General features: G+C 43.2%; 1 protein-coding gene across 1 annotated transcript; it reads left to right on the top strand.

The window, feature by feature from the left end:
* Positions 1-42,977: 42,977 nt before the first annotated feature.
* scd (stearoyl-CoA desaturase (delta-9-desaturase)) lies at positions 42,978-71,727 on the top strand. The gene is made up of 6 exons (XM_072583111.1): positions 42,978-43,116; positions 44,191-44,509; positions 44,959-45,089; positions 49,091-49,296; positions 53,648-53,880; positions 62,601-71,727. The coding sequence occupies exons 2-6, from the start codon at positions 44,293-44,295 to the stop codon at positions 62,798-62,800; spliced, it is 987 nt and encodes a 328-aa protein (XP_072439212.1). The 5' UTR covers positions 42,978-43,116; positions 44,191-44,292; the 3' UTR covers positions 62,801-71,727.
* Positions 71,728-72,089: the final 362 nt, after the last annotated feature.

Below are 72,089 nucleotides of genomic sequence, written 5' to 3'. Positions count from 1 at the left end.
TCTGCAACTGAAACCAAAAATTTTTTTCAAGCTGAGCAAAAGAATAATCCAAATTTTTCTAAACTGAAAGCATGCTAATGCTCTTCAATGTTTCCTCTATCTGCTCAAAAAACTCTCCCGATATGAACAGATTCCCATTATCACACCAGAGTCCCTCTTTCATGTTGATTTTGAAAAGAATCATGGCTCTAGAGTTAATCATTGAACTTCCTCAAACACACAGACCAAAACTCATATGCCACTAGTTTAAAGTCAAAATTCCAAGCTAAATTATATAAGATATCTATAAATCACATACCTTATGTTACGTCTTTCTAATACAAGGGGAACAAAACTGGACATAGTATTTTACAAATAGTCTGATTCTAGCCCAATACAACTGTAGTAAAACTGCTCTATGTTACTTTCCAATTCTCTTTACAAACAAAAAATAACATTCAATTTGCTATCCTAATAATTTAAGACCTAGAATTGTACACCATACTCCAAATGTGGCCTTTACATAACTTAAGGAATATGGGAATAGAAGCATTCAGTTCATCAAGCCTACCCCACTATTCTAAATCATGGCTGATAATCTCCTTAATTCCACTTTTAAGCATGATCCCCAAATCCCTTAATGACATTTGTCTTGAAATCCAATCGAAGTCTGACTTCAACCTGCTCAATGATTGAGCTTCACAGCCCTCTGAGAAATTCCTCCTCAACTCAATGTCAAATGATTTGTTGCTTATCCTGACATTATGTTCCTTGATACAAGGGCATTGAACCTACATTCATAAAAATTGAGACAGTAGAGGATATGCTGACTGTGTAAAACAAACACTGCTGAAGACCAATTAGATCAGGTAGCTTTGCTGTAAGTTCTATGTAATACCATGTAAGCACTGCAATAATAGCAGGTGTCCAGAAATCCTACACAACCCAGCACAGTGGCACAGTGGTTAGCACTGGTGCCTCACAGCGTCAGAGACCCAGATTCAATTCCCGCCTCAGGTGACTGTGTGGAGTTTTCACATTCTCCCCATGTCTGCATGGGTTCCTCCCACAGTCCAAAAATGTGCGGGTTAGGTGAATTGGCCATGCTAAATTGCCCGTAGTGTTAGGTGTAGGGGAATGGGTCTAGGTGGATTGCGCTTCGGCAGGTCAGTGTGGACTTGTTGGGCTGAAGGGCCTGTTTCCACACTGTAAGTAATCTTAACAACCCAAATTAGTGCCAAAGTTCAGCACTGTAACACACAAACAAGTACATATAAATAATTAAATACACACCCTTGCCAAAAGTTTAATTATGCAGCCTAATGATACACATAATTGCTGAAAGAAGGCCTTTGAATCAGGACTCACTGGCTCCATCCTCCCAGTTCTCATCAGAACGGCACTGTTGAAGGAGCAAACTAAAATTCAGCAGGTGGGGTTGGGTGTGCTGCTGTCTTTGTTGAAAATGTTCATGGAGTTTGCGCATTGCTGTAACATTGTCACTGAAAAGCAAGAACCCAAGTCATGGGTTATAAAATCAGTCATTCGACCTTTGGATGAGCCTGCAGTGCCAGTTTTATCATTAAAATTGATTTTGATAAATTTGAGTACTGCTGAGGAAAGAAACATATTCTAAAAGCTTTTTGTCCTGTATTCGTCAGGACAGAGTTACAAGAATACCGAATCTCAAAGATGTTAACAATTTATACTACATGAGACAACGTGAAAGAATATATTGGCAAGTCAGCTCAGATTAGCACAGTGTTGACATTGAGAATGCAGCCGGGAATTTTAATTGGCTAATCTTTTGTTGAAATACAAACCAGGTAACTCAACACTGATTGGTCAAGGCATTGCCATAGGAATGCACTAGGGACTGTTTGTCCTCTAAGCTTTTATTTCATTGAAAAAGGTGCAATGCTTTAACATTGTTTGTGTGTTTACAGATCAGGGCCCCCGCTAAACTTCTATGTTGTTCAGTCATATTGAAGTTCTGTACTACAAAGTGACTACAGGTGTCCCCCACTTTTCAAACATTCGCTTTAGGCAATTTCACTTTTACAAAAGACCTACATTAGTACCTGTTTTCGCGAATCCAAAGAGGATTTTCGCTTTTACAAGAAACGGCGATACTTTTCCCTTATAAATTCTGCATCTTCGCTTTTCGCCATTTTTGGCTTACAGAAGGTTTCCTGGGAATGCTCTACTTTCAGAAAGCGGGGGCTACCTGTACTCGATAAACTTAGCCAAAAACCCCATGCTACACAGTTATAAAGTACACAAGGCTGGGACACACCATCACAACATTTTGGAGAAAATAGGATTGAACTTTTAAGAGCAGAAGAAGAAGCAGTGTGGAAACGTTAGCACCTACAGGTTGACTTCTGATTTCATTTTGACTGGAACTTGTTTCACCATTGAAACAATATCCTGGAATTTCCCTACACAGTGCCATTAAGGGCCCCGCCATTGTCACACGTTTAAGACGATGGCCACCCATCTTTTTCAAAGTAACTAAGGGTGTGCAATAAACATGATCTGCTCAACACTGTCCACGTCTCATGGTAAATTGTATTTTAGAAGTAATTGCAGCTCAGGTGATTGTGATGAAGAAATTGCTGGGCACTGTTAAGGTTCCTCAGAACTGCAAGCAAATAGACATGTTAAAAAGGGAGTAAATTTTAACCTAAGCAACCAAACATTATTTAGGTCAGAAGATGTAAAATAATGGACATTAATCTAAAATTAGGCTAAAGGAGTGCCTAAATATCAGTAATTTCAGCAAAAGCAACCAAAGTACATTTAAAAAGATTCCAGCTAAAAAAAAGTCCTCAGATTCTCTCAGATGGGGCGGCACAGTGGCTCAGTGGTTAGCACTGTTGCCTCACAGTACCAGGGTCCCAGGTTCGATTCCAGCCTTGGGTGACGGTGTGGAGTTTGCACATTCTCCCTGTGTCTGCATGGGTTTCCTCCGGGTGCTCCGGTTTCCTCCCACAATCCAAAGATGTGCAGGTCAGGTGGATTGGCCATGCTAAATTGCTCATAGTGTTAGGTGCATTAGTCAGAGGGAAATGGGTCTGGGTGGGTTACTCTTCGGAGGGTCGGTGTGGACTGGTTGGGCCGACGGGCCTGTTTCCACACTGTAGGGAATCTAATCTAATCTAATCTGGGCAGGACTTGCAGAGTTAATGGTAGGGTCCTAGGGAGTGTAGAGAGATGTAGCAATGCAGGTATATAGGATGGTGGAGAAGGCATTTGGCATACATTCAGAGTATTGAATGCAGGAGTTGGGACATCATGTTTTGGTTGTGCAAGACATGGAAAAGGCCACATTTGGAGCACGGTGAACAATTCTAATCACCCTGCCAAAGAATGCTACTAAACTGGGGAAAGATTTAAAAAGGACCAAAGGGACAAGCTTTTCATACAGAGGGTGGTGAGAGTATGGAACGACCTGTCAGAGGAAGTGGTAGAGGTGAGTAAAATTATAATGTTTAAAAGACATTTGGACAGGTACACAGATAAGAAAGGTTTAGTGGGATATGGCTAAACACACGCACATGGGTCTAGTTCAGTTTAGGAAACCTGGTCAGCATTGACGAGTTGGTCCAAGGCCCTGTTTCCTTGTCGTATGACTCTATCTCCTCTCTTCACAAGTTCCAGCCAATTCAGAATTGTTGTCACCTACATCCACCTCCATTCAAAGGCCCCTCAGATCCAGCATTTCTCTTGTGCCCCACTCAAGCAGCTTAAAGTTGTAGTTCCTCCAAATCCTCCTGACACATTCCGCCTGTACATTCAACGCCAATGCAACCAGCTCCTTTCCCTTTGACTTCTGTCTACTGTTTATTTCCATCATCTCCTGTCTGTACTTCATCATTTGAGGCTGTTTTTCACCAAACTTTCTTCATAAAACTTAAAAAACAGGAACATGGGAATAGGAACAGAAGTAGGCCATTCTGCCCATTAATTCTACTCCACTATTCAACTAGATCATGACTGATTTTCCACCTCCATGCCACTTTCCCATTCTATCCCCCTTGGTGTCCTTAATAACTCAAAATCCATTGATCTCTGTCATGAGCATACTCAATATCTGAGTGTCTGTAACCTGCTGAGGTAGGAATTTCCAAAGGCTCACCTCCCTCTGAGTGAAATAAAATGCTCCCTACCTCAGTCCTAAATGGCCTTCCCTTGTTCTGAGACTGTGTACCGTAGTTCTAGAAATGCACTCCTATACCCACTGCCCCAAACACACCACCACCACCACCACCACCTCATGGCCAGGGGAGGCATCCTTCCTACATCGACTCTGTCAAGACCTGTAAGACATCGGTTTATTTCAATGAGATCACCTCTGGTTCTTCTAAACTATACAGAATGCACTTACTTGGTTGAGACATTTTTATCCAAATGAAAGGTTATGAAGGTTGGCATGCTGGGAAAGAAAACCTCTCCCATTTTGGATACCCTGTCAGTTGGTGGGTTTAAGTTCTTTTTTAATGTGTAAAATGTTGAGAGATTTGGAAGAGAACCTGCTCCACAGTGACAACCAGAGACCAAAGCTTGTACCATCATCATGATAGTTGACATGGCAAAATTACATTGGGAAATATTGATTATGCCCTGAGATGTACTGTGATGAGGGAGAAGGCAGAAACTAAAAATGTATATTTCACATACGACAGAAGCAAATCATTTGGCCCATCTGGCTTATACAGGTATAAATTCTCCATATAGAGTCATAGAGATGTACAGCATGGAAACAGACCCTTCGGTCCAACTCGTCCATGGCGACTAGATTTCCCAACCCAATCTAGTCCCACCTGCCAGCACGTGGCCCATATCCCTCCAAACCCTTCCTATTCATATACCCATCAGATGCCTTTTAAATGTTGCAATTGTACCAGCCTCCACCACATCCTCTGACAGCTCATTCCATACACGCACCACCCTCTGCGTGAAAGCGTTGCCTCTTAGGTCTCTTTTATATCTTTCCCCTCTCACCCTAAACCTATGCCCTCTAGTTCTGGACTCCCCCATCCCAGGGAAAAGACTTTGCCTATTTACCCTATCCATGCCCCTCATGATTATATAAACCTCTATAAGGTCACCCCTCAGCTTCCAACGCTCCAGGGAAAACAGCCCCAGCCTGTTCAGCCTCTCCCTACAGCTCAAATCCTCCAACCCTGGCAACATCCTTGTAAATCTTTTCTGAACCCTTTCAAGTTTCACAACATCTACCTGATAGGAAGGAGACCAGAATTGCGTGCAATATTCCAACAGTGGCCTAACCAATGTCCTGAACAGCTGCAACATGACCTCCCAACTCCTGTACTGAATAATCTGACCAATAAAGGAAAGCATACCAAACGCCTTCTTCACTATCCTACCTACCTGCGACTTCACTTTCAAGGAGCTATGAACCTGCACTCCAAGGTCTCTTTGTTCAGCAATACTCCCTAGGACCTTAGCATTAAGTGTTTTAGTCCTGCTCAGATTTGCTTTCCCAAAATGTAGCACCTCGTATTTATACAAATTAAACTCCATCTGCCACTTGTCAACCCATTGGCCCATCTGGTCAAGATCCCGTTGTAATCCGAGGTAATCTTCTTCGCTATCCACTACACCTCCAATTTTGGTGTCATCTGCAAACTTTCTAACTGTACCTCTTATGCTTACATCCAAATCATTTATATAAATGATGAAAAGTTGTGGACCCAGCACTGATCCTTGTGGCACTCCACTGGTCACAGGCCTCCAGTCTGAAAAACAACCTTCCACAACCACCCTGTCTTCTACCTTTGAGCCAGTTCTGTATCCAAATGGCTAGTTGTCCCTATATTCCATGAGATCTAACCTTGCTAACCAGTCTCCCATGGGGAACTTTGTCGCACACCTTACTGAAGTCCATATAGATCACATCTACCGCTCATCAATCCTCTTTGTAACTTCTTCAAAAAATTCAATCAAGTTAGTGAGACATGATTTCCCATGTTGACTATTCCTAATCAGTCCTTGCCTTTCCAAATACATGTACATCCTGTCCCTCAGTACTTATAAAATCCTTTTGGTTTCTCCTTAACTCCATTTGCCAAAGCTATCTCATGTCCCCTTTTTGCCCTCCTGATTTCTTTCTTAAGTATTCTCTTACTGTCTGTATACTCTTCTAAGGATTCGCTCGATCTATCCTGTCTATACCTGACATATGCATCCTTCTTTTTCTTAACTAAATCCTCAATTTCTTTAGTCATCCAGCATTCCCTATACCTACCAGCCTTTCCTTTCACCCTGACAGGAATATACTTTCTATGGACTCTTGTTATCTCATTTCTGAAGGCTTCCCATTTTCCAGCTGTGTCTTTACTTGCGAACATCTGCCTCCAATCAATTTTTGAAAGTTCTTGCCTAATACTGTCAAAATTGGCCTTTCTCCAATTTAGAACTTCAACTTTTAAATCTGGTCTATCCTTTTCCATCACTATTTTAATATTTTCCAAAGATGTGCAGCTTAGATAGATTGGCTATGCTAAATTGCCTATGCTGTCTCAGGATGTGCAGGCTCGGTGGATTAGCCTTAGCAACTGCAAGGCTGCAGGGATAAAATAACAGGATGGTACTCAATGGGTTGCTCTTTGGAGAGTCGGTTTGGACTGTTGGACTCGACCTGCTTCCACTGGCAGGGATTCTATGATTCTTTATGAACCTCCTCCCACCTTACTTCATCTTACTCGATATCCCTTTGTTCTTTTCTTTCTCATTCGGTTACCCCCTAAATTGCATTTACCCCACTTGTACTAGTGGTAGCTATTGTAGCAGTGGGCTCCATCTTCTAACCACTTTCTGAGTAAACAAATTTTTCTTGAATTCTCAATTGGATTTACTAGCGTCTCTCTTGTATTTATGTCCAATAGTTTTGAACTCTCCCACATGTGGAACATCCTTTATCGAATGACTCCCATCATTTTAAAGAGACCCAAGAAGCCAGGTCTTACTTCTTGTATGTGCTGCAGAATCAAGTACTACCAGCTAATGCTTGGGCTGCAGTGCTTCCTTCAGTCCTCCTGTCTGCTCTTTCAAACTAAAACTGTAATCGGATTAAGTTAAAAATTACACACGCCAGGTTATAGTCCAACAGGTTTATTTGGAAGTACTAGCTTTCGGAGCGCTGCTCCTTCATGATAACCACCTGATGAAGGAATAGCTGTCTGAAATCTAGTGCTTCCAAATAAACCTGTTGGACTATAATCTGATGCTGTGTGATTTTTAACATTGTATACCCCAGTCCAACACCAGCATCTCCAAATCGTAATTGGATTAGATAGCCTCTGGTGGGGCATTGTAACAAAAACACAACCAACGGTTCAAAGAAACATCAGACATGAACAGAAACTTACAAAACCAAAGTTACATTCTCCAGGGTATGCTCCAGCCCCTGTGGTGGCTGGGTCTCTAAAAGCCTGTATGATGTGGGTGGAATCCTCCTTTCTAAACTAGGTCTAAGGACCTATTCAATACACAGTGGTAGAGGATGATGCACTTGTGAGTCTTAATGATAGGAGGCAGTAATCTTAACAACAAGGTGTTGTTTACTACATGATAGTGATAAATACAGAGTATATTGGCTAATTAGACATAGTTGCTAAAATTTGTTAGAAGCCCTTGGATGGCACATCTAACCTCACTGGGATGTTGAGCTAAACTCCCAAGACTGTATGACATCCTTAACTTGGACGGACCTTAATGCAGTCGCCATGATAACCCTTTCAGAACAATTACCATGCACAACATCACTCTTGCCTTTTCTCAGAGTGGGTCTGGGAGGGAGAACATTCCCATATTTTCAGTAATTCCTGATTTTTACAGAAAATATTGGAAAACCCAAAGATAGAATTTATATGAAATAATCATTTTGAAGGGATTATTATGTAACCAGACTTCATAAGGAATCAGAGAGAGATTTCAGAAAAATCAAATTTAGTTGAAAAAATTGTTTTTGAAATGAAGATTAATAGCTTCAGTGTGGGAAGCTGCTGACTATGTGGCTGCCCCACCCAAATCACTGTGTACCTTGAAGGCTTCAATAATGTTCTGTTCTATAATTGTACTTAGCAATCTACTTAATTGACAAAATTTGTTTACTCAACAGGGACATTTTGTGGCTCTGGGATGTTTACCACCCATTAATTTTCTCACTCCATCTCAATTCGATCTCCTGATCTGACCAGTATTGGTCAAACTGCTTGCTATTCTCTGAGATGGATAGTGTGGTGCAGTGATACTGCAAGGTGAGAATGTGAGACATTCAGTAATGAAAGCTTTCTGTTTCTGTTTCCCCTCAGAACAACTCCATTTTAAAATCCTCACCCTTGTTTCCATATCCCTCCATGGTCTTGCTTAGCTGTTCCTATCTCGGTAATCATTTGCAGCCATTCAATTCTGCACAACCTCTCCATCGAGAGGGCACGGTCCCTGGCCCCAGTTTTACAGCAAACAGCTGAGGAGTAGAAGATAGGAAGAGGAAAGGAGGGAGGAACAGAAATCCTCTTTCCAGCCAGGCCATCCGTGATTGGCTCATCCTACTGGGAATCTCAGTGAATGCAACCTGCGATTCCACATTCTACAACCATTCCCACTTCTGCCCTATCTGCTGCCATTCACCATCACCTTGGCCAGGAATTAAAAGCCACCACAAAATTGCCTGCTTCAAACCAATTTTTTTTTTCAGACAGACCCTCACAGTGGGGCAGCATGGTGGCTCAGTGGTTCGCACTGGTGCCTCACAGCACCAGGGACCTGGGTTCAATTCCAGCTTTGGGCAACTGTGTGCAATTTGCATATTCTCCCAATGTTTGCAGGGTTTCTGCTGGGTGCTCCAGTTTCCTCCCACAATTCAAATATTTGCAGGTTAGATGGACTGGCCTTGCTAAATTCCCCCGTAGTGTTCAGGGATATGTAAGTTAGGTGGATTAGCCATGGTAAATACAGAGTTATACGATTGGATGGGTTCTGGGTGTGATGCTCTTTGGAGGGTCAGTGGGAACTCAATTGGCTGAACGGCCTCTTTCCCCATATTACAGATTCAATGGTGTTCAAATACATATGTCAGCTTGACTTCAGACACCTTGCATTGTCTTTGCCTGGCTTAGTGTTCCCCAATGACTGCAACACAGTCAGTGCAAGGCTGCTCATTGTCAGGGTAGGGGATAGCACACATCTGCGCAGGACAACCTCAAAGTCTAGGAGGTCTGATCAGTGGGGTGACAGGCAGAGAGACAGCATTGCAAGGATGAAAATTATTATCCTAAGAGAGGATCACGGGCTCATACTTGATAGAAGCACCATTGATCCCTCACTGTGGGGCCTCAGTGATGTTAGTTACCTGTTGAAAGACACAGTGTTGAACTGTTGGGAAGTTTCTGTAGGTCGCTTTGAGTATTTCTTTTGGGATTCATTTATGGGATGTGTGGGTGTCAGTGGTAAAGCTAGCACTTATTCCCCGTTCCTGATGGCCCTTGAACCAAGTGTCATGCAAGGCCATTTCAGGCGGCAGTTACGAGTTAGCAATGTTGTTGTGGGCCAGGAGTTACATGTCAGCCAGGCAGAGGAAGGACGACAAATTTCCGTGCCTCAAGGACATCAAAGAACCAGACAGGTTTTTACAACAATTGATGGTATTTATCAATGGGAGACTAGCCTTCACTTCTGGACCTTAATCAACTGAATCTAAGTTCCACCAGCTAACATGGGAGGATCTGAACCTATGTATCCAGAGTATTGACTTAGGTCACTTGGTTATTAGTCCAATGACATTTTAACTACGCCATCATCTCCCCTGTGTATCACTATTCCCAATAATAGTACCCTAACAACGAAGCCAGCATGGTATCAGGTTGAAGGTTTCACTTGGCTATTCCAACAGCCAGACCTTAAAATTATAGATTAATTACAGAATAATGGGAGGCCATTTGGTCCATCATATTCCTGTTGACTCTCTGCAGCTCACCAAGTCAACTCCCCTGCCTTTTGCCCATAGCCATACAAATCTTTTGTCTTCAGATAAATCAACCAATTCCCTTTCAAACGCTATGATAATATCTACCTCCACCACGTTCTCAGACAGCAGATTCCAGATCCTAACCACCCACAGCACTTTCTCTTCGTTGTTCTTTTTTTCAGTCAATTTCAAATCGGTGCCCGAGCCTTCTCAGACCTTCTGCCAATGGAAGCGGTTTCTCCCTATCCATGCTGTTCTGGTTTCTCATGACTTTGGGAAAGCTCAGTCAAACGTTTCAAGTTCTCTTCTCTAACAGGAACAGCAAAAGCACTTCTAACCTAAGTCCGTCACCTCTGGAGCCATTCTTGTAAATCTTCCCTGCACCCTCTCTAAAACTGGAGTTGATAAAATGTGGTCTTGGAATGTGGTCACCAATTCCAATACTGAACAACCCAGATGGCCTCCTTCTTCGAAGACCGCAATTTCCCCTCAGACGTGGTTGACGATGGTCTCCACCGCATCTCCTCCACTTCCCGCTCCTCCGCCCTTGAACCCTGCCCCCCCAATCGCCACCAGGACAGAACCCCACTGGTCTTCACCTACTACCCACCAACCTCCAGATACATCGTGTCATCCTTCATCATTTCCGCCACTTCCAAACAGACCCCACCACCAAGGATATATTTCCCTCCCCTCCCCTATCAGCCTTCCGGAAAGACTACTCTCTCCGCGACTCCCTCGTCAGGTCCACACCCACCACCAACCCAACCTCCACTCCCGGCACCTTCCCCTGCAACCACAAGAAATGCAAAACTTGCACCCACACCTCCCCCCTCACTTCCCTCCAAGGCCCCAAGGGATCCTTCCATATCCGTCACAAATTCACCTGCACCTCCATAACATCATTTACTGCATCCGCTGCACCCGATGTGGCCTCCTATACATTGGGGAGACAGGCCGCCTACTTGTGGAACGTTTCAGAGAACACCTCTGGGACACCCGCACCAACCAACCCAACCGCCCCGTGGCTGAACACTTTAACTCCCCCTTCCACTCCGCCAAGGACATGCCGGTCCTTGGCCTCCTCCATCGCCAGACCATGGCAACACGACACCTGGAGGAAGAGCACCTCATCTTCCGCCTAGGAACCCTCCAACCACAAGGGATGAATGCAGATTTCTCCAGCTTCCTCATTTCCCCTCCCCCCACCTTATCTCAGTCCTAACCCTCGGACTCAGCACCGCATTCTTGACCTGCAATCTTCTTCCCAACCTCTCCGCCCCCACCCCCTCTCCGGCCTATCACCCTCACCTTAACCTCCTTCCACCTATCGCATTCCAACGCCCCTCCCCCAAGTCCCTCCTCCCTACCTTTTATCTTAGCCTGCTTGGCACACCTTCCTCATTCCTGAAGAAGGGCTTATGCCCGAAACGTCAATTCTCCTGCTCCTTGGATGCTGCCTGACCTGCTGCGCTTTGACACATTTTTCAGCTCTTGGAAAAGGCACAGTAGGTTAAGCAGCATCTAAGGATCAAGAGCATCGACTTTTTGGCATAACCCTTCACCCTTTGGGGGTGGCATGATGGCTCAGTGGTTAGCACTGCTGCCTCACAGTGCCAGGAATCCAGGTTCAATTCCAGACTCGGGCAACTCTCTGTGTGGAGTTTGCACATTCTCCCTATGTCTGCATGGGTTTCCTTCGAGTGCTCCAGTTTCCTCCCACAATCCAAAGATGTGCAGATTACGTAAATTGGCCATGCTAAATTACCCATAGTGTTCAGAATGTGTAGGTTAGGTGCATTAGCCAGGCGTAAATGTCGGGGAATGGGTCTGAGTGGGTTACTTTTCGGTGGGTCGGTGTAGACTTATTTCCACATTGTAGGGACTCTATGATTCATCCTGAAGAAGTATTCTGCCCAAAACATTGATTCTCCTGCTCTTCACATGTTGCCTGACCTGCTGTGCCTTTTCCACTGCCATTCCCAATAATAGTATCCCAACAACGAAGCCAGCATGGTTTCAAGTTGAAGATTTCACTTGGCTATTCCAACAGCTAGACATTAAAGTTACAGCATATTTCCAGAATAATGGAAGGCCATTTGGACATCATATTCCTGTTGACTCTCTGCAGCTCAATGAGTAAACTCCCCTGCCTTTTGCTCATAGCCATACAAATCTTTTGTCTTCAGATAAATTAACCAATTCCCTTTCAAACACTATGATAATATCTACCTCCACCACATTCCCAGACAGCGGATTCCAGATCCTAACCACCCACTGCGCTTTGACTCTTCAGCATCTGCAGTCTACACTATCTCACTCTCTAAAATTGTCCAATCTTTCCTGAACGTACTGCAAGAAGTTGATACAACACTGTAGTTGAGACTATACCGCAATCTCCTTGCTTTTGAAGTCTGTTTTTCTTTTATTACAATGGGGAGTTGAATGGCTGCCAGATTTTAAAAGTACTCAGGATTCCCCAATTTATCTGTCTTTTAGACCCAGATTGATAGGACGCACAGAACAGGTTTCTGTACTTAACAGGAATTATTATTTATTACAAATAAATAGATTAAAGCTATAAGTAAGTAATTATCACCCATATAATAGTACTACTTAAAACTCTAACTTCTTAAAATTCCTTCCTATGCATATATACAGACGGGGGGAGAATGGGCATTATGAGCAGAGGGAAAGGCTTGGAAAACAGTTTCCTGATTCCTGTTCACAAGATCTGCTGAGATGATTTTTGTGGTGATCAGATGCTAGATGTTTTTCCTACATTCCAGGAGGCAGAGGGTGACTGATTCACACTTGTAAAAGATCTCTGCTTTATTCATTACAACTGCTGAAGGGAAAATAAATGAGTTTTCTTCAGGTCTATAGTTACAGAAAACAGTGGTGGAGGCTGGTCCAATTACAGCTTTAAAAAGCAACTGAGTGGGTATATGAATAGGACAGGTTTAGAGAGATATGGGCCAAATGCTGGCAAACGGAACTAGATTAGGTCATGATGATGGTTCGGCATGGACAATTTGGACTGAAGGGTCTGTTTCCGTGCTGTACATCTCTATGACTCTACAACTCCTGATCTGGAGGGTTTTTTTTTCTACCTTGTTCACAACTCCAAACTAGTCAGCTATGTGGGAACCAATCAGATATTTGCTGGCAGGCAGAAGGCTCTTTGTCATTGGTTTGTGGATTAGTGACCAGTAATCAATCAACTACAGTACTTGTCGCTTATTGAATCTCCATCTATACAGATCATTTGGCTACACCTTCTGCAACTGCTACCTGAACCAACTGCTGTATAAACAATACTTACAATGAGCAGGGAGAAAGTGAGGACTGCAGATGCTGGAGATCAGAGTCAAAAAGTGTGGGGCATTCCTGATGAAGAGCTTATGCTTGAAATGTCGATTCTCCTTCTCCTCAGGTGCTGCCTGACCGACTGCTTTTCCAGCATCACATTTTTTGAATTACAATGAGCATCACGCCACTTGCTTGCAACACCATGCAGCAATCCTTTAGCGATACTTGACTTTAACACATTTCTTTTCCTATTTCAGTGCACAAACAAAATACAGAAAATAGTAAAAAGAAAGACAGTTTTTTTACAACATCTTCAACCTTTTGCACCATTTTTCTGGTGCCATTTCCAACAACAGAGTGCGCCTTGGCTTTCAGAGGTATCGGCTAGATTTAAATGGGGCGAACTCTCACTAAATGTGACCCCCCCCCCCCCAATTGAGGGGGCTCATTGACTCAGCAGTGCATTTCACACTGGGCTTGCACAGAGTTAGCATGCTGCCTGCTTTGGGAAAAAAGGACAGGGGTTAATGACACCTCCATCATCCCTGCACATTTTTGGACCTTAACCAATCTTTCCTCCAGCAATCCAGGGCAAGATTGTTCAGTTTGAGGCAGTTTGCCTGCTCCCTCAAAGAGGAAGAATGCAGAAAACTAAACACATGGTTTATCTGACATAATAGTCAATATTTATGCAGAAGAGCAGACTTTGTTAGTCTAAAAAGAAGCTGAAACAGCAACTTCAAGCACGGATTCGCTTGTGCACTTGTCAGGCTGGTTTTCAACTGAACAATCTGGTTTTGGAGCTATTTGCAGATAAAAAGTACAAGTCCCAGAAATCTAAAATAAAAGCAAATAAAAAATACAGATTTGAAGGCATGAGTAATGAGCTACAGCACCTTTGTACTAGATTCAAATGCTCAATTTTCTTAAACAGAAAATGTTGGACATACTCAGCAGTTAAGGGCGTACTTATGGAAATGAAAAAAGAGCCAGTGGGCTGAATCTAATCACAAGTTGCTATGTGTCATTTTCATCTTCATGTAAATTTATTCACATGATCATCCCAAACCCATCGATAAACCACATAATATTCCCCCTATGATGCTCCTCTTATGCAAAACTAGCACGGATACTCCCACTTGACCGAGGCAGATATATTTGCCACTGCCTGGATATCCTGAGACTCTTGATGCCAGTGGCATCTTGGAACCCCTGCGTTGGCAGTCCAGAGTTGCCCTTCTCTCTGTACGTACTTACACAACAACCACAAACCGACACCTCTGATGGCACAGAGACAGCAAGGCCGTCACTTCCGTGTTCATACAACTGCCTATTCCAACACCAATCGCTGTTTAACTACCAGATCACATAGTATACCTGTCCTTAGCCATATTCCATCTTACAACCTTCTAAGTCATTGTTACTCTTTCCCCAATACCTAGCATAGTGTTGCATCTTCTCAGTGTTCAAGGTGGGACCATCTCACACACAGGAGAAGTCTTCAAACAATTCAGAACAGTCACTCTTATTCACCAACACCAGTAGCGAACAGAAATCAAGCAAACAGAATGTTGTCCGTGCTTTGGAGACTTCAGTCGTGTTTATGAATTAAAAACACTTGATCTAAGCACTTTAGTTGGTGAGGCAAACAAAGGGACATCAAATTTGGTTTATGCAGTTCAACTCAATTTTATTAACAAACTGTTCCTTATTAAAAACATAATGTGAGCATTTCCCAAATTCCCACAGCATTTATTCTCTATCTGGTTCTATCTGTCTGAGAAAGGGTATTACCCACAATAGGCCACGTATTTGAGCTGGGATGTTGGAATCTCTTTCCTTTCCGACGTAAGGCTGGCTCTTCCACAAAGGTGGATCTCACAGTGCAGGGCTGACCTTCTGCATCTTCATGGGTTCCTGTATGCTCTTCTGCCATGGGTCTTGCTGCAAGTCTTCCCTGAGGGTCTTCACTGAGGGGGTGGCTTATTCCCTTCAACCTATACCTTCCTGAATATTATGTGGCCTTTGGCCAATGGGATCATAAGCTGGGTTCAAAGGGTCAGGTAAACACCCTTTGCTGTTGCTATGCCAGGCAGGTGTAAAGTGCACATCCTCAGGCGCTGGCTGCAAGTCAAGGTGCCTAGAATTCTGAGTGAAACTTTTCTAATACACAACTTTTGGGCCAGTCGTAACTGGTTTCCCCTAAACCTTTGTGATCTCTTTGACTTTGGTTTCCACTGTTCTCTTTAGCTGATAGCTGCTGCTGTTGTTTAATTTAGCTTGGCCAATTTTTTGCCAGGCTGTGGGTCAATTTAGTGTGTCCAATTATGGGCCCATGGCCACTCGACTAGAAGAAGCTGCTTTTATCTCACAGAATAGATACAAACTGCTTGTATGTCATGGACCAACAATTGTACAGACAATAAGTAATCAGTGCACCCAGCTGTTCGCTACTGGAACCAGGCATCAATGAAGTCATACCTGGCTTATAGCACCCAACACTATTGCACTCTATGGTGCTGAAAGTGATGTTCCTCATACTGAATGTCCTCATCTTCCTCCACTGAAGATCGCTGCTCTCCAAGCTCTTCAGCATCCATCACGTCCCTTCTTTCCCTGCTCCAGTTGCACAGCAAGCTAGGATTATGAGGCACTCCTTCACTATGACCCTGCTCAAAGCATGGCTGTCATTGTATTGACATTCCACCTTAGTCAGTGGCTTGCATAATACAGTCGTCAGCCAGGGGAGTGGATGCTGTTTCCCCAGTAATCATCCTTGTAAAGAATATGGACCCTCAAATGCAGCATGAACATTAGAATTCCCAAGGATACAGGGATCATGCAGCTCTCAGGGTACCAGGCACAAACTCCTAAGAAGTGGTACCAAGGATCACAGATCATGTGCACATCGATGTAATGGAATCATTTTCTATTGGTGAACTCAGCTGCAATCTTATGACCCTCGCAACAAGGGTTGAGCACTCAGTTTCAGGTTCCTTGGCTTTGCAGGTTAGTTTAAATCTTTTTATTGTGGTTCCTAGTGACTAGCTGGCTTCTTGTACTCAGAGAGAAAATCCTTTACCTGCATCACAAGGATGACTAGCAGGGTGTTCTTTGATTGTGACATAGAATCATACAATCCCTACAGTATGGCAACAGGCCGTTTGACCAAACAAGTCCACACCGACCCTCCGAAGAATAACCCACCAAGACCCATTCCCCGACGTGAGGCTCGTTTCGGATAAAGGGCTTTTGCCTGAAACGTTGATTTTCCTGCTCCTCGGACGCTGCTTGACCTGCTGTGCTTTTCCAGCACCACTCTAATCTTGACTCTAATCTCCAGCATCTGCAGTACCCACCACCGCCCCTGACTAATGCACCTAACCTACACATCCTGAACACTATGGGCAATTTAGCATGACCAACCCACCTAACCTGTACATCTTTGGATTGTGGGAGGAAACCCACACAAACACGGGGAGAATGTACAAACTCCACACGGACAGTCACCAGAGGCTGGAATCAAACCCAGGTCCCTGGCGCTGTGAGGCAGCAGTGCTAACCACCGAGCCACTGTGCCGCCACATGCAAAACATGTAAACCCAGGCCAGGAAACATGGGTAGCCAGCTGACTGGTACATACAAGCTGCTCATGTAGTAGGATTAAATTGAATTTTAACCCATTACCTTGTGCAAAGACAAATTTGTCTCTTGCCCAGCCTGCTATCTTCTTTCACTATCATGTTTACAGTCTAAGATACACACAGGGGATTACTGTTCAGTTTGTGAAGCATTTCTATTTTCTAACTTCTTTGACACATGTAGGTGTTACATTCCAGGGTGTCTAGCTGTGTCCAAACAGCCACTGATCTTGCATGCAGTTATTTTTGACGAAATACCCCTTCTAAAATAATTACAAAAATAATATAAATATGACAAAATGTTATAAAAATAATCATATGTTCTAAGTAACAGACAGAATTAAAAATTCAATATGCCTATAAGGGATCTAAGATTATGATCCATAGTTATGGTACTTCCCCCACACAATGAAGGAAATGAAATATCATTTCCTTATAAAAGATAGCGTCATAGAGTCATAGAGATGTACAGCATGGAAACAGACTCTTTGGTCCAACCCGTCCATGTCGACCAAATATCCCAACCCAATCTAGTCCCACCTGCCAGCACCCGGCCCATATCCCTCCAAACCCTTCCTATTCATATACCCATCCAAATGCCTCTTAAATGTTGCAATTGTACCAGCCTCCACCACATCCTCTGGCAGCTCATTCCATACACATACCACCCTCTGTGTGAGAAAGTTGCCCCTTAGGTTTCTTTTATATCTTTCCCCTCTCACCCTAAACCTATGCCTTCTAGTTCTGGACTCCACGACCCCAGGGAAAAGACTTTGTCTATTTATCCTATCCATGCCCCTCATAATTTTATAAACCTCTATAAAGGTCACCCCTCAGCCTCCGACGCTCCAGGGAAAAACAGCCCCAGCCTGTTCAGCCTCTCCCTATAACTCAGATCCTCCAACCCTGGCAACATCCTTGTAAATCTTTTCTGAACTCTTTCAAGTTTCACAACATCTATCCAATAGGGAGGAGACCAGAATTGCACACAATATTCCAACAGTGGCCTAACCAATGTCCTTTACAGCCGCAGCATGACCTCCCAACTCCTGTATTCAATACTCTGACCAATAAAGGAAAGCATACCAAATGCCTTCTTCACTATCCTATCTACCTGCGACTCCACTTTCAAGGAGCTATGAACCTGCACTCCAAGGTCTCTTTGTTCAGCCACACTCCCTAGGACCTTACCATTAAGTGTATAACTCCTGCTAAGATTTGCTTTCCCAAAATGCAGCACCTCGCATTTATCTGAATTAAACTCCATCTGCCACTTCTCAGCCCATTGGCCCATCTGGTCCAGATCCTGTTGTAATCTGAGGTAACCATCTTTGCTGTCCACTACACCTCCAATTTTGGTGTCATCTGCAAACTTACTAACTGTACCTCTTATGCTCTCATCCAAATCATTTATGTAAATGACAAAAAGTAGAGGACCCATCACCGATCCTTGTGGCACTCCCCTAGTCACAGGCCTCCAGTCTGAAAAACAACCCTCCACCACTACCCTCTGTCTTCTACCTTTGAGCCAGTTCTGTATCCAAATGGCTAGTTCTCCCTGTATTCCATGAGATCTAACCTTGCTAATCAGTCTCCCATGGGGAACCTTGTCGAATGCCTTACTGAAGACCATATAGATCACATCTACAGCTCTGCCCTCATCAATCTTCTTTGTTACTTCTTCAAAAAGCTCAATTAAGTTTGTGAGACATGATTTCCCACGCACAAAGCCATGTTGACTATCCCAAATCAGTCCTTGCCTTTCCAAATACATGTACATCCTGTCCCTCAGGATTCCTTCCAACAACTTGCCCACCACCAAGGTCAGGCTCACCAGTCTATAGTTCCCTGGCTTGTCTTTACCGCCCTTCTTAAAGATGGCACCACGTTTGCCAACCTCCAGTCTTCCGGCACCTCACCTGTGACTATCGATGATACAAATACAGTAAGAGGCCCAGCAATCACTTCTCGAGCTTCCCACAGAGTTCTCGGGAACACCTGATCAGGTCCCGGGGATTTATCCACCTTTAACTGTTTCAAGACATCCAGCACTTCCTCCTCTGTAATCTGGACATTTTGCAAGATGTCACCATCTATTTCCCTACAGTCTATATCTTCCATATCCTTTTCCACAGTAAATACTGATGCAAAATATTCATTTAGTATCTCCCCCATTTTCTGTGGCTCCACACAAAGGCCGCCTTGCTGATCTTTGAGGGGCCCTATTCTCTCCCTAGTTACCCTTTTGTCCTTAATATATTTGTAAAAACCCTTTGGATTCTCCTTAATTCTATTTGCCAAAGCTATCTCATGTCCCCTTTTTGCCCTCCTGATTTCCCTCTTAAGTATACTCCTACTTTCTTTATACTTTTCTAAGGATTCACTCAATCTATCCTGTCTATACCTGACATATGCTTCCTTCTTTCTCTTAACCAAACACTCAATTTCTTTAGTCATCCAACATTCCCTATACCTACCAGCCTTCCCTTTCACCCTGACAGGAATATCCTTTCTCTGGATTCTTGTTATCTCATTTCTGAAGGCTTCCCATTTTCCAGCCATCCCTTTACCTGCGAACATCTGCCTCCAATCAGCTTTCGAAAGTAATACCGTCAAAATCGGCCTTTCTCCAATTTAGAACTTCAACTTTTAGATCTGGTCTATCCTTTTCCATCACTATTTTAAAACGAATAGAATTATGGTCGCTGGCCCCAAAGTGCTCCCCTATTGACACCTTAGTCACCTGCCCTGCCTTATTTCCCAAGAGTAGGTCAAGTTTTGCACCTTCTCAAGTAGGTACATCCACATACTGAATCAAAAAATTGTCTTGTACACACTTAAGACATTCCTCTCCATCTAAACCTTTAACACTATGGCAGTCCCAGTCGATGTTTGGAAAGTTGAAATCCCCGACCATAACCACCCTATTATTCTTACAGATAGCTGAGATCTCCTTACCAGTTTGTTTCCCAATTTCCCTCTGACTATTGGGGGATAAAAGAATTAATTTATTTAAAAAACTCATCTCTTACCCACAGTCAATTATATCATTTCAGTTCTAACCAGTTCTATCCAAGTTCTGGGTGGGACGTCTGCAATCATTTTCGATTTCTCAGCAATGTGGATGATGTTTATATCATCTGGTTTGCTCAGGCCTGAGGGAAATTAATGAGTCAAAAACTAGTACTGGGTTTGCCAGGGAGTATCATTCTGATGGTGAATGCAGTTGCTATCGGAACTATTTCCGATCCGTTTATGTTGATAGGGAACAATTGACCTCTGGGACTGATGGTCATTCTGTAGTCGATGTCGATGGAGAGATAATTTCTTTCTAATCTACTACCTACAGTATTGGAACAATGTGTGTAATAGAGACATAAATGTGTGCAGTTGTAACAGTATATCAGCCACTCACATCCTTCACACTTAATTTTTTTTTATTCATTGACAGGACAAGGGCATCGCTGGCATGGTCAGCATTTATTACCCATCCCTAATTGCCTAGAGGGCAGTGAAGAGTCAACCACATTGCTGTGGGTCTGGAGTCACATGTAGGCCCGACCAGGTAAGGATGGCAGTTTCTTTCCCTCAAGAACATTCGTGAACCAGATGGGTTTTTCCTAGAATCGAAGTAGAGTCATAGAGTCATAAAGTCATAAAGATATACAGCATAGAAACAGATGCTTCAGTCCAACTCGTCCATGCTGACGACATACCCCAACCTAATCTAGTCCCATATCCCTCCAACTCCTTCCTATTCAATACCCAACCAAATGCCTTTTAAATGCTGCAATTGTACCAGCCTCCACCACTTCCTCTGGCAGCTCATTCCATACACGCACCACCCTCTGTGTGACAAAGTTGCCCCTTAGGTCCCTTTTGCATCTTTTCCTTCTCACCCTAAACCTATGCTTCTAGTTCTGGACTCCCTCATCCCAGGGAAAAGACTTTGTCTATTTACCCTATCCATGCCCCTCATGATTTTATAAGCTTCTATGAGGTCACACCTCAGCCTTTGACACTCCAGGGAACATAGCCCCAGTCTATTCAACCTTCCCCATTAGGTCAAATCCTCTTTTCTGAACCTTTTCTCCTCCGATAGGAAGGAGACCAGAATTACACTCAATATTGAGAGCCGTCACTTCCCCTCAATGCAGTTTTCATGTTTTCACGTGAGCTGCAGTACAATTCTGCTGCCTTTATTGGCCAAAATGCATCATGGATGCCCTGTCTTCAGTTGCTAAATATGAGGATATTCTCAATGCGAAGATGGGACCTTGCCTCCAGGACAACTGTGTGGTGGCCAGTCTTACCAATACTGTCATGGCCAGATGCACCTGCACCTAGCAGATTGGTAAGGATGAGGTCAAGTACGCTTTTCCCTCTTGTTGGTTCTCTCACCATCTACTTCAGAATCAGTCTAGCAGCTATATCCTTTCGGGCCTGACCAGCTCAATCAGTAGAATCACTCTTGGTGGTGGACATTGGAGTTCCCCAGCTAGAGTGTAGTCTGCACTCTGCTACCCTCAGTGCTTCCTCCACATGCTATCAACATGGAGGAGTACTGATTCATCAGATGGTGGAGGTGAGGGTGTATGTGTAGGTGGACATGGGCAAGGAAACCTCCTGTGCACTTTGTCTACCTCAGCCTTTATATATACTTAATGTCTCAGTCTCAACAACCCTCTACAATAAAGAATTCTACAGATTCACTACCTTTCAAGGGAAGAAATTCATCCTCATCTCTAATTTAAATGGGTGACTCTTCCGCTAAGAATATGCGTCCTGGTTCTCAACTCTCCCACAAGGGAAAACAACCTTTCCACATCTACCCTGTCAAGTCCCCTAAGAATCTTTTATGTTTCAACACGATCACCTCTCATTCTTCTAAGTTCCAATAGTACAGGTCAAACCCAGTCAATGTCTCTTCAAATAACAGTACATCCATGCCTGACATCAGCCTAGTGAACCTTCTCTGCACTGCCTCCAATATCAGAGATCATTTGTTAGAAAAGGGGCCCAAAAATGTTCACAGTATTCTAGCTCTAGTGTCTTATATAGTTTTATCAAAATCTCCCTATCTTTACAGAGTCATAAGGATGTGTAGCACGGAAACAGAACCTCCGGTCCAACTCGTTCATGCTGACCAGATATCCAATATCCCACTCCCTCTAAAATAACGATCAATGTTACATTTGCCTTTCCTATTACCTGCTGAACTTGGATGCCAGCTTTTTCTGTTTTTGATGGGGACTTCCAAATACCTCAGTTCTGTAGTTTTCTGCAGTCTTTCGACATTTAAATAATATTCAGCTCCTCTATGCTTCCTACCAAAGTGCTTAACTTCACATCTCTCCATATCATATTCCATCTGCCATGTTTCTGACTACTCAATTAACCTGTCTGTATCCCTCTCCAGACCCTGTGCCATCCTCACTGCTTACCTTCCCAGTTACTTATGTGTCATCCGCAAACTTGGTGATATTACATTCACTTCCCTTATCCATGTCATTAAATCATTGTGGCCCCAGCACCAATCCTTGTAGCATACCATTAGTTACAGGTTGTTGTCATGAAAATGCCACCCCTAACCCAACACACAACCATCTATTAGTTAGTCAATACATTGGGGAGACTGGGCGCCTCCTAGCAGAGCGCTTTAGGGAACATCTCCGGGACACCCGCACCAATCAACCACACCGTGGCCCAACATTTCAACTCCCTCTCCCACTCTGCCAAGGACATGGAGGTCCTAGGCCTCCTTCACCGCTGCTCCCTCACCACCAGACGCCTGGAGGAAGAACGCCTCATCTTCCGCCTTGGAATACTTCAACCCCAGGGCATCAATGTGGACTTCAACAGTTTCCTCATTTCCCCTTCCCCCACCTCACCCTAGTTCTAAACTTCCAGCTCAGCACTGTCCCCATGACTTGTCCGGACTTGTCCTACCTGCCTATCTCCTTTTCCACCTATCCACTCCACCCTCTCCTCCCTGACCTATCACCTTCATCCCCTCCCCCACTCACTCATTGTACTCTATGCTACTTTCTCCCCACCCCCATCCTCCTCTAGTTTATCTCTCCACGCTTCAGGCTCACTGCCTTTATTCCTGATGAAGGGCTTTTGCCCGAAACCTCGATTTTGCTGCTCCTTGAATGCTGCCTGAACTGCTGTGCTCTTCCAGCACCACTAATCCAGAATCTGGTTTCCAGCATCTGCATTGTTTTTACCTCGTTGATGTTAATCGTCTATCCATGCTAACATAATACCCTCAACATCACGCGTTCTTGCCTTATTAAGTACAGGCAATCCCGGTTTGTGAACAGGTTCTGTTCTTGAGTCCGCTCGATTTGTACGCAAGTGAGAACACAGTGCATGACAATGTAAAATTGCCATTCGTGAGTACAGGAAATGTCCATATGCCTGTATTAGAATCACATTCATAAGTCAGATATTCACAAATCGGGGACATCTTACAGTATTGAGATTAGATTAGATTAGATTAGATTACTTACAGTGTGGAAATAGGCCCTTCGGCCCAACAAGTCCACACCAACCCTCCGAAAAGCAACCCACCCAACCCATTCCCCTATATTTACCCCTTCACCTAATAATTGTGCATTAACTGTTTGTTTTTTGTCAAAGTTCAATAAGTTATTTGTATTTTTTCTAATTAGTTTATGGCTGAGTTTCTGAGGAGACATTATAGAAATATAGAATCCCTAGACTGTGGAAGGAGGCCATTCAGCACATAGATTCTGCACTGCCCCCAACCCTACACAAACAACCCTGCATATTCCATGGCTAAACCACCTAGCCTGCACATCCCTGAACACAATGGGAAACTTAGCACAGCCAATCAAACTAACCTGCACACCTTTGGACAGTGGGAGGAAACCGGAGCGCCCAGGGAAACCCACGCAGACATGGGGGAGCAAGCAAACTCCACATGATCACCCAAGGCTGGAATCAAACCCAGGTCCCTGGTGCTGTGAGGCAGCCGTGCTAATCACTGAGCCACTGTGCCAACCCCCATTATATGATTAATGGTTTTGTGACAGCACTCAAGATAATGCAAACCTCGAAATCACGGAAAATAGGATCGCCACCAGCATACCCTATTTGATGTGTTTTGTGGCAAAGTGGTTGTGTGCCAGCCTCTGCACCAGAGGTCAGAGTTCAAGTTCCACCTGGACCAAGGTAAACCCAGTTCATTAAAATAACGATGCCTTTTTATTACATCAAAGCAGGAATGTCTGACAATCAAATAAAACTCCTCTCAGACATCAAGCAATTCACAATGAAATCATTAGTAGATGAGGTGCGAATAGCGTGTTTGATTAATTAATTGAATTATCTCATTAGAACCTTCCACTTCTTTGCTAATTGGCATCTCAGATTGCCAATTTGCACATAGCCTGGAGAGAATACTCGATGGAGTGGGGCTGAAATGGGACTGAGTTCTATTCATCCCTTTTCTTACACTGGAACTCATTCTCTATGCAACGATAGGGATTCCTGCTGTCAAAAGGGAACCCAGCAGTACAAACAAGGAAGCTCTGGAAGCGCTATAGCAGGGATGTAGACAGAGGATCTTAAAGTGGCAGAACCATCCTGAGGATCCAAGGATACTCCCAATGTACCAAACCAGACGCTCAGCGTGTAGGCATTTGGAGAAAAAGCAAAGGGACATGTCGGTCCTGCTCCACCACGGGGCAGTACAGTGGTTCAGTGGTTAGCTCTGCTGTCTCACAGAGCCAGGGACACAGGTTAGATTCCAGCCTCGGGCACTCTGTGTGGAGTTTGCATATTCTCCCTGTGTCTGTGTGGGTTTCCTCCATGTGTTCCAGTTTCCTCCCACAATCCAAAGATGTGCAGTTAGGTGAATTTGCCATGTCAAATTGCCCATAGTGTTCAGGGATTTAGGTGCATTAGTCAGGGAGAAGAAAGTGGGGACTAGAAATCAGAGTCGAAGAGTGTGGTGCTGGAAAAGCACAGCAGGTCAGGCAGCATCCGAGGAGCAGGGGAATTAACATTTCAAGCATAAGCCTTTCATCAGGATAAACTACCTAACTGACAGTGATTCTGACAGGGCCAGAAGGAGAGTTGCAAGTTTCACCTCCTGGTTTTTTTCTGAAATTCTCTGCCACATTCCCATTGAAGTTTTGGATTAAAAGTATTTAATCAAACTGTTCAGGCACATGATCGGACACAACCCGTCCCTCCGGCCAGCGTTCGGGACACTACCACTGCCCCCAACAGCCTTTGCTCTAAGTTTGGAATGAATCAAAGAAGAAATATGAAAGGGCTTAACTTCTGTAGTAGATAATTTTAATACAAAAAGAAGGCATTTAATACTGGAACAGTATAATATGTACACTGATTAGGCACAGCTAGAGTTAGATGTGCAGTTCTGATCAGCACATTCTAGGACAGAAATCATTCTCCAAAGAGACTGCATTGAAGGTTTACAAGAATGTTGACAGGCCTTGCAAATTGCAGGTACGAGAAAGATTGAATAATTTAGGGTTGTTTTCCTTAAAACAGGTGCTTGAGGGACATCTTCATTAAGGTGAATTAAAAAAATTGAGGGGATTGAATACAGTGGACAAAGATGACCTGTTTCCCCTAGCTGGGAGGTCAGTTACAATGGGGTACAAATTTAAGGTGAGGAAAGGCATTTTCACCCAGAGGGGTGGTGGATGTCTGACGTTTGTTGCCCAGTTTTGTTGGTTGAGGCTGAAACACTCAACTCATTTAAAAAGGAACCTGAATCTGCCACCTGAAGCTCTGTAACCTGCGAGGTTCGATCAGGGCATACAGCACGGAAACTGACCCTTCAGTCCAACTCATCCATGCTGACCAGATATCCTAAATTCACCTAGTCCCATTTACTAGTATTTGGCCCATATTCCTCTAAATCCTTTCTATACATGTATCCATCTAGATGCTTTTTAAATGTTGTAATTGTACATGCCTCCGCCACTTCCTCTGGCAGCTCATTCCTCTATGTGAAAAAGATGAATGCTGGGAAGAGGAATTGGAATGGACATCGATCTTATTCATCCACTGTAGGCACACTGGGCAGAATGGACTCTTTCTATGCCATAACCGTTCTACAGTCAGACCTCAGTGAAATGTCTGCCAGGTTGCTCAAAGGAGCAAACATAAAATGGCACAAACACTAATCCTACATTATCTACTCTGCTCTAACTACAGACATGGTGCCTGAGGCTGTGAGGAATACAAACATGATCTTTTGCTTTAGAAAGTTATAGACCGAGCAATTGCAGCCTAACCTCAATAATGGGCCAATTATTGGAAAGAATTCTGACCACAGTGTAAAGCAACATTTAGAAAGATTGGACTAGCTGGTATTGCTCTTCTTGTAAACAAGGAGACTGAGGAGAGAATTGATTGAGGTGTATGGAATTATGAGGGGCCTAGATGAAGTATATTGGAAAACCCTATTTCTATGAGCAGATAACCAGAAGGTGCAGGTTAGAAGGACGAAGGGGATTTAAGGAGAACTGTTTCCATCCAGGGGGTGGTGTGGATCTAGAACACATTGCCTGAAAGGATGGTAGGGGCACAAATTTCTCATTTCATTCAAAAGATACTTGCATACGCACTTGATATATTGCAAACTACTGGGCTGTAGGTGGTGGTGTCACTACCTCTGAGCCAGAAGGTCTAGGTACAAGTCCCATCTCAGGCTGTGACACAGATGTGTGTCATGATACATCCAAACAGTTTGACGTTTTAAAAATCGTTAGGGTTTATGAGTCAAGACTTAAAGTGGGAATAGGCTGCACATCTCTGTTCAGGGCTCCTGCTGTGGTTCTATGATTAAATTGGAGAATCCCTCCCAAATCTCTCCAGAAATGGAGGGATATTCCCTTTTCCTTACTGATCAAATGGCATCCTCACGTTTCATAAAAGCTCTGGCTATCTCTGGAATTTTATATCAACTCCAATGAACTCTTCAATGTACAGTTATCCAAAGCCAATTTTAAACTGCATTGCATTTTCTTTTAACGTTACGTAAAAGAAATCAGCTGAGATTTTAATTCCTGACAGAGTGGATAAGAGACCACTAAAAAACATCTGACAACATCCTTGCCCCTTCCTCACTCTTCAGCATAAGGAAGAGAATGTTTTAATTTCCTGGCCTCATCATAACCTTTACATAACTCTGAAAAGATATCCAAACTGCTCAGTGGACATTGAGTTCTCCAATTTCTAATAACCTCTCTTCCCGTCTCCTAACTCCCTTTCCAGCCCCTCCCCCTCCCTTCCATTCCTCCTACTGACCCTTCCTTCCAGCTTCCAACCGGATTTATTCCTCCCATCAACCAACCAGATTGTACACTCTACCTGTGTTCACCTATCACGACCTCACCACTCTGCCCCTTGCCCACACCCCTCACTCCCCTCACTTTATCTGCAGCTCCCCTTACACCCACCCCCAGTCCTGAAGAAGGGTTACACCTGAAAAGTTGACTTCTCCACCGCCTGGTGCTGCCTGGCTTGCTGTGTTCTTCCAAGTTCCTGCTTGTCTACAGTGGACGAGTGCTGGATTTAAGATGCTACCTTCTTGGATGAATGCAGCTCCCACAATGTTCAAGAAGCTGAACAGTCCAGGTCAAAGTACCTCATCTGCTACCTGCAACATGCATATCCTCTACCAGTGATGCACAACCTAGGGTGTTATCTACAACCTAGGAACTAGAATAGGTCATTCAGCCCCTCAAGCCTGTTCCACCATTCAATGAGGCCATGGCTGTGGACTAACTCCATATACCTGCCTTTGGCCTATATCCCTTTATACCTTTGCTTAACAAAACTTCATCGATCTCAGATCTAACGTTAACAACTGATCCTGCATCCACTGCCATTTATGGAAGAGAGTTCTAAACATCTGCCACCCTTGGTGTGTAAGAAGCCCACTATGACACAGAGTAATAGAGTCATAGAGATGTACAGCACGGAAACAGACCCTTCAGTCCGACCCGTCCATGCCGACCAGATATACTAACTTAATCTAGTCCCACCTGCCAGCACCCGGCCCATATCCCTCCAAACCCTTCCTATTCATATACCATCCAGATGCCTCTTAAATGTTGCAATTGTACCAGCCTTCACCACTTCCTCTGGCAGCTCATTCCATGTATGCACCACCCTCTGAGTAAAAACGTTGCCCCTTAGGTCTCTTTTATATCTTTCCCTGTCACCCTAAACCTATGCCCTCTAGTACTGGACTCCCCCACTCCAGGGAAAATACCTTGTCTATTGATCCTATCCATGTCCCTCATAATTTTATAAACCTCTATGAGGTCCCCCTCAGCCTTCAACTCTCCAGAGAGCCTATTCAGCCTCTCCCTACAGCTCAAATCCTCCAACCCTGGAAACATCCTTGTAAATCTTTACTGAACCCTTTCAAATTTCACTACGTCTTTCTGATAGAAAGGAGACCAGAATTGCATGCAATCTTCCAAAGAGTGGCCTAACCAATGTCCTGTACAGCCGCAACATGACCTCCCAACTCCTGTACTCAATACTCTGACCAATAAAGGAAAGCATACCAAACACCTTCTTCACTATCCTATCTATCTGCGACTTTACTTTCAAGGAGCTATGAACCTGCACTCCAAGGTCTCTTTGTTCAGCAATACTCCCTAGGACCTTAGCATTAAGTGTATAAATCCTGCAAAGATTTATTTTTCCAAAATGCAGCATCTCGTACTGATCTAAATTAAACTCCATCTGCCACTCTGCCCATTGGCCCACCTGATCAAAATCCCATTGAAATCTGACAAAGTTCCTTTCACAGCACTTTCCAAACCCGTAATCTAGAAGGACATGAGAACACCACCACCTGCAAGTTCCCCTCCAAGCCACTCACCATCTAAATATATCACTGTTCCCTCAGTGACCCCATAGGAACAGTCCCTGGTTGTTAGTAAATGCCCAAGATTGGGGTCAGGAAGGCAACCCATCAAGTGGGTGTATGAATGAGGAGAGTCTCAAGCTTTCTTTGTGCTCCAGCTCCTCCATCACCACAAAGCTAAAGCAAAAATCTGAACTTCTAACTCTGTGCCTCTGTGAGCTGAATACATTTGCTGCAAGGTTCAACATGGATGAACGCAAGACAAACCTCAGCTCAGGATTGGCATTACAGTAGCCATTGGATCCAGTGGCCATAATTGTAGCTGGCCTGCACACGTAGTAATAGGACCCTGCTGTCTTCAGCGGGTTAAAGTTACAACATGGGGAGAGGCAGCAAGACAGGAGGGAGGGAGGAAGTTACTGTACTGATGCTGCGTTTCCGCAGGGGCAGAATCTGAGAGAAAACGTTGCTGTTTTCTAGTACAAAGCAGCTCTGTTTCAGTCAATGTACCTCTTGAACTTTCACACTCTTTTCTTTAATGCCTGGATTCTGCATACTGTAGTTCCTGGTTTTCTCCAGCAAGTACTAATTCTTGCTTCGCCCATCTCCTACTCACTCCCAGATACTAAAATGATCAGATTTTGTATTTTCCCAGCTGCAGACAATCTGCAAATATATTTTCTTTATTTTGGAGCACACGTTTGCTGACGGCTTCTTCGTTGACCCTGCCTTCTCCCTTAATCTTTTCAATCTTCACAGTTACCTGCGTTACCCAGTCTTAACTTTTCACCGAGGTTCCTGTAAGAAAATGTTTGTCCAATCCTCATAAAGTAACTCGATCCACACCCAGCAACGTACTTGCTGTGACAGTCATTAATGAAGCCAAGCCCCGTGCTTGCACTTCAGTACCTTTTCACTATTTTTCTCAAAATTGCAACCATTTTAAAAGAGCAGTGAAACACCCACCCTCACAGCATTGTGGCTCTATCTACAGAAAATGGACTGCAGCCACTCAAGAAGTCAGCTCACATTCTCAGAGCAATTAAGTCTGGGCAATAAATGCTGGCCCAGATCCCATGAATGATTTTTAAAAAAAAAAGATAAATCAGAAATATAGTTCAGATGGAACCCTGTCTCTGGGCCAGGAACATCGCAGGTTGGTAGAAAGTGAGGACGGCATATGCTGGAGATCAGAGGTGAGAGTGTGGTGTTGGAAAAGCACAGCAGGTCAGGCAGCATACGAAGAGCAGGAGAATCGACGTTTCGGGCATAAGCCCTTCATCAGGATTGAGTCATCAGACATGCCTGATGGAGGGCTTGCGCCCGGAACGTCGACTCTCCTGCTCCTCGGATGCTGCCTGACCGACTGTGCTTTTCCAGCATCACAGATCTCAGGTTGGTCCCTATCCTTTTCTGGGGAAGGAATGAGAAAGATCAGCAAATGGCTCTTACCCTCAAACATGTCCTTTGCAGACATTTAGCTATCATCACGTGAATATTATCTGGATCCACATTATTATTATACCCTTCAGTTTGAGAATGTGTATAAGGTATAAGCAGGCAGAGAAAGAGTTAAGTTCTGAGTTTTGTGAAATGAGAGGTTCAGCTGAGCATGACAGATCAAGATGTAGTTTGTGAGAAAAAGAGGTTCAGCTTAGCATGAAGCAGATCAGGTAAGAACTTACAGTTAACAATGGGGTGCTAGGGGCAAGGGTAATGGGTTAACAAGGAGGAAAAGCAGTCATTATGTAGAGCCATTTAACAATATTGGAAGCATTCAGTGTGTGAGGTCAGTTAATAAGGTGAAAAGTATTCATTATGTGAAGTCAGTTATTCATTGTGTAACAGCAGATGGCTTAATCTTTACTGTTGATGCTCACTGATTGTAACGGTCACCCAATCAATATGTATGTTGCCTTATCTGGATGTTCCTCCCTGTAAAATGACTATATAGTTCATTCAGAAGCTGCTGTTCCAGAGAAGACCGTGAACTCATGTCTCTGTTACATGGGCGATCGTTCTCTCTCCCTCTAGGGCCTGGAATAAAGATGAAGGAGGTAAAACTACTCTGTGTTTCTAAGCGTATTGCTTTGACTGAAGGGGGAATGGGATGACAATAAGTTGAGTTCATTGAGGATCTAACTGTTTGCAAATCGGTGGCCCATCCTGAGGGAAGGTCCACTCCCTGTTGTGGGCCAATCTGAAGGTGACCCAAACATGGATGGCACCAAGATCAGGAGCTTGGATGGTTCATAGAACATAGAACAATACAGTACAGTACAAGCCCTTTGGCCCTTGATGTTATGCCAACTTTTTATCCTATTCTAAGACCAAACTAACCTACATACCCGATATGTGCCAATCCAACAGTCACTCAAATGTCCCTAATCTACTACCACCACTAGCAATGCATTCCACACACCCACCACTCTCTGAGTAAAGAACCAACTTCTGACATCTTCCCTGTAATCAAGAAAGATAAGTCCCCATGGCTGGACCAGACACACCACGGGAAGCGAGAACTGAGACGGCCACACCCCAGGCGATACTCCCCACAATCCCACTCCCCATGGAATCAGCACCAGAGGATCCAAAAGTTCCCCCTCATTGTTAAACGTCAGTCACATAAACATATAAATTAGGCACTGGAGTAGGCCACTCGGCCCCTTCAGCTTTACCCTTTCCAGGTAGGCAGACATGCCCTTTGAGAAGAACTCTGAGTGGACCCACCTGTATCCATCTGATGCCATCACCATACAGTCACAGAGTCAGAGAGGTTTACAGGATGGATACAGGCCAACCTCATCTATGCCAACCAGGCTTCTTAATAGTGGCTCAGTGGTTAGCACTGCAGCCTCACAGTTCCAGGGACCTGGATTTGATTCCAGCCTCGGGTGTCTATCTGTTGGAGCTTGCACATTCTCCCAACGTCTGTGCAAGTTTCCTCCGGGTGCTCCGGTTTCCTTCCACAATCCAAAGAAGTGCTGGTCAGGTGGATTGGCCATGCTAAATGGTCCATGGTGCTAGGTGCATTAGTCAGAGGAAGATGGGTCTGGGTGGGTTGCTGTTCGAATGGCTTGTTGGGCCGAAGGGCCTGTTTCCACACTGTAGGGAATCTAATAAATAAATAGATCTAAAAAAACTAGTCATATTTGCATGCATTTGGCCCATATCCCTCTAAACCTTTCCTATTCATATACCCATCCAGATGCCTCTTAAATGTTGCAATTGTACCAGCCTCCACCACTTCCTCTGGCAGCTCATTCCATGTATGCACAAGTAAAAAAGTTGCCTCTTAGGTCTCTTTTATATCTTTCCCTGTTCAGTGTAGCTATTCAAATGTCTTCTAAATGTTGCAATTGTATTCACCTCTACCATTTCCTCTAGGTGCTCATATGCACAACCCTCTATATGTAAAAGTTAAACCTTTTCTAGCTTTGAATTATCAGATTTTGTATTTTCCCAGCTACAAACAATCTGAAAATATGTTTTCTTTATTTTGGAGAACAAGGTTACTGACAGCTTCTTCGTTGACCCTGCATTCTCCCTTAATCTTTTCAATCTTCACAGTTACCTGCGTTACCCAGTCTTAACCTTTCAATGAGGTTCCTGTAGGAAAATGTTTGTCCAATCCTGATAATGTAGCTCGACCCACACCCAGCAACATACTCGCCTTGACAGTCATTACTGCAGCCAAGCCCTATCCTGGCACTTCTGTACAGAAAAAGAGGTTTAAAAAATCACAGAACACCAGGTTACAGTTCAACAGGTTTATTTACAGTTCAACCACCTGATGAAGGAATAGCGCTCTGAAAGCTAGTGCTTCCAAATAAACCTGTTGGACTGCAACCCGGTAGTCCAACACAGCAACCTCCAAATGTGGAAAAAAGACCTTGGCTATTCATCTTATCCATGCCCCTCATGATTTTACAGACTTCTAGAAGGTCACCCCTCAGCCTCCTATGCTCTAGGGAAAGAAGTCCCAGCCTATCCAGCCTCTTCCTTTAATTCAAACCTTCCAGTCTTGGTAACATCCTTGTAAACCTTTCTAGCACCCTTTCTAATTTAATAACATCTTTCCCATGCAGAATTATCTGTAATACACCAAATGTAGCCTTACCAATGTCTTCTACAGCTGTGACGTGATGTCCCAACTCCTGTACCCAATGCTCTGACTGAAGGCAAGCACGCCAAATGCCTTCTTCACCACCCTGTCTACCTGTGACGCCACTTTCAAAGAACAATGTACCTGCACCCTTAGGTGTTCTCTCTGTTCAAGAACACTCTCCAGGGCCCTACCATTAACTGTGTAAATCCTGCTCTGGCTTGTTTTACAAAAATGCAACACCTCACACTTATCTGAGTTAAACTCCAGCATTACATAAAGTTTTCGTATCAGTCTCATTGATATCAGACCAATATCAGTAATGAAATCATTTATTGCCAGTCTATTTATGATATTATTTCATACATAAGAGCTGTTAATAGTTGTTATTGGTAATTAACTTTAATCAATTAAGTGATTCATGCAATTGTAGGGATGTTTGTTTTAATATAATCTGCTTTTAAGCTTGTTCACATTTTTACGAGTTTGAGAGTGCGAGCTGCTGTTTGTCTGTCATTTCTGGCCTCCAGTGTTGTCAAGTTTCTCCTTAAAAAACAAGTTTGACAACTCCAACCAGAATGTAATGAATGGATTTGTCCAGGTGTCCCACAATACGAACCAGTCAAATCATTATGAACACAAACCCGTACCATTGCAAAAATAGTGCCAATATTTTTTGGGAAACAAGTTACAACAGCTTTTAATACTAACCTATGCTGTCTCTAATCCTATTCAGCCGCTTAAGCGTACAATACTTCCCTGGTCTTTTGTAAATGTGCGCAGCCTCTCTCTCTCTCTCTCTCTCTCTTTCGCGCTCCCTGTCTCTGGGAATGCCTAGCTGCTCTCTTCCTCTCTCTCACTGGATGGTCAGCGGGTCTCTGCCTTTGGCCATTCTGGTCTCCTTTGAAGGTCCAAGTGGGCTCAGAGAGTGGGCTGCAGGTGAATACTGTTTTTGTACCTTTTTTTTATGGTTTTCTGGAACTTTCTCTAATTCTGGTCAGTGAGGGAAACTCAGCATCAGTCATTTGGATGGCATGGTGCTGATTGTTTCTTTGCGTAGCCAGAAGCGGTGCCTTTCTGTTTGGACCCTCCTTTGTTTGATGAATAGGTTGTTGGGGGTATGTCTACCCAGGAAAACTGTTGCTTTTTACATTATGCTAATATCATTAGCACCTGACTGCTATGTTTCCATTATGCCTGGTGTGTGAGTTTTTGTGACTTCAGAGTTTTACTTGTCAATGTACCCAGCATCCTTACTGTTTGGCCAGTCTATCGTGTTCTGAACAAGATTCCATTGTAATCTGAGGTAACAATCTTCGCTGTCTACTACACCTCCAATTTTGGTGTCATCTGAAAATTTACCAACTATACCTCTTATGCTCACATCCAAATCATTTATATAAATGATGAAAAGTAGAGAACCCAGCACCAATCCTTGTGGCACTCCACTGGTCACAGGCTTCCAGTCTGAAAAACAACCCTCCACCACCACCCTCTGTCTTCTACCTTTGAGCCAGTTCTCTAGCCAAATGGCTAGTTTTAGATTAGATTAGATTACTTACAGCGTGGAAACAGGCCCTTCGGCCCAACAAGTCCATACCGCCCCGCCGAAGCGCAACCCACCCATACCCCTACATTTACCCCTTACCTAACACTACGGACAATTTAGCATGGCCAATTCACCTGACCTGCACATCTTTGGACTGTGGGAGGAAACCGGAGCACCCGGAGGAAACCCACGCAGACACGGGGAGAATGTGCAAACTCCACACAGTCAGTTGCCTGAGGCGGGAATTGAACCCAGGTCTCTGGCGCTGTGAGGCAGCAGTGCTAACCACTGTGCCACCGTGCCGCCCTGTAGTTCTCCCTGTATTCCATGAGATCTAACCTTGCTCACCAGTCTCCCATGGGGAACCTTTTCAAATGCCTTACTGAAGTCCATATAGATCACATCTACTGCTCTGCCCTCATCAAGTTGCTTTTTACTTCTTCAAAAAACTCAATCAAGTTTGTGAGACATGATTTCCCACGCACAAAGCCATGTTGACGATCCCTAATCAGTCCTTGCCTTTCCAGATACATGTACATCCAGACCCTCAGGATTCCCTCCAACAACTTGCCCACCACTGACATCAACTCACTGGTCTATAGTTCCCTGGCTTGTCCTGAACACCTTTCTTAAACAGTGGCACCACGATAGCCAACCTCCAGTCTTCCGGCACTTCACCTGTGACTATCAATTTTACAAATATCCCAGTAAGAGGCCCAGCAAATCACTTCCCTGGCTTCTCACAGAGTTCAAGGGTAGACCTGGTCAGGTCCTGGGGATTTATCCACTTTTATGCAGTTCAAGATATCCAACACTTCCTCCTCTGTAACATGGACATTTTTCAAGATGTCAGCATGCACTTCCCTACATTCTATATCTTCCATGTCCTTTTCCACAGTAAATACTGATGCAAAATACTCATTTAGTATTTCCCCCATCTCCAGCGGCTCCACACAAAGATTGCCTTGCTGATCTGTGAGGGGCCTACTCTCTCTCTCTAGTTACCCTCCTATCCTTAATGTATTTATAAAAACCCTTTGGATTATCCTAAACTCTATTTGCCAAAGCTATCTCATATCCTCTTTTTGCCCTCCTTATTTCTCTCTTAAGTACATTCCTACTGCCTTTATGCTCTTCAAAGGATTCACTCGATCCATCCTGTGTATACCTGACATACGCTTCCTTCTTTTCCTTAACCAACCCCTCAATTTCTTTAGTCATCCAGCATTCCCTATACCTACCAGCCTTCCCTTTCACCCTGACAGGAAGATACTTTCTCTGGATTCTCGTTATCTCATTTCTGAAGGCTTCCCATTTTCCAGCTGTCCCTTTACCTGCGAACATCTTCCCCCCCAATCAGCTTTTGAAAGGTTTTGCCTAATACCGTCAAAATTGGCCTTTCTCCAATTTAGAACTTCAACTTTTAGATCTGGTCTATCCTGTTCCATCACTATTTTAAAATTAATAGAATTACGGTCACTGCCTCAAAGGGCTCCCCCACTGACATCTTAGTCACCTGCCCTGCCTTATTTCCCAAGAGTAGGTCAAGTTTTGCACCTTCTCAAGTAGGTACATCCACATACTGAATCAGAAAATTTTCTTGAACACACTTAACAAATTCCTCTCCAACTAAACCCTTAACACTATGGCAGTCCCAGTCTATGTTTGGAAAGTTAAAATCCCCTACCATAACCACCCTATTATTCTTACAGATAACTGGGATCTCCTTACAAATTTGTTTCTCAATTTCCCTCTGACTATTAGGGGGTCTATAATACAATTATAATACAATATTTCTCACTTCCACCCAAATAACTTCCCTGGATGTATTTCCGGGAATATTCTCCCCCAGTATAGCTGTAATGTTATCCCTTGTCAAAAACACCACTCCCCCTCCTCTCTTGCCTCCCTTTCTGTCCTTACTGTAGCCTGGAACATTAAGCTGTCAGTCCTGTCCATCCCTGAGTCATATTTGTGTAATTGCTATGATATCCCAGTGCCACGTTCCTAAACATGTCCTGAGTTCATCTGCCTTCCCTGTTATGCCTCTTGCATTGGAGTAAATGCAGTTTAATTTATCAGTCCTACCTTGTTCTCTGCTTTGTCCCTACCTGCCCTGACTGTTTGACTCGCCTTTGTTCTCAACTGTACCAGTCTCAGATTGATCTCTTTCCTCACTATCTCCTCACTGTACCTGCCCTTCCTATAAGTGCCATCCATCATATTCCCTTACTCTTGTAAATTCCTCATTGCCTCCGTCTCTCCAACTGATCCATTCAATCTGATAGGATTTGCAACCAGAGGCTTTTATTGCAGATATAATCCACAGTAACCCATAAACTCTCCCTAAACTCCCACATCCGACAAAAAGAGCATATCACTCTACTAAAGGCCACTTTTGCTTCTTTCAATCTACAGAACCAGAAAATAGCACTCTCTTATTCCTCTATACAACACTGCTCCAGGTTAAAATAATACATATGACTTATATTTTAAGTTTAATCAAGAGACATATCTCAATAAAACTTTTAATCAAGAAAGAACCCACTCTATTCACTACTGCAGACTTACTGTAAGGTCACGCTTGAAACATCCATTTATCTGTTTCTGTGCTGTGACCTCTCCCAAACAGGTTCCTCCAAGATTAGTTGTGAATTTCACTGTATGTTAATTTTTCCAGACGCACTCCGATGTCCAGTGATACGTGAATTCAAACAGCAAAGGCAGTAACTGTGCAGGTTCACTGCTCTGTCAGTTCATAGAGATGTACAGCACAGAAACAGACCCTTAGGTCCACTCTTCCATGCTGACCAGATATCCTAACTTAGTCTAGTCCCATTTGCCAGCACTTGGCCCATTTCCCTCCAAATCCTTCTTATTCATATACCCATCCAGATATCTTTTAAATGCTGTAATTGTACCAGCCTCATCCACTCACTCTCACACACACAGGTTGAATTTCACCCTTCGGCAACTGGTTGTGTGGAGTTTGCATGTTTTCCTCACATCCACGTGGGTTTCCTCTGGGTGTTCTGGTTTCCTCACACAGTCCAAAAGATGTGCAGGGTAGGTAGATTGGCGATGCTAAATTGCCCCATAGTGCCCAAGGATGTGTAGTTTAGGTGATTTAGTCATGGAAAATGTAGGATTATAGGGAAGAAGGTTGGAGAAGGTGTGTGTGGGGGGGGGGGCGGGGGGGGGGGGGGGGGGGAGTAGTCCTAGGTGAGATGTTCTTTGGTGTGTTGGTGCAGACCTGATGCTTTGCCAACATAGTTTTTACAACTTGTACTTATTAGAATCCTTTATGACAACGAAGGAGGGCATTTGGCTTTTTGAATGCATGTCAGCTGTCCAAAGAGCCATTCATTATCCCCCATCCTATCATGAAATTGCCAGATTTATAAAGTATTACCATGTATTTCCAGCAGATGGATATATTTATAATAGGGGAACATAGGTGGGAAGGTGGGGGAGGAACAGAAAGATCTATTGATGGGTCTGGATGGGATGAAGGATCTTGTGGAGTACAGACATTGGCATGGACAGTTTCATCAGGATAGATGTTGCTTTCCTTTAGTGGTCAGAGCATTGAGGATAGGAGTTGGGAGGTCATGTTACGGCTGTACAGGACATTGGTTAGGCCAACTTTGAATATTGTGTGCAATCCTGGTCTCCCTCCTATCGGATGGATGTTGTGAAACTTGAAAGGGTTCAGAAAAGATTTACAAGGATGGTGCCAGGTTGGAGGATTTGACCTAATGGGGGAGGTTGAATAGGCTGAGGCTGTTTTCCCTGGAATGTCGAAGGCTGAGGGGTGACATCATAGAGGTTTATAAAATCAAGAGGGGCATGGATAAGGTAAATAGACAAGGCCTTTTTCCTGAGGTGGGGAAGTCCAGAACTAGAGGGCATAGGTTTAGGATGAAGGGGGAAACATTTAAAAAGGACATAAGGGGCATTTTTTTCACTCAGAGGGTGTGCGTGTATGGAATGAGCTGCCAGAGGAAGTGGTGGCTGGTAAAAAGCACCTGGATGATTATATGAAGGAAGGGTTTAGAGAGATACGGACCAAGTGCTGGCAGATGGGATTAGATTAGGTTAGGATATCTGGTCAGCATGGACAGGTTGGACCAAAAGGTCTGTTCCATGTTGAACATATCGATGACTCTATTTCTGATGATTTGGCCTTTATAATTAAATGTGGTGGCATGAACTGAAGGCAAGGGACAGATTAGATTACTTACAGTGTGGAAACAGGCCCTTTGGCCCAACAAGTCCACACCAACCCGCTGAAGCACAACCCACCCCCCTACATTTACCCTTTCACCTAACACTACGGGCAATTTAGCATGGCCAATTCACCTAACCTGTACATCTTTGGACTGTAGGAGGAAACCAGAGCACCCGGTGCAAACCCACGCAGACACGGGGAGAATGTGCAAACTCCACACAGAGCCTGAGGCGGGAATTGAACCCAGGTCTCTGGCGCTGTGAGGCAGCAGTGCTAACTACTGTGCCGCTGTGCCACCCACTGGTTGAATCAAAGACCTTTCATCAGAGCACAAGTCTTGTGGTAGCCTGAGTTTATACCCATCCTTCAGAGTCAGTGGTCAGTCTTTCTGCTGATATTTAACTCAAGAGTAAGATTTGAGGTAACATCACAGAAATTAGCCAGACTGTTAAGTGACAGGACAGGTCAATATTTTCATAGGGAACTGCAAATTCCTACAAATGGGGTGGGAAAAATAATCGCAAGTACTCCACTAACGGCTTTGAAATAACTCTAGTGATTGTGTGATAAACAGATTGAGAAATCTCAGTCAACACAATTTTAAATCCACTGTAAAGCTGCAATGTGCAAAGCAATAGAATGTTCTGCTTATCTAAATTGTATGAAGTCTGGGAAACATAGGAACAAACTGTACAATGCACTGGTTTGACCACACCTTGAATACAGCGCATAATTTGAGAGGCCAAATGTTCAGAGAACGATTGAAGTTCTCCTGACAATACACAAAAGAGCTGCAGGCATTATCTCCCGTGTCAAGGGTCTGAACTATGAGATAAGGCTGGAGAATGCTTGGGTTTCTCACTCTGTAGAGTAAACACCCAATTGAAGTTGCTAAGATAATAACTGGTGTACAAAAGTAAATCTAAGATATTGTGTTGATTTTGAGAGTAGGTCAAAAGGGCCCAGATTCAGTCTAGTAAGTGACAACTTTAGAGCTTATATCAGAAAAGGAAAGCTTAAAATAGCACAGAATCCTTAACTGTACAGAAAGAGGCCATTCAGCCCACTGAGTCTGCACCGACCCTCCAAGAAGATCACACTTATCCTCATGTCCCTGCATTTACCATGCACCTACACATTCCTGGATACTGTGGGGCAATTTACCATGGCTAATTGACTTAACCTGCACATGTTTGAACTGTGGGGGTGGGGGATGGGTGGAATCAGAGCATCCAGCAGAAACCCACACAGACACGGGGAGAACATGAAAATTCCACACAGTCACCCAAGACTGGAATCAAACCCAGTCCCTGGTGCTGTCAGGCTGCAGTGCTAACCACTGTACCACCCCTAAGAAACAATCATGTACTATTCATAAGGTGCTGCACATCAGAAATGTTTAAGATACTGTAATGGAGAATGTGCAAATGACTGTAATAGGGAATGTCTAGGAAGCTGTAATGTGAAATGTTTGGATACTATGATGGAAAATGTAGAGATGTCTGTAATTGGGAAATGTAAATGAGGCTACAGTTGGAAATGTATGAGTGGGGATTCTATAGAATGATATAGCGGGGTCTGTAAGGGAGTGCTAGGAAATTTTTGGAGTGCTACAGTGAGGATTGTATAGGGTACTGTATACGGGGAAACATGGTGCCATAATGGGAATTGTATAGCATGCTATAACGTGGAACATGTAACATAATGGGGAATGTGTAGCATTCTGTAATAGGGAATGTGTACCATGCTGTAATGGGGAACGTGTGATGGAGAATGAGGTACCGTAAGGAGGTACCCCTTTCTTTCCCACATTTTCTCATCTCGGTCATAACATCCTTGCCACTCCCACCCACCAGTTAACCCATGCCAGCTGCACTATAGTTTAACCTTTAATTATTTGTATACATATGGCAGAGGAGTTGCTGATTTTGGCATTAAGGGGATCAGCTAGAGGAAAGATGCTGAACTTGTCATATATTTTATGTGCCCTCTGTTGAAAGCACACCAGCGGGGGCATGCAATATCGCACCCATTGAAGAAAGTGAGGAAGGTGTGTGGTTTGCAGGGGAACTAGCAGCCAGTGGCATTCCCATGCATCTGCTGTCCTTGCTCTTCTAGTTAGGAGAGGTCACAGGTTTTGAAGATGCTGCTGAAGGAGCCTTGTTAAATTGCTGTAGATGATAAGACAGATTGTAGATGGTACACATGACTGACACAGTGTATCATTTGTGGATGGGATGTCAAACAAATGAGCTGCTTTGTCCTGGATGGAAATTAACCTTCTGTGTTGTTAGAGATGCCGTCATCCAGGCAACTTGAGAGTATTCCTTTACACCCCTGACTTGTGCCTTGTCAATGGTGGACAGGCTTTGGGGAGTCAGGACATGAGTTATTTATATGATGAAATCCATTCTCAGTAAACTGTAAAAACATGTCCTTGAAGATGCATTCAGTTCCAAAGATACGACATTTGAAGTTTTCAAAATGTTACTAACATTCAATTCTGCCTAACAACAGGGAAAGGGCTTATTGCTACGTTTTTAATAGGTCACCCAAGATAGTTCAGAGGTCATTGAAGAAATGTTCAAAGGTTACAGACAGAGAGTGAAAATGAATAGTCTGTGATTGGATTCTGCAGTTAGTTGTATTGCCAGGAAAGCAGCAGAACTACACAGATTCTATGTTTGAACTCAGTGAGAAGTCAAGAACAGATAGATCACTCTCTACTGTTAGAACTCAGTCAGATATTCTAAGAATTAGTAGGCAGCTAAAGTATTGGAGATAAAAGGTTGGAGGACATAAAAGATATTCTGGGGAGCTGAGAAAGCTGAGTATGTTGGTGGAAACTGTGACAGGCTTTGAAGAAGCCTGATGGTATTCATATTTCAGTGTAGCTCAGAGGTTAGTAGTAGAAAAGCTCACAGGCAACATCTCCTTAATGCAATAAACAAGGTTGGAGCTCGGGGTGGGGACCAAGGGGCAGCCTAGCTTGCTGAGACTAGATGTTGGTGAAAAGCCAGAGCCTTACTTAAGATCGAACACTGGAGTTGAGTTTTAGGACCAAGGTGAGCTGAGACCCTGGAGAGAGACCGACTGGAACAGGAGCAGTCACTGGGATAGTCCCTGAGAGAGACCGACTGGAACAGGAGCAGTCACTGGGACAGTCCCTGAGAGAATGAGTCTTAAGTTGGAGTTCCAAAACCAGACTGGCAAAAGTGTAGAATTCTGATCCCTTGTGAAGGTTAACAAGTTTTGATGACCTAGTGTGTAACTAATGTCTGGGGTGGGGAATTGTTGACAAATCTATGGATTTAAAGATTTTATGGCTGTTCTAATGTTGTGAAGTCTTTTATTAAAAAACCATGCAAAAGTTTTTTTCCCTAATTCACAATGTGGGGAAGCATTTATTTCCCAACCCTAATTGTCCACAGGAACCCTAATTGTCCACAGGGCAATTAAGTCATCCACATTGCTGTAGATCTGGATGTACCACAGGTAGGTCAGATCAAGGGTAGCAGATTTTCTTCCCTTAAGAACATTAGTGAACCAAATGGGTTTTCTTGACCGCAGACAACCGTTTCACAGACATCACTTGACTCTTGATTCGAGATTTTTATTGAATTCAAATTACACGGTCTGCAATGGCAGGATGCAAACTCAGGCCAACAGAACCTGGATCTCTGGATTAATAGTCTAGCGATAATACCACTGAATCATTGCCTTCCCATGATGATTTATTAAGTCTCCTGGATCTCGCTTACTCGTCTTTTCGAAATAGTTTTTCTTCTAGTTCCGGGCCAGATCATTACATATGGTCTGATCGGGGATAATAACACTCGGCTTTCGAGCGGCAAATACTGGATAGTACTCCCTTAAAGCGCCTTAAAAACGCTCAGTTTTGTTTACAATTCCTCCGTATTTTTTTCAGAATTGTTTTTAGGCCGCGCATCTCGGTCAGACACACGCTGCTGGTTCCAATAAACAACCTGTTTCCCTTTTCCTCCAGGGGGTTGCATGACCAGAATTTTCCAGGGATAACACAGTCCCGTGAACACTGCAGAAAGGGTAAGGTTGGGGGTTTATCTCATGAAGTAGCGACTATCCTTAAACCCTAGGGGTTTGTTTAAAAACCATTGAGTACATGAACGGGGGGGGGAATCAGAGGACCAGAAGTGAGACGTGACAATTGTCAAGTTGCGTCTCTCTCCTTCTCTGTGCACTTACCTCATGTAGCAGGAAGTCCCGCCCCGATGATCTTGTGACGGTGGAATGCAGAGGGTTACTATCGGACAAAATGGAACTGGGCCGTCAGCCAAGTAACAAGCTTGTAGGACTCAGGCAGCACAATATGGCTTTTGATTACAAAGATCAAAGTGAACGGGAGGACATTTCGCTCCCGCCTCCCTTCCAGCGTGAGTTGAGCACATTAGAACCAGATGCTGCATATCGGTTGCAATGTAGTGAACAGTTTGGGGATTAAGATTTATTTCTTTAAGTTGACAATGTGCATTTAGCCACATTAATTCACGTTTGATGCATCGAACAGCAGTGCTGAGAAATTTATCTCGTTATTAAACGTTAATTTATAAATAAGTTGTTTCCCCCGATAGTTTACATGTTATAATCTACCAAATCGCAGATAACTCTTTCTGTCTGTCGCTGGTTGATACTGAATGAATTTGAGGGCTGAGGTATTGATTTCTCCAAATAAAACCTCTGAAAATGCGGAATTCTTTAAAAGCGTGCTTGACCCGGATGCAACGTGTAGCAAATTAAAAGTAACGGAAGATGTTTTTAAAAATCTTTCAAAAATCATAAATCTTGTTTTCATTTTATCCCGGGTGTTTATATAACCTGAATTCGGGGGAGGGGTGGAATGACTTTTAAAAATAATATGGGGATAGGGAGATAAAAACGAAAATGTGGCTTAAATTTTAGCACTCTGAAGAGTGAGCACTAGGACCTGCGGGAGATCCTGGCACAATGACCTACATTTTCCTTGGGTTACTACAGGCCATTGACTCTGATAGTTGAGGTACTGTAACGAGATATTACATACCTGAAAGTTTACTTGCCTTACAGCAAACGTAAGTGACAGAAAGGGGGCAGCAGACATGTGTACATTGTCCCCCTCAAAATATCAAAGCCCCCTGTTTCTTTACTGGATATAAGCCACTAATGTTTAAAGAAATGAATTGAGAAGGGGCGAACCTTTCCACAGCACCCCCCCGTAGGCTGTAGAAATTGCATTGCATTGCGTAGCGCATATATTACAAGTGTAATTGCATGTGTGAGCGTGTTGCAAGCATAACATGCCACCAATGTCGAACCAATCAGAGCTGGAGTGTGGTGGCACCAAAGCTAGCCGGACCAATGAATGTAATGCAGATCTGTCTTCCGAAAAGTAGGAGCCAGCTGCTTTATTGATCATCTGCTTTCTTTTTTCCCTCTCCCCTCCCCCTCACCAACACTGACACTTTTCACAGGCAACAGTCAGAGAGCATTGCAGTAACACAACGTGGACGACGACGAGGAGGAGGTGGTGGGAAAACAAATTTCGGGATCTGTAGCTTCCTTCCATCTGCAACATGAGCAGCGCTAGCGTTGAGCCTGCGAACTCGCCGGAGTTCGTAGACGACAGGCCGGTGGATGATTCCTTCGACACCACCTACAAGGAGAAGCAAGGAGCCAAGCCGGCTATGAAGCTGGTTTGGCGGAACATTATCCTGATGGGGGCTCTGCACTTAGCTGCTATCTACTCCTTCGTTCTGGTGCCTTTCGCGAAACCGCTAACCTGGCTATGGGGTAAGATCACTTACATCTCCAATTAATTTGCATTTTTAAAGGGTGGTTGGTTGAAAAGAAAACTAAGTGCAATTTATCCATTTTAATCTATTGCAGAATGTAATTTCATTTTTTAAACAAATGCAATTGCATTTTCAACCAATGTTAACTGTTTTGAAAGAAATGCGGAAATAACTCTTATTGACTGCAGTAGCGTGGAAATTCTCTTTAAAATGAACCTGCTTAAAACAGCTGGATTTAATTGGACCTGTCTTGATCAATGGCGCACGTTTTCAGTATTTTTGCTGCGTATTTTCGAGTCTCAACGTGCCTTTTGTTCTCTCTCTCTCTCTCTCCTTTTTTTAAAGGTGTGGGAATGGGCTGTAGGCTGTTAATACAAAATGGCTGTTTGCACCAGATCTTAAATGGCTTTTTTTTAAAGAATGACTTGTCTGTTTATTCTTGTGTAGCCGCCTTTTGCTTCTTGCTCAGTGCCCTTGGGGTGACAGCGGGTGCTCACCGACTATGGAGTCACCGGTCTTACACAGCTACCACGCCGCTCAGGGTGTTCCTGGCCATTGCAAACTCCATGGCTTTCCAGGTAAAGACAAAACTAAGGTGTGGGGGAGGAAGAGTCCTGAGACAGTGCGGAAGCAAGGGATGGATCAGTCTGCAAGTTATCAGGATCCGGGGAGTGGATAGAATACGCAAATACCAATTTTTTAAAAATTGGAAGGAGCAAAACGGGCTGAGCTGGGTCTGCCTCAATTTATCTCCCCTGTCCTTTTTTTATCTGCAGTACTATCTTTGTGAAATAACCGTTCAGACTGATGAGGGTGTATACTTATAGATATAGATATAATATAGATATTTATGACAAGGTTTGATTTCCAAATTCGTGTCTGCTGTTGTAATAGTCATTAACCCCCCCCCACCCCCCCGAAGAAAGTATTAAGTGATAGCTAACTGCCATCTAGTGCATGCATTGCAAGGTACGTTGCTAGATAATACATGTAGATTTTCATTCATTACATTCCATAAATCTCTGAATATTCTGCACAAATACAAGCACTAATTTACTTTTGCATAGTAGCTGCTTGATTTCCAAGAAAAGTTCCCCATTGTTTCCAAATCCCTCCATGCTCCTAACCTCTGTATAAATTCCTACAACCTTCTTGGCCCTTAGTGACACTCTAATCCTGACCTTTTACACTCTGCTATATGTGGTCATGCTATGCAGGCCCCAATGCTCTGCAATTACCTCCCCTTGGTTGGAGTTTTTTCTTTTTAAAACACCTCTTTCCTGAAGTTTTTGGTCAATAAAATATGTTGTTGGACTTGTCATCCAATGATAGTGTTACAATATGCAGTGAGGCCCTTCAGCCCCTCATGTCTGCAGTAGTCGTCCAGGACCTGTCCAACAATTGGAACTAAGCATTATATGCTATAGTATTTCAAGTTATCTAACAATATTTTAAATGTAGTGATGGTTCCCACCTCTATTACACTTCTCAGGCAGTAGTTTTTAGATATCCACCACTTTCGGTGAAAATATTCTTCCACCTGCTCTTTACTTTAAATCTGTGCCCCTTCCCCTTCCCCTGTTGTTGATCCCTCTATTAAGGGGAAACGTTTCTTCTTGTCTATGCCCCACATCACTTTGTACATGGTGTCTTGGGACATTTTCCTGCCTTTAAAAGGTGCTATATGACTGCACGCAGTCCTCCATGACCAGTGTTAAGGTGCTTGTCTGCCTTAGCAGCAGTATTGCCATGTGGACACTCCAACCAGCACACTGTTCTCTTAACTGGGCCCAGTATTCTTTGAGTGCAGGTTTTTGTCTGATTGGTCCATAGCTAGGTTTCTAAAAATGGATGCTAAATGTTTTTCTAAAACGGTTAAAGGCAATACTGATTTGACATCCTGTGTGGTTATCAGCAGGATATGTATGGACCATCCCATCCACCAGTTCTCTTGCAACGAATCCCTCTGAGACCACTATTTTACATATGGTTGTACGTACTCAGTATATCTCAAGTATGCATAAAGGAATCTACAAATGTTTTCAATCTGGAGCAGAACTGTCCCACGTTGGAAACATTAACTTGACCAAGTTCTCGACTGATTAACTTGACCTTTTATTCCTGATGAAGGGCTTTTGCCCGAAACGTCGATTTCGAAGCTCCTCGGATGCTGCCTGAACTGCTGTGCTCTTCCAGCACCACTAATCCAGAATCTGGTTTCCAGCATCTGCAGTCATTGTTTTTACCTAAGTTCTTGACTGACCAACTTGAAATTTGTGCTTCATCTTCTCAGTAGTGATACAGCTACTAGTAGTACAAACAATACTAGACCGGTTTCCCTGAAAAATACAAAAGATTGTGTATTGCCTGTACAATATGTATATGTACCATAATAGGACACTGTACAGATGTCTGGGGTCATATATACAAATTACAGGATACCTCTATCTTGTACAGTACCTATATTGTGTGTATAGCAGATTACTAGTTACTATAACCTTGTAATAAAAGGTATTGTGTATGCAATATTCTGCATATTTATGCAAATGTTTTTGTGTATATATTTATCATTTTTATTTTTTATATAAAGCAATGTCATGTCTGTGGTGTACTGTTGCATTTACTAGATGGAACCTGTAGGAAGAGTAGTGGATAGGAACACTGGATAAATGTATGCCCTGCTCAGTGTTAACTCCTACTTAAAACTGAGGTTTTGATAAACTAGTGCACTTAGAAAACTAAAGCTGGTATAAAGTGACAGCTCACACAGGTAGTGGCGATGAAAAATGGAATGATTCAGAATTCTCTTAACATGCAGGTTCAGTTGGCAGTTAGGAAGGCAAATGCAATGTTAGCATTCATTTCAAGAGGGCTACAATACAACAGATGTATTGCTGAGGCTTTGGTCAGACTGTATTTGGAATATTTGAGAATAGTTTTGGCCCTGATTTTTAAAGTAGGGTGTGCTGGCCTCGGAGGGGTTCAGAACAGGTTCACAAGAATAATCCTGGGGATGAAGGGCAAGTGGGAAGTCTGAGATTGTCCTTGATGGAGTTTACAAGGATGGGCAGATGTTGCATCTCATTAAAAACTATAGAATACAGAGGGGCTTGGCGAGAATGGAATGGAGAAGGTGTTTCCACTAGTTGGAGTAACTAGAACCGAAGGCACAACTGTAAGGAACTGAGATAAGGGATTTCTTCAGCTAGCAAGTGAGGAATCTGGAACTCGTTGCTGTAGAAAGTTGTGGCAGCCAAGTCAGAATGTATTTAAGACCGAGAGGTTCTTGGTTTTAAGGGGTCAAAGAGTACGGGGTCAAAGAGTACAGGGTCATGGCAGGAGAATGAATTTGAGAAACAGCATGTTTTTAAATGGTAGAGTAGTCTCTATGGTCCAATTGACCTAATTCTGCTTCTATATCTTGTGGCTTATCCAAGGTTAAAGTTGAAGCAGCTTATTGGAACAGACTGTAGTCCACCCCATGGTGTAATTACCCTGCTGGCATTGATCTCTGGAGTAGTATAGAGCCTGATTCTAATCCATAATGGACATTACAACTGTGCCCTGTCATGTTGTGAGCCATGTAGGTCCATTAATCTGTGTAAATCTTGAGTCACTAACAATAACAAATGTGCTGCTTCAAGAAGTAGTTTCTAGTGAGATGAAGGTTTTGTTTAAAACAAAATCCATATTCATATCTACTGGCCACAAAATTTAAACAGGGCATTCCAAATTTAAATAAGACAAAAGAACTGCCGACACTGAAAATTTGAAACAAAAACAGAAATTTGTTAATTTTTAGCAGGTTTGGTAGCTGCTTAAGCCAGTTCAGAAGGAGGGTCACTGGACACTCAACATTAACTCTGCCTCTTCTATCTTTACAGGTGCTGCTTGACCAGCTGAGTTTCTCAAGCAATTTCTGTTTTTAATACCAGAAAAATAAATGTGAATGGAGCTGGTCTGTGTGCAGAGAGCTAGTTTGACCCCCTCATCTATACCTTTCCCCGATGTGCTTCAGCAACCTCAATGTCCCCTACCCCACCAGAGTGTCAGCTGAATTAGCCTGCAGGTTTCTAAAAGTCTTGGAGGTCAAATTAAATCAGTGTGGACTTTGAGCATGGTTGGAGACTGCTCAAAGTCTGAGTTAGGCCTGTCCTGCTTGCTGCCTTGGTTTATGTTCGGTTTCTGGCTTTGAAAGACTGCATTTAGAGACAATCTGCACTTGTATCCCACAAATTAATGTACTGTATTTATAACAAGGCTGAGATCAACAAGGTTTTAACCAGAATGGTTATGGGGAAAAGGCTGGGAAGTGGAGTTAAGGATTATCACGTCAGCCATGATCGCATTGAATGGTGCAGCCGACTCGATAGGCTGAATGGCCTACTTCACTTGCATCTTATGGTCTTTTATACCATGTTATCCCCTTCAGCTTCTCGGGGTCAGGAAGAAAGATGTACAGGATGTAGGAATGGTGGGTGGTGGTGTGGGAATAGGGAGGGTGGGGGTAGGAGACTGACCAACTCAGAGGTTGCAATTACTGACCCTTTGTAACATTGCCTCTGCCTCTTCCTTCTAGAATCATATTTATGAGTGGGCTCGGGACCATCGAGTACATCACAAATTCTCAGAAACAGACGCTGACCCTCACAACGCCACGCGTGGCTTTTTCTTCTCGCATGTCGGCTGGCTGATGGTCCGGAAGCATCCAGATGTGATTGAAAAGGGAAGCAAGCTGGACCTCAGTGACTTGAAGGCAGACCCCGTTGTCATGCTTCAGAAAAAGTTAGTACTTTTGACTGTAGGCACTTTGGGATACATTTGGGTTCAAGCCCAGCTCAGGACGAGGGTGCAAATCACTTGTTCAGTCCACTGGACTATTCCAGGCAAAAAATTTGGTCAGATTCAGCCAGGTCCCAAATGAGCGCCAGCCTACATTGCTGTTTACCTCAGCTAGGAGCATGGTGATCATGGAACCAGCAATTAAATCCTGTTGACTCAAAAGAAGCATAGTGTGGTTAAACACTAGTTGGAGTCCCATCTTTCTCAAGATTAAGTTGAAGGGCTGAATGTCCATCAACTTTGACAAAGACCAGATAACTGACTTATGTTGAGTCAGAATAAGGGTGTTGTGGGTTAACCCACAGCAGGTGGATTGCAGCAGTTCAAGAAGACAGCTCACCACCACCTCCAGGACAACTAGGGATAAATGCTGGGTCGGCCAGAGACACCCACAAATTAATTTAAAGAAGTTGACCTTAGCCAAGGAATTGGTTCACCTCCACACGCCAACAGGAGAGAGGATGTTCCTAATAGTGATTACTGTACAGTTGATTGCTATTGGAAGGAAATGTGTGTAACTGAATCGTAAATACTTGCCATAGAACCATACAAATGATATAGCAAAGAAGGAGGGCATTTAGCCCATCTTGTCCATGCTGACTCAAAGACTCTGTCCTTTCTAATCCCATCTCCTTGCATACAGCCCATGGCCCTGCAGCTTACAGCACGTAAAGTGTATGTCCAGGTACTCTTTAAGATCTAGGGTCTCTGCTTCCACCACCAACTCTAGCAGTGACTTCCAGACAACCACCACTCTCTGCATCTTTTAAGTGTTTTCTCACATCCTTCTGCCACTTAGGTTAAATCTATGACCTGTGTTTTTGAACTCTCTGCTAAAGGAAACCTGTGTACTCTATCTCTACCCCATAATTTTGAACATCTCCATTATATAAATTAGTCATCAGTTAACCGTTGGCCTGTAGCATGTCAATTTGCATATGAATTGGTAAGGTGGGTGCCGGACTTACTTGGCTGGCTGGAGTGTGCTCCTTCCAGAGACAGAATTTGCATTCATATAGTGCCTTACTTGTGATGTATTAAAGCCCTTTGTGACCAATGCATTGCTTCTGAAGTATGGTCACCTATTATAATGCAAGAAGGGAGATTAATTGTGAACAGTAAGTACCCATGAACCATCTCTCAATTTTTTTGTGATCATTTGCTGAGGGACAAATGTGTGAAAAGCAATCAGAGGGGCATTGGTGTAGTGAAGTGGTGGGAGAGGAGAGAGTGTAAGAGAAGGAAACATTATTAATAAATGCCCAGCCTTTGCTCTCTTAGCTTTGACTATTCTGGGGTGCTTTAAGACAATTTGTTTGCATTCTTCACCATTGAGAATTGGAACGATTTAAATATTTAAACCCAGTTTTGGGGGCACTTTGTGTATAAAATGTGGCCTCCCATTTTAAGTGGGAGATGAGGTGAAATTTCTTAAGTTTCATTACTTTGGGGAAGACTTTGCCCAGAAATATGTGAAGGCTTGTGCAATATTTTGGAGACCAAAGTAGATTCTTGATAGCTAAGTGAGTCACATCTCATAAAGTAGAGACAGGAAAGTGGATTGAGGCCACTGTCAGATCCACCATGATCAGAAATGATGCAGACTGGAGAAGCTGGCTCTGTGTATCAATTTTGAGGTGTGGGAGAATGGGGCGAAGATGGTATATCATCGGACTTTTAATTCAGTGCCCCCCCCCCCCCCCCCCCCAATTATTGTCATGGTGGTATGGGGCCGTATTCCATAACAGCAGCTAGTGGAGTTTGGAATCATTTAACAAAATCTGGAATGTTAAGCTGCTGACTATGACGACAGTAATGTCATTTACAATTCATCTGGTTCACTAATGCCCTTTTAAGGAAGGAAATCTGCTGTCCTTACCAGACCCACCTTGATGTGGTTGACTTAACTGCCCTCTGATTTGACCAAGTAAGTCACTTGGTTCAAGGACAATTAGAGATGAACAACAAATGTAGGTCTTTCCAGTGATGCCCATGTTCCATAAAAATGTAGAGAATTAATTCTAGCTGATAGTCACATTCTGGCCTATTGTGCCTAGTCAAATGCCCTTGGGTCAAGTGTGATCTGAACAGGATACAAAAAAAAGCTTGCTGTGAGGGCTGGTCAAACATTGCTAAACTGGGTATGGAATTTAAATAAAACAGCATTATCTGAATAACTGTTTACAGCACATATTCACTAACTGGGAGCATTCCTGTACCTATTCCTAATCTGTCAGATGAGAATGGAGTTGGATACAATACTTAAAATGTGACTTCGGAGTCTGCAAGTGTATATCCTCTGATTTGATCCCGGCTTCAATCTGGTTTGCCTCATGATTATCTCTCCGTTCTAGGGAGTGAGGAATCTTCTAACGAAAATGGCTTGTGTGATTGTAGTATTACAGTCAAGGTTGTAGTCTCTGGGTGAAATGTCCACACTTTGATAGTTTATGGGATTGTGCCAGTAATAATGCCTCCTGTCTTAGTCATGTCAGAGGAGACTACTTTATTGCATTATAGTTGGATTTAAACTCCAGCCATCAACATGGAAGAGAATTCTTGTATCAATAGTACATCTGTCAGGAATAATCCCTTGTCCCAAAGATGGGCACTGCACCTCTGTGGCTTATAGAGTGGTCCTTCCTTCAGATTTGGCACCGTTCAGTGCATCGTATCTACACCCAAGTGGTGCTCTGCTGTCAAAGGTACATTAAGCTGATTAAGACAAGGGGTTCAAAATAGCACATTCAGTGCTGCAGAGTTGCCCCCGATTATTCCTGGTGCTGTGCCTGGCTGCTTTACTATTTTTAAGTGGAAGAGAAGAAACATTTCACCCCATTTTCAGCAGATGGTTTCACTGGAGTTAAAATTGAGGTGTTGGAATGACTGCCATCTTTTTTTTACTCTGTTGACCTATTTCTTTGTCCCAGGGTGGTCCAGGTGTCTAACTCGAGCCACAGATTATTTTCATCTCCTGGAGCCGATCAATCATGCTCCTCATTTTAGAAATTAGCACAGGCTGTGCTTCACTCCTGTCACTCTGTGCCTCCATTAAACCTAGCGGGGGTGAGGAGATGAAGAGTGAAAAGTGTTTTCTTTTAAAATGCTTCCATTGAGAGCGTAGGTTTGCCTCTGGGTTTCATGATGCTAACTCAGGCAGCTGCTCCCCTGCATGTATGTCAACCAGTCTAGGTCACATGTAGGCTGTTGCCCCAGGGTTTGGTCACTTAGTTATTCCCAGCCACTCTAGTGCATGTGTAAAGGGGGCTGGTAATTCCCTGCCCTGCTCTCTGTTTTACCCTGCCTTGTCACCCAGGGGACTAGATTAGGTTAGGATATGTGGTCAGCATAGACAAGTTGGACTCACGGGTCTGTTTCGGTGCAGTAAATCTCTATGCCTCCACTGTCCTGTCAGGTTTCCCTGAGCAAGCTCATTACCTTAGATTTGCGTGGATTCTTAGGCTTCCCTTCTCATTTTCAACTAGATCCCAACTATACAGCAAAGTGTTAGCAATCAGATAATCTGCTTTGAGCAGTTAATCCAGAAATTAAGTATTAACCCTGAGAACAATTGCTTTTCTTTGAAATAATGCCCAGGGAATGTTTGATGTTTGCCTTCATGCAGACAGGATCTCTGTTTAGTGTTTTGTCTTGTCCTATCAACACCTATAACAGTGCAGCATTCCTTTAGGTGTCCAGTTATAGTGGGACTTGAACCTATATATCTGATTCAAGGGTAAGAGCGTTACCCACTGAATCACTAGAACATCTAAGATAAAGTTAGAGTCTGTGCTTAGGGAGGGGTGATAGGGCACCTCTGGGTTTCCCACAGTTTGCTCAGAGATGGGAGGAACTGGCAATTATGAAGGTATGGGAAAGGGTGAATCAAAGACTATTGCGAGTTGGTGAGGTTTTGGAAAACAGAACAGGGAAACTTCTGAACACAGTTGATATCCAGTGGAATCCACTTTCAGGGTTAATGCTTGAAGCAGGAATTGTCAATGTTCAAGACTAAATTATGTAATTAACGTGAAGGGATTTGGAAACAGCATGGGAAAATATGATTGGGGTTGTTTACCCATGTTGGCAGTGAATGCTGCCATTTGTGGGTGGAATGGCCTTTCCTTGTGCTCCACAATCTGTGATTTGGCTGAATGGGCAGGGGTCAACTTTGACTATGGAGAAGTCTGGTCATACCCCACAGCTTTGGCACTGTCAGCTGATAGTTGACTTGGATCTATTAACCTACCTTACCCTTTCTTTGTAACCAGTGGCCCTTCCCCTTTTCTTTCAGATATTATAAGCCCTCCGTGGTGCTAATGTGTTTCTTCATTCCCACGGTGGTTCCCTGGTATTTCTGGGGTGAGTCACTCTGGAACGCCTACTTCATCACCGCCATCCTGCGGTACACATTGGTATTAAATGCCACCTGGTTGGTGAACAGCGCAGCCCACATGTTCGGGAACCGGCCCTATGACCGATGGATCAACCCCCGCGAGAATCGATTTGTCGCATTTGGCGCGATCGGTGAGCATCTTGATTTTAAGCCTGGCATTGTGTTGACTTTTTTTTGGAGGTAACTCATTGTATTCAGTCAGCTGTGGCTTGGTTGGTGGCACCTATCTTCCCAAATTTGGAGGCTGAGCCAGAGTCCTGCTTCAGAGACTTGGGCACAACTATCTAGGCCAGCCAGCTGTTGAATGAGATATTAAACCGAGGCCCTGCCTACCCTTTCAGTTGGATACTTAAAATCCCATGGTACTGTTTGATAAAGAGTAGGAAAGGTTGTTTTTCATGATCTAGTTCAGCTTGATCAAGATCTTGATGGGGTGGTAGTGGCAATGTCACTGGACTAGTAACTAAGGCCCAGGCAAATGCCCTGGACTTGTCAGTTCAAATCTCACTGTGGAAGCTAGCGGAATTTCAATTCCACTTATAAAGCCAGTGGTGGTAATGACCACCATCAAACATGTTCAATTGTTGCTACTGGTTCATTCCTTTCCTTTCAGGAACTAAATAATCTCCCAGCCTCATCCCTGATGAAGGGCTTGTGCCCAAAACATCGAATTTTTTTTTCCCCCTGCTCCTCGAATGCTACTGACCCTTGTTTTTCCAGCATCACACTCTTGACTCTAATCTCCAGCATCTGCAGTACTCCCTTTTCACCTAAACAGTCTGCCGGTCTGACTTGTGTGAATCCCAGATCCACAGCAACATGATTGACTCTTGCCTTCTGAAATGCCTAGCAAGCTGCACAGATCAAGGGCATTGAAGGGTGAGCAACAAATGTCCTTGCTAGGGATGCCCCACATTCCAGCTCATGCTTATCCCTTGCTAGCATCATATGATAGACAACCTTGATATTATTCGCCATGGGAACTTGGTGTGTGTAAATTGCCTACTGAGTGTCCTACAGTGATCATGTTTCAAAAGACTCTTCATCGTAAGATGCTTTGGGATGTTAGATGGTTGTGAGAGGTGCTTTAAAACTGCAAGTCCATCTTCTGTTTCTGTGATATATATCTCCTTTTTGAAAATGCAATGTCAAAGTTTCCAGGTGAAGAGATGGCTTCAGCGCTTTGCAAATGTATTCTGCTTTCGTTCAGCCATCCCATTTCCAACAATGCCCTCTCATTGCCAGTCCACCAAACACCTATTCTTGTGACATCTTTAACACTTAGTAAAAATCCCAAAACACCCCTCAATATTGTTATCTAATCTGACAACATATGAGCAACCTATGGGGAGAAGATAGTCACAGAGTTAGGTCTTTGAATGTTGCAAAGTGGAAGGAATTTCAGAACTTGGTGCCCAGGCAGCTGAAGGCACAACTGCCAGTTGTTGGACAAAGAAAATGTGGTATGAGCAAGAGACCAGAATTGGAAAGATCCAGAGATTTGAATGTGGAAGATATTAAAGGGGCAAATTAAGTCTTGGAGAGATTTGAAACAGAGAATGAGTACTTTAAAACATAAATGTTGGTAGATTTGGGAGTCATTGTAGGTCAGTGAGCATAGGGTTGATGGACTTAGTGCAAGTTATTATGGTTAACAATTTGAAATGGGGTTACACAGTGGAAAGCATCGCAACAGCAAGCCGATTGCACATTGATTGCGACAGGCTGACTGCCTATTCCTCTGCCTCTGCAGTGTCAGAATGGTTTGTCAACAATCTAGAGAGAGAGAGAGAGAGAAGCAGCAGATTCTGCTCTGTTCTTCACACTCAATGTGGTCAAGGTCAAAAGTTCAGCATTAATCAGATGCGGAAAAAGCTGTGACTGTTGAAATTTGGTAAAAATGAGAATGCAGAACCTTTTTTTTTAGCAGCCCCTGTAGAGAGGGAGGCGTGAGCTGATATTTCTAATCTAACCAGAGTCTTTAACCCAAAATTAATTTTCTCTCTCCAGACCTGCTGTGGATTTCCAGTATTTTTTTTATTTTGGACCTGGGATGCTAATGAATGCTTACCATAATGAGACTGTTTTAATCTTGCTGCCATCTCCTTTGAAATGGGGATGAGGGAAAATCTACTCAAAATATAGGGAGAACCATTTTGTGTGGCCTCCATTCCCCAGTCTGTGCATTCTGTGAACTTTTCTCAGGAAATTGTGACAGTTGAAGAAGAAAGTATTGGAGTAAATATTCCCTTAGTCCCTGAAGAAACCCAGCAAATTTCCAGCACATTAAATGTTCTTGCATCTTGACTTTTCTTTTCCCCTGACTTTGGCTTTTTTTTTACTTGAATGAACAAATATTTCTCACACCTACCTAACCTCCAGCTGTTGGTCCTAACCATGGGGAGGGGGTCAAGCTTTTTTTTTGTTTGAAACAAATACAAAAAGTGTTCAGCAAAGTTAGTAGATCTTGCAGCATTTGTGGAGAGAGAAATAGTAAACATTTCAAGTCTGTGATTTCAGGATTTTGCTTTTTGTGTGAAATGTGATTATATTTGATTAGGCTTTCCTCCATAATTGATTGTTGCACCCTATGGGCTATGGTCGCCCTTCCTGGGGCAGCATGGTGGCTCAGTGGTTAGCACTGCTGCCTCACAGCGACAGGGACTGGGTTGAATTCCTGCCTCAGGTAGCTGTCTGTGTGGAGTTTGCACATTCTCCCCGTGTCTGCGTGGGTTTCCTCTGGGTGCTCCGGTTTCCTCCCACAATCCAAAAATGTGCAGGTTAGGTGAATTGACCATGCTAAATTGCCCATAGTGTTAGGTGCAGGGGTAAATGTAAGGGAATTGGTCTAGGTGGGTTGCTCTTCGGAGGGTCGGTATGGACTTGGGCTGAAGGGCCTGTTTCCACGCTGTAGGGATTCTAAAAATCCCCATCTCATTAAAAGATAATTTGCATGTATAATCACACCCTTAATCTACAATGCCCTAAGGTGGTTCACAGGACAGTAATTTCTGTTGAGATAATGGGCCAGGGAATCAAAAGTAATGGCTGTCAGTCTTAAAAAGATTTTTTGAGAAGCAGAGATAGGGTAATTGGAGCAAATTCAGAACCTGGGGCTGAGTTGACCTATGGGACACTTGGCCATCAGTGGTTAGGCGTTAAAGCTGGGAGTGCAGAAGAGACCTGAATTGTAACATTATGGGACTCTGTTCATTTATCAAGTAAACATTAAATGTCAACAGCCATTGGCCTCGTTGGTAGGGAGCATAATCCTTAATAGACCAATTAAAATATTTGAATTAGGAAATTATTAACTATGGGCCCATTGACCATGAATTTGAAATGAATTGTGGCTCAAGGTTAGGCCAGCATTTAGTCATTTCACTTTGTTTACTCTTCAGTTAGCTGAATCTCATTTTACTATTGTGGGGTGCCAGGCTTTGTTTGCTGACATAACTGACAGGATTTTACACTGTATGAGCAATGAGGAAGATGTTGCCTGAATCTGTACAAAATGGAATTCCCTGACGAGCTCCAATATTCGTGCTATGGAGTAGCTCCTGGCAACCTTGCCAAGCTAGTGTCTGTGCTCAGGTTGCTCATGTTTTCTGGGATCCTGGGGGTCACCCAGCCAAATGCTTCTCCATTTGAGCATCAGGTTGGCAACTTGACCAGAGTTCTGAGTATGAGGACCTATTTCATTTAAACTGTTCATTGGCCATTCAATGTATGTTGGTTAAGTTTAAGTTTGCTAGTCACTATCTTCAATTGATTTTTTTTTCCTCTTATGGAAGGAACTGATAAAACAAAGTCTGTCCTCCCTAGTTCAGACCAACTTGTCCATGCTGACCAGATATCCTAAACTAATCTAGTCCTACTTGCCAGCACTTGGCCCATATCCCTCCAAATCCCTCCTATTTATATACCCATCCAGGTGCCTTTTCAATGTTGTAATTGTACCAGCCTCTACCACTTCCTCTGGCAGCTTATTCCATACACACACACCACTCAGTGCCCCTGAGGTCACTTTTTAAATCATTCTCCCCTAGCTTAAACCTTTGCCCTCAAGTTTTGGACTCCTCTACCCCAGGTAAAAGACCTTGTATATTTAACTTATGCATGCCCCTCATGATTTTATAAACCTCAATAAGGTCACCCCTCAGCTTCCAATGCTCCAGGGAAAACAGCCTCAGCCCATACACCCTCTCCCTAGACCTCAAAGACCTTCAACACTGGCAACATCCTTGTAAATCTTTGAACCCTTTAAAGTTTCACAACATTCTTCCGATAGGAGGGAGACCATAATTGCATAATGTTCAGTCCGCTTTTGGAATAATGTCCTGTGCAGCTGCAACATGACCTCCCAACTCCTATGCTTAATGCTCCAACCAATAAATGAAAGCATACCAAACACTGCCACTTCCAAGGAACTATAAATGTGCACTCCAAGATCTCTGTTTAGCAACACTCCGGAACCTTCCCATTCAGTATGTAAGTCCTTCTCTGATTTGCCTTTCCAAAATGTAGCGCCTCTCAATCAGCTAAATTAAACTCCATCTGCCGCTCCTCAACCCACTGACCCATCTGATCAAGATCCTGTTGTCCTCTGTGATAACATCCTTTGCTGCCCACTTCACCTTCAACTTAGGCCTTATCTGCAAACTTACTAACTCTACCCCCTATATTCACATCCAAATCACTTATATAAATGATGAATGATGGACCCAGCACCAATCCTTGTGGCACTCCACTGGTTACAGGACTCCAGTCTGAAAAGCAACCTTCCATCTTCCAGCCAGTTCTATATCCAAATGGCTAGTTTTCCCTGTATTCCATGTGATCGAATCTTGCTCACCAGTCTACCATGAGGAACCTTGTCAAACACCTTACTGAAGTCCATGTAGATCATGTCCACCACTTTGCCCTCCTCAATCTGCTTTACTTCAAAAAATTCAATCAAGTTTGTGAGATGTGATTTTTTTTTTCCCCCACACAAAGCCATGTTAATTATCCTTAATCAGTTCTTACCTTTCCAGATACATGTAAATTCTGTTTCTCAACAAAGTGTCCACCACTGATGTCAGGCTCACTAGTCTATAGTTCTCTGGCTTTTCCTTACCACCTTTCTGAAATAGTGGCGCCATATTAGCCAACCTTGTGTTCCAGCACCTCACCTGTGACAATCAAAATGCATATCTCAGCAAGGGGCCCAGCAATCACTTCCCTAGCTTCCCACAGAGTTCAAGGGTACACATGATCAGGTCTTGGGGATCTATCCACCTTCATGTGTTTTAAGACATCCAGTACCACTTCTGTAATATGGACACTTTTCAAGTTGTCACAAATCTATTTCCCCACATTCTATCTTCCATGTCCTTCTCCACAGTCAGCACTGATGCAAAATACTTGTTTAGTATCTTCCCTCACCTCCTGACGTTGCACGCATAGGCTACCTTGCTGACTTTTTTGAGGGACCCTATTCTCTCCCTAGTTACCCTTTTGTCCTTCATGTATTTATAAAATCCCTTTGGATTCTCCTTAACCCTATTTTTTTGCCCTGCTGATTTCCCACTTAAGTATACTCTTACTGCCTTTATACTCTAAGGATTCACTCGATCTCTGCTGACTATACCTGACATGCTTCCCCCCTTTTTCTTGACCAAAATCTCAATTTCTCTAGTCATTCAGCATTTGCTACAACCACCAGCCTTTCCTTTCACCCTAACAGGAACATACTGTCTCTGGACTCTTATCTCATTTTTGAAGACCTCCCATTTTCCAGCAGTCCCTTTACCTGTGAATATCTGCCCCCAAACAGCTTTCTGAAGTTCTTGCCTCATACTGTCAAAATTAGCTTTCCTCCAACTTAAACCTCAATTTTTATATCTGGTCGATCCTTATCTATCACTATATTTTAAATATAATAGAATTATGGTCGCTGGCCCCAAAGTGCTCCCCCACTGACACCTTAGTCACCTGCCCTGCCTTATTTCCCAAGAGTAAGTCAAGTTTTGCACCTTCTCTAGTAGGTACATCCACATACTGAATCAGAATTTTCTTGGACGTGCTTAACAAATTCCTCTCTGTCTAAACCCTTAACACTACGGCAGTCCCAGTCTGTTTGGAAAGTTAAAACTCCCAACCATAACCACTATTATTTTCACAGGTAACTGAAATCTCCTCACAGATGTTTCGTAATTTTCCTGCCGACTATTGGGGGCTCTGTAATACAATTTCAATAAGATGATCATACAGTTCTTATTTCTTGATTTCACCTAAATGTATTCCCAGGAAGATCCTCCCTAAGTAGCGTTGTAATGTTAGTCCTTGTCAAAAACACGAGTCGCACCCTCTCTTGGGCACCCCCCCCAAAATCTTTGCTATCGCCTTTGTATCCTGGAACATTAAGCTCCAGTCCTGTCCATCCCTGAGCAACATTTCTGTAATTGCTATGATATCCCAGTCCTATGTTCCTAACTATGCCCTGAGTTCATCTGCCTTCCCTGTTAGGCCTTTTGCATTGAAATAAATGTAGTTTAATTTCAGTCCTCGTTCTTTGCTTTGTTCTTGCCTGCCCTGACAATTTGACATGCTCCTTTTCCCAACTGTATCAACCTCAGACTGATTTCTTTCCTCACTATCTCCCAGGGTCCCAAGCCAACCCAAATTCTCCTCAGCAGCTTTTTTTTCTGCCAGTATATTAGTCCATTTCTAATTCAGGTGTGATCTGTCCTCCTTGTACAAGTCACTTTTACCCCAGAAGAGATTCCAATTATCCAAAAACGTGAATCCTTCACCCCTGTACTAGCTCCTCAGCCACGCGCTCCATCTATCCTCCTATTCCCACCCTCACTATCTCATAGCACTAGGAGTAATCCAGATATTACTACCCCCTAAGGACCTCATTTTTAAATTCCTGCCTAACTTTCTATATTCTCCCTTCAGAATCTCCTCCTTTTCCCTTCCTTTGTCGTTAGTTCCGGTGTGTACAATGACTTCCTGTTGGTCCATTTCCCCATTGAGAACGTTCTGCACTTTCTCAGATATCCTTGATCCAGGTATCATGGAGACAACACACTGTTCTAATTTCTCTCTGGCCACAGAAATGTCTGTCTGTGCCTCTGACTAGACAGTCCCCTATCGCAATCAAGCCCTTAGAATCTGACGTACCCCTTGTTACATTAGAGCCAGTCTTGGTACAGGAAACTTGGCTGTTCTCCTGAGAGTCCATCACCCCCTACATTTTCCAAAACAGCATACTTGTTTGAGATGGGGACAGCCACAGGAGATGCCTGCAATACCTGTCTCCCCCTCTTACCTTTCCTGGCAGTAACCATCTACCTGTATCTGAGGGTTTTTCTCTCTAAAACTGCCAGCCATCTCACCCCCTCGCTCCTATAAATTCCTCACTGCCTCTAACTGCTGTTCCAACCCATCCATGTGATCTGATAGGATTCGCAACCAAAGACACTTCCTGTAGACATAATCATCAGTATCATGGAAACTTTCCCTAACCTCTCACATCTAATGGGAACAGCACATCACTGTACTGAAGGCCACCTTTGCACCTTAACAATCTACAGAAAATAAGTCTTACTGTTCTAACCTTACTTTGAATTTTTTAAAACTTGAGACTGATCTCCCTAAAACACAATCAAAAAATCACCCACTCTACTCACTATTATAGATTTACCGCAACATGGTGCTAAAGCTATGCACCTAGCTGCTCCCATGTTGTGAGCTCTCCTGCACAGGTTCCTTTGAAGATTAGCTGTGAATTTTGATGTTTGTTAATTTTTCTTAGACGCAGTCTGTCCAGACAAGTCCACACCGATCCTCCGTACAGTAACCCACCCAGACCCATTTCCCTCTGGTTAATGCACCTATGGGACAATTTAGCGTGACCAATTCACCTACCCTGTACACCTTTTGGATTGTGGGAGGAAACCTGAGCGCCCAGGGAAAATCCATGCAGACACTAGGAGAATGTGCAAACCCACTTCCTGGCGCTGTGAGGCAGCAGTGCTAACCCTGAGCAGCCATGCTGCCCGTTTTCCTGTACTGCATCTTGGATTACCCGAATCTTTTAGATTTGGTTTTTGCACCATATGGTACTGAGGGAGACCTAACCTGTCTGAGGTGCTATCTTTCAGTTGAACTGTTAAACTCGATCCCTTGAGTGGATATGGAAGATTCAATGGTGTAATGAAGACAAGGGAGGTTGTCCAAATGTCCTGACCCTTCAAAAAACACCATCATTAAAGCAGGTTATCTGACAGACTACAATGTGATAGCAGCCACCATTTCTACATTATAACAGACTGGAATTCATAAAAGGTAGTAACTGTGTAGCATTTTGAGATGTCATGAGGATGTGAATGGCGCAATAGAAATCTAAGTTTGTTCTTTTCTAAAATCTTATGTCAGTTAAGCCAGTGGATTAGTGAATAAATGGCACAGATGTGACCCAGCCAGGAACGCATAGGCCAGAACTGGGGAGGAGATTTCAAAGGGTTAGAGGGACTGTAAGAGGTGAGAGATATGATAAAGTAAGACCATCCTTGTAATAGAGGAGAAATTTAAAACTAAGCACTTGCCAGTAACGGCCACTGAGCACAGGACTGAGTGAAAGAGGATTGGAACAAATCAGGATATGGCACCACAGGATCAGATGAAGTCAAGTCAGAGTGGAAGATTGAAGTGATGACTAAGTATGTGCTAGAATAATCAGGTAACCAAGATAATTCAGAAATCTTTGAGGAGCTGTTTTATGTCCTTTTTTAATATTTTCATAAGTCCTGTCATTCATTTGTATCTTTTTTTTTCTTTTTACCCCTGTGTTTTACCACAGGTGAAGGGTTCCACAACTACCACCACACGTTCCCGTATGACTATTCAACCAGTGAGTATGGTTGGCGAGGGAACATCACCACCTGCTTCATCGATGCAGTGTGTTGGCTCGGACTGGCCAGTAACTGTAAGAGGGTGTCGAAGGAGGCCATCTTGGCTCGCAGGAGGAGAACTGGCGACGGTAGCATCAGGAGTGGCTGATCGTGTTCGAGTGAGCAGACTGTTGAGTCACTGATGCCCCCTCCCCCCAATGCCAAAGACGCCAGCAGTCATGAAGGTGGTTGTCAGCGGCTAAATTACTTTGTTTTAAGGTGGAATCTCTTTTGCTCTACTCCCTTCATAATCAATCTTGGTTCTGTGTCCCAGTTAAAATAATAGAAGACTGAGGATAGCAGAACAAGCTTTTCAGTTATAGTGCTAGTGTTTCATTGTTGACAGTAGACATTGTTCACTCTGCATTTGGATTTAGCATCTTGCTGAATGGTATTCTTTGGGGCCATGTGACATAAACCCTCCTTTTTTTTTGTTTTTTAACCAGTGTTAGTGTTAGGAGTCCATGGAGGATGCACTTGTTCCCAAGTCCCACTCCTCCCATACGTTTCTTTACACAGGTAAAATTCCACCTTAAAACAATTCCATCTTAACTATCGCCTCAGCCACATGGAAGAGAAATACAACACAAGCCGTCTTGGCAAAGGGAAGTGCTTTTGCAGATATTTAGCACTTAATCCCGTAATTGATATGCAGAAATGATTTCGATAATGATGGTGTGGCCACTCAAATTCCTGGCTATTTGGTGAAATTTTTTTTTCCTTTGGAGGAAAGGGTCAGTTGATGCCTCGTCGTGCACCCCTGCCTGTGTCTCATTTCAAATACAAGGTTGGCCACAATAGTTGCACAATATACTGTACACCCATTGCCTTCACTACACTAATAAGCTGATGGATTTTAGGTTTGCCACTATAAACCATGTGTCCTGAGAAACCAGCCTTTTTAGTGCCAGCAGCCAGGGGCAGCCTCACGAGCTCTACTCTTCCGCAAATAAACCACAGCCTCGATCCATTCCAAATGCTGACCAGTAACATTCTGTTTTCTTCCGCCCAACTGGGTGGGGGAGGGAAAAGCAAAGGCCCAGAGATTAATTCTGTACATAATTGGTTTAACATTATTATTATTATTGTGTCCCCCATCCTATCCTCTACTCTCCCCTGTAATTTCTCACTAACACCACAATCTCTTTAAAACAGCTGAACATTGGAGCTTCCTTTTTTATCTTTGTGAAAGGGGGTGAGGAGGTGAGTGGTGGCATTAACCATCAGCGCACATTGTGCCTCTTCAGACTCTTTATTGACTGACATTACATTTAAAAAAACTCAACATTAGTAATCACGTGAATAAACCTGCACCAAACAAGATCCTTGTTTCTAATATTTCAACAGTTCTATCATTTCTACTGGGTTGCTTATGGAATTTTTCTGGAATTAGCGTTTTGATGGTTGGGACTGTCCCATGTGGAGCTTGTGTTGAGACTTTTTGAAAATTTTCAATCTTTATCGTTTGTTTGGTGTACGGTGTGATCATTGTTGTATTGTTGTGTGACTAAATGTTTGTCGTGCTTCAATCATGCAAATTTCATAGTAATATAATTAAAACATTATAACAGAAAATTGTATTAAATTGTCGCCATCAAGACTATCCTGTACATCAAGAACTGGTTCACCTTGTCCAGAAACAACAAAACAAAACTCAACATCTAAACTGACTCCTGGAACAAAACTAAATTAGTTCATGCTACTTGTCCAAATCAACCCTTGTTTCACCCCACCACCAGCTTTCTTGCCCCACTTGAATACCTCTCTGCACTCTGGTGAACTCAAGTTGGTTTAAAAAAAGACCATATCCCTTGAACAGGATAGCGATCTCAAATGAGCAGTTAATGCCAGCATTTAATTGGTGGCACATTTCACCTTCAGAATCTGCTGGGATCTTAATTACCCCTCCCCATAAGGAAAGAGCTATAACCTTCAGCCTCTATTCCCACTCCCACTATTATACAGCCTTTTGAAAACAACCTTGGTTCAAATTCTGACTCCTTCAGGCTCTGATAATTGTACAGTTATCAATCTTGTAAAGAAGCAGTGACTTGAGGCCTATCAGCTCTGTACAGGAATAGCTAAAGTCAATATGACTTCACTGATGTTAGACTTCAAACTTAGTGAGGGGAGGTCAGAAGTGAAAGATTCCAGTAGATTATGCAATGCTAAAATATGCACCACTACATTGTCACCTGTTTCTTGTTTCGAGCAATGTTTTAGCTTCCCTCCCTTCCCCCCCCCCCCCCCCCCCACACACAATGCGCTCGCTCTCTCGCACACACCCCCATGTTTGTCTGTCTCTCTCTTTTCCCTCTTTTTCTCACTCCTCCTCCAACTCTCAATAGAACAAATCATGTTGGACACAAGTTGCAGGTTCCTCTATGCTAACTGCAGAGTGCAACCGTTTTAGTTGCAGAGGGAATTATCCCCTCTATGTGGAGGTCTTGCACTGTAATCTTAGGGAAATGCTGTTTACTAACTGTGATCTGAAACTGGTCAGCTGTGCTCTTGTACACCGATCCTTGGTGCATCTATAGTATTGTCCCTTGCCAATTTTAACAGGCTAAAAATAGTTAACGTTGTTTTCCCGTCCTCCTCTCACTGCTAATGTCTAGATTAGGTTGGTTGGATGCAGAGAAAAGGTGTGGCATTAGTCCATGGATAAACTGTGGTCTGTTGTGCAGGAACTGGGAGTAAAGGCAATGCAGCAAATGGTGTTTAATCTGTCCTGTATGCAGGATGGGGGGTTTGAAGGTACCTTTCCACTTGAGTGAAACAAACTAGGATCATTTCACTGGACTTAGTTCTCGTGGCAAGGTGCTTGTTGTCAGGCACTGCTGTGGACTTTGTTCACATGAACTTTTTTATTCTTTCTCTTATAAATCCCAAGATCTTGTAAGGAAGCGGCAAATTTTGATGACTTGAAGTAAATTGTGTGATTAGGATGTTTTTAAAACTGCTGTGCCTTTGAGCAGTGTCATCTGTCGCAGAGATGCAATAAGTCTTATTGTCACACATTCACTTCAGTTTCAAATGTTACCACTCTTCTCTACTTCAGTCTTTCTTGCAGTACAGGTCACAGACTATCTTGAATGCTTTAGGAAGGAGTTGCTTAAGAATTCCATTGATTCTTGGTGCTTAATGTGACTTTAGAAACACTAGAAATTCCAGCAAGTAGTAGGAATTTTTTTTTAATACTTTGAATGGAAAGCAGTGAGATAAATCCTTTCAGCTGCTAGGCAAGAATTGCTGTTTTGAGAACTGTTTGCCTTTCAGGGCTAGCTTCTAGGCTACCTTATGGGTGGTAGAGTTGTCCCAGGGTAAGAGATGTGCCACCTGAACTCCTTCAGATGGTAGACCAAATCAGGGTGATTCGGCAGGTTTACTAGTGTGTGTGTGTGTGTGTGTGTGTGTGAGAAGGGGCTTGGGAGTATCTGCATTTCCCTTGGTGAGAGCTGCTGGTGCTCAGTTAGGCCAATTCAACCAAGTGGGGGTGAAGAAGCCAATCTTATCCTTGTGGAACAGCCTGCAACATGTCAGGGTTCAGTAGTCAGTCTACTGCCTGAGATGATCCTGAAGCTCATGGCACACCACTAAAGACAGCACAAGGAGTTAATTTATTTTCTGTCCTAGTTCCATCCCTATCGTATGAACTGTTTATTTGAAAATTATGCTTTTGTTATTAGAATTCTAGTTCATCAGCTGATAATCTGAAGGGGTAAGCTGTGAGCTTGACTTATCAATATTAGGAACAGTACAGACACCGGCTGATAGCCCTAACTAGTCCACATAAACCACCTCCTATCCTCCATCTTGTCCCATTGATATATTTTTCCTCCTATTCCTTTCTTCCTCGTGCTACTTAAATGCAAAATATAAGCATCTTTCTGATTTTTGTTCAGTTCTATTTACAATGGTACAGTATTGCATTGGTTTCTAGTCTCCCCAACCAGTCACTACCCATCCTTTCATAACAATGGGAGTTTTGGCATGCTTTGTTTCGTGGTTTTTAACAATGTACTCTATAGCTCAACCTGTTTAGAGGAAGCTGTGGCCAATTTTATCGAAAGGCTTTTTTGTTGTTTCTAGGATGTAAATATTATTTGCCAGCTAAATATTTATTCTTGCTGTTGGTAGTACCAGGAATTTGACCCGGTGACACTGAAGGAATGGTTTTATATTTTCAAGTCAAAGATGTGTGGCCTAGAGGGCAATTTGGAGGTGGTGGTATTCCCATGTATTTGTTGCACTTGTCTTTCTAGACAGTAGGAGTCATGGATTTGGGATGTTTGTCTGAGGAACCTTTAGTTTTTGTTGCTACAGTGTGTCATGCAGGTAGTACACATTGCCATAATGCATTGATGGTATGGGGTGAATGTTAAAAGTGGATATGGTGCTAATCAAGTAGACTGCTTTGTCCTGGGCAAGTTTGAATATGAGTGGAGCTGCAATCTTTTAGGCAAATGTAGAGTATTGCACCAGACTCTAGACTAGTGCTTTTGAAGATGGTGTACAGGCTTTAGAGAGTCAGGACAAATAATCATCTAGCATGGAAACAGACCCTTCAGTCCAACCAGTTTCTGCTGACTCTAATCCAAACTAAACTAGTTCTATCTACCTGCATTTGGTCATATTCCTCCAACATTTTTTTATTCATGTACTCATCCAAATTACTTCTAAATGTTGTAACTGTACCTGCATCCACCACTTCCTCTGGACATTCATTCCACACACAAACCACTTTTTTGAAAAATGAAATTGCCCCTCATGTCTTTAAATCTTTTTCCACTGATCTTTAAAAATATGCCCCCAGTCTTGAAATACCCCCACCTAGGGAAAAGACACCCGCCATTCACCTTAGCTATACCCTCGTGATTTTATAAATCTCTATAAGGTCACCCCTTAATCTCCTATGCTTCAGTGAAAAAAATCCCAGTTTCTCATGAATCAAACCCTCCATTCCCAGCAACATCCGAGTAAATCTCTTCTGAACCTGCTCCAGCTTAATATCCTTCCTATAACACGGTGCCCAGAACTGGACGTACTCCGGAAGAGGCCTCCCCAACGTCCTGTACAACCTCAACATGACTTGTCAACTCTGATACACACAGGTCTGAGCAACAAATGAGTGTACTAAACACTTTCTTAACCACCCTGTATATGTGTGACACAAACTTCAAAGAATCATGTACCTGTACTCCTAGGAATCTGTTCTACATCACCACATGAGACCCAACTTCTAATTATATAAGTCTTGTCCTTGTTTGTTTTACCAAAATGCAATACTTTGCATTTATCCAAATTAAACTCCATTTACCACTCCTCACCCCAACTGATTGAGACCTTTGTAATCTTAGACACCCTCCTTCAATGTCCACTATACTGCCAATCTTGATGTCATCTGCAGACTTATTAACCATGCTGTCTACATTCTCATCTAAATTCATTTATATAAATGACGCAAATGGACACAGCATTGTTCCCTGTGGAACACTGCTGGTAACAGGCCTCAAGTCTGAAAAATAACCCTCTACATCACTGTCTCCTCCTGTTAAGCTAATTTTGTATCGAGTTGGCAAGCTCATGCTGAATCTCATGTGATCTGTTTTTACTAATGGGTTTATCATGTAGAAGCTTGTCAAAGACTTTAGTAGACATTGTTTATTTAGACTTTACTAGTCTACCCACAATTGGTTACTTCCTCAAAAACTCTAGTTTGAGACACATTATATCCCACTTGCACAAAACAATTCTGACTACCTCCAATCATTCAGAGGGTAATTGAGATATACAGCATGGAAACAAACCCTTTGGTCCAACTTGTCCATGCTGACTAGCTGGACCAAATCTAGTCCCACCTGCCAGCACCTGGCCCATATCCCTCCAAACCCTTCCTAGTCATATACCCATCCGAATACCTTTTTTAAATGTTGCAATTGTACTAGCCTCCACTTCCTCTGGCAGCTTATTCCATACACTCACCACCCTCTGTGTGAAAACGTTGCCCCTTAGGTCCCTTTTTATATCTTTCCCTTCTTACCCAAACCCTATGCCCTCTAGTTCTGGACTCGCCCCACCCCAGGGAAAAGATTTTGTCCATTTATCCTATCCATGCCTGTCCAAATGCAAACTAAATCCTATCTTTCAGAATCCCCTCCAAAACGTACCCATCACTAAAGTCAAACTCCGGTTTATGGCTCCCAGGCTTCTCTCTACATCCCTCCTTAAAGGCACAGCATTTGCCACTCTGCAATCACCTGGCACCTCACCTGTAGTTAGGTTATACAAATATTTCTGTATGGGGCCCTGCAATTTCCTCCCTAACTTCCCACAAATGCTGGGATACACTAGATAAGATCCTGGAGAGATATCCACCTTCATATTTTTAAGACTCCAGCACTTCCTATTCTGTAATGTAAATTGTTTTCACAACAACAATATTTCCCTGAGTTCTCTAGCCTATGTTTCTTTCTCCAGAGTAAAAACTGATGTGAAATATTCATTCAATATCTCTTCCATCTCCTCGGGGTTCAACACAAAGATGACCTCTTTGATCCTTCAGGGGCCTAACACTCTCCAGTTGTTCTTTAAGTACTTGTAGAATCTCTTTTGGATTATCCTTAACTTTATTTACCAAGGCTATTTTTTTTCTGATTTAGATTAGATTACAATACAGTGTGGAAACAGGCCCTTCGGCCCAACAAGTCCACACTGACCTGCCGAAGCGCAACCCACCCATACCCCTACATTTACCCCTTACCTAACACTACGGGCAATTTAGCATAGCCAATACACCTGACCTCCACATCTTTGGACTGTGGGAGGAAACCCACGCAGACACGGGGAGAATGTGCAAACTCTACACAGTCAGTCGCCTGAGGCGGGAATTGAACCCGGGTCTCAGGCGCTGTGAGGCAGCAGTGATAACCACTGTGCCACCATGCCGCCCACTTTTACCCTCTTTGCCTTCCTGATCTCCCTCTTAAGAATGCTGCTATACTCTTTATACTGTTCAAGACATTCATTTGAACTCAGTTGTCTGTATCTAATAAGGTTTTCTTTTCCCCCTGACTAGAACTGCTATCTTTATTCATCCATTGTTCTCTAATCCTACCAGGTTTACTTTTTACTCACAGGAACATAATGACTCTGAATTCTTGTTTTCACAATTTTGAAAACCTCCTACTTCTCTAATGTCCCTTTCACTTGCAAACAGTTTACTCCAGTCAACGTTTGAAAGTTCTTATCTTGTATATCATTAGAATTTGCCTTACTCCAATTAAAAATCTTTTTATGGAAGGCATATCCTTTTCCATAACTAGTTTAAAACAAATAGAATTATGAACACTCAATCCAAATTGCTCCCCAACTATCACTTCAGTTGCTTGCCTTGTATTATTACCCAAACTAAGGTTGTTTTGCTCCTCTCCTAGTAGAAACATTTACATATGGATAAAGAAAATTTTCTTGAATGCTAAAACGCTTTACCATCTAAACCTTTTACCACCTTGGTAGTTCCAGTCAATGTTTGAAAAATGAAAATCACCTTTATTAACCTTACACAGGTAATGTAAGGATATTATACAATAAATACATAAATTGGAGGCAGATGATATGTGGTATTGGAAAAAGTCCTGGATATTTAAGTATGTTCTCCTTCTTTCCCCCCTCCCCCATTTTGACAGTCTGGTGGTTCACTTCTAACTTTTGAACATGCAGTTAGGTTTGGTCTACAGCTATTCATACTGGAACAGCAAGGATAGATTACTGCTTTGCAATGATTCGAGGAATAGGATAAATTGAATCTAAATCTGTCCTCCCTCCCCACCCACCCCAAGACTACTGAAGCTTAGAAGTGGAAAAAATCTGCAGAATCTCTCACTGCAGTGGAAGGAGGAATTAGCTGCAGTAGTTAGTGAGCTGCTAAGATAAATAGCTTCAAATGTACAACCCCATCTGATCTTGTGCTCCAGATGGTTGTCTGGCTTTGAACATAAGTGAAGGGATGTAGAAGAATAAGTAATGCCTAAGAAAAGCAGGACAGGAACAATGTAAAAGAAAAATGAATCATTGAGTGCTAATGAAAACACTAAAATGAAAATCCATGCTGTGATGTAGGAGCAGTTTAAATGGAAACCCTGGATCACAAGCCTCTGTTGGCATTTGGATGGCCCTCCTTGCATTGTATGTGACAGTGTTCCTTTGACATACCAGGGGTGTAATCTCAATTACTGACACTTGATTGTTGTGATATCCTTAGCTGAGGTTCTTGAATATGCCTAAATTTCACTTTGGTGCATCCTTGGCTGAAGACATGGCTAGCTCTAAACTTCCCATACCCTGGGTTTTGGTGTGCCAGCACTCAGCCTGTGCGAAGAGGTGGGCAAAAGCCCATGAGCACAAAGGGGCTGGTACAGTGGATGCAGCTGGTTTGACAGGTTGAGCTGCCATCTTTGGAAAACACCAGGGAGAGCGCAATGGAATGATGGGGCAAGGTGAACTGTGGGAGGCATCAAAAGGGGTTCTGTTCTGTACTGCAGCATAATGGTGATTTTGGTTCTAGAGAAGTTGATTGAACAGATTATTGGGTAAAGGGCATTACATACAACCAATGCCATCCTACCCTCTTTTAGTGTCCAATTATAAATGAGTCCTCGTGCATGCCTTGGTGCAGCGTGACCATCTAGTTCTGTAGAGGGGCTCTGAAAGTACCAAAATGCAGCAGTAAAAAGTTTCAAAAAATCAATTTAAGATGAGAAACTTGTTAATATAATGCAAGTAAAAAGTCCAATACACAGTCCAACTAGCTGAAGCCTTTCATGTACATGAGCTTGGCTCTGGGTTGTAAAGACCCATTGAAGTAGTGACCATTTCTGTTTTACAGACTGTTCTAATAACTGCATCCAATGCTTTGGTGAATTGGGATCACGATTGAAATTAGATCAAGAATCATGCTGTTTTGCCCTCTTCTAACTGGTTTTTGCCATTTTGTGTGTAATATGAACAGAAAATAAAATTATACAGGGAAAAAAATTAAGAGTCTGTATTTACTACAATCTCCAGCCCAGTGCACCACCTAACTACCTGCTGGTTTCTTTATGGAACTTGCTCACGTTTCAAATCTGGTCGTTGGGAGAGGGTGGTAAGGTTCATCAGTTTGAGCACCAAGTAAGTCCTAAGCTTGGTCTTTTAAAAACTGCTGCACTATTTCAGTGTAATTCCTAAAAGGTGCCAACATCAAGCAATCCCATGTTAAATGCAGCATAGGTATCAGCTATGGGTGTAGGGCTAGTACCTTTTTTTCTTAAGGGACTGCCTCTTGTGGAGTTAGGATTCACTCCAAAGTCTTGTGCACTAAATCCAGGCTACTGCATCAGTGCAGCACTGGCAGAGGT

The sequence above is a fragment of the Chiloscyllium punctatum genome, chromosome 13 (assembly GCF_047496795.1).
Source record: "Chiloscyllium punctatum isolate Juve2018m chromosome 13, sChiPun1.3, whole genome shotgun sequence".
NCBI lineage: Eukaryota > Metazoa > Chordata > Chondrichthyes > Orectolobiformes > Hemiscylliidae > Chiloscyllium > Chiloscyllium punctatum.
This window is presented reverse-complemented; position numbering and strand designations above follow the sequence as displayed.

Coding starts and splice junctions, on each gene's coding strand:
- scd (XM_072583111.1), top strand. CDS start 44,293: ATGAGCAGCGCTAGCGTTGAGCCTGCGAACTCGCCGGAGTTCGTAGAC. Junction 49,297..53,647: donor GTTGTCATGCTTCAGAAAAA/GTTAGTACTTTT, acceptor CTTTTCTTTCAG/ATATTATAAGCCCTCCGTGG. Junction 53,881..62,600: donor TGTCGCATTTGGCGCGATCG/GTGAGCATCTTG, acceptor GTTTTACCACAG/GTGAAGGGTTCCACAACTAC.